The sequence below is a fragment of the Anolis carolinensis genome, unplaced genomic scaffold (genome assembly GCF_035594765.1).
Source record: "Anolis carolinensis isolate JA03-04 unplaced genomic scaffold, rAnoCar3.1.pri scaffold_13, whole genome shotgun sequence".
NCBI classification, from domain to species: domain Eukaryota; kingdom Metazoa; phylum Chordata; class Lepidosauria; order Squamata; family Dactyloidae; genus Anolis; species Anolis carolinensis.
The window spans coordinates 17340920-17413008 of NW_026943824.1; the positions used below are offsets into that span (position 1 = coordinate 17340920).

Genomic DNA, 72089 nt, shown 5'->3' on the forward strand with positions numbered 1-72089 from the left:
GCTGGGTGGCCATCTGTTGGGAGTGCTTGGATTGTGTCCTGCATGGCAGAATTGGGTTGGACTGGATAAGTGAGACTCTTACTGTATATTTATAATCTTATATTATCTGTTTAGAACTGGATTATCTGAGGCCCCTTCTACACAGCTGTAGTGAATTACCTGGCAGTGTGGAGTCAAGATAATCCAGTTCAAAGCAGATAATAAAAGATTATAAATGGGTTATATAGCTGTGTGCAAGGGCCTTGAGTCTACACTGCCATATAATCCAGTTCAAATATGATAATCTGTGGAAAAAGCCTAAGTGAAGTCTAACTGTGCCTGTCCCCTGGGCTGAGTAGGTTGCTAGGAGACCAAGTGGGCGGAGCTTAGCCCTCTAACTGGCAGCAATTGGATAAAAACAATTATTCCTTTCCCTCTAATTAGGACTTTATTTTTCTTTTGTTTTTGTTGTATCTTACTGGAGCCGTGGATGATGGGTTGTGTTGTCAAATTTCGAGGTTGGGGGGCCTGTAGTTTTGTTGTTTTGTCCGCTGCCCTGATTCCATCACTCTTTTATAGATATAGATTATTATTATTATTATTATGACATGCATTATTTTACTCTATTATTATTAAAAGGATACATAAGCACATTTACATTGAAGAAGATGAGAATAATGATTTGATCAGAGTTGGACAATCTTATCTTAAATTTGAGCTTGATGTAAATATTCAAAAACATTTAACCTACTGATGCCTCATTATTATTATTATTACATGTATTATTTTACTCTATTATTATTAAAAGGATTCATAAGCACATTTACATTGAAGAAGATGAGAATAATGATTTGATCAGAGTTGGACAATGTTATCTTAAATTTGAGCTTGATGTAAATATTCAAAAACATTTAACCTACTGATGCCTCATTATTATTATTATTACATGTATTATTTTACTCTATTATTATTAAAAGGATTCATAAGCACATTTACATTGAAGAAGATGAGAATAATGATTTGATCAGAGTTGGACAATCTTATCTTAAATTTGAGCTTGATGTAAATATTCAAAAACATTTAACCTACTGATGCCTCATTATTATTATTATTACATGTATTATTTTACTCTATTATTATTAAAAGGATTCATAAGCACATTTACATTGAAGAAGATGAGAATAATGATTTGATCAGAGTTGGACAATGTTATCTTAAATTTGAGCTTGATGTAAATATTCAAAAACATTTAACCTACTGATGCCTCATTATTATTATTATTACATGTATTATTTTACTCCATTATTATTAAAAGGATACATAAGCACATTTACATTGAAGAAGATGAGAATAATGATTTGATCAGAGTTGGACAATCTTATCTTAAATTTGAGCTTTATGTAAATATTCAAAAACATTTAACCGACTGATGCCTCAATTAATGTAATTTTATTGGTATCTTAGTTTTATTTCTGAATTTTACCTCCCTCGGCTTATACTTTAGTCAATGTTTTCCCAGTTTTTTGTTTTTTTTTTGTGGTAAAATTAGGTGCCTCGGCTTTTATTCGGGTCAGCTTATACTTGAGTATATATGGTAGCTTTCCATCATTATTCCTCTGAAAGTGGAAACCTCAGGCCACTTCATTTATCACGTTTTAGATGTTGTGAAAACCAAGAGGGGAGATTAGATGCGAGACTCTGGCGTCAGATATTAGGCACAGGAGGGAAACGCAATCCTTCTGGGCCGATAACTTCAAAGGAAAGGGACCGTCCGTCATCCAACATGTCATTAAACAAACCAGCCCGGTAGTGATACTCGCCTCTCACCTCCTAAAACAACAGAACTTGAAGCTCGTGCTGGGAAAATAAACACAAAGGTCCAGGGAGAGATGGGGACGCAAGCCAAACAGCCTGGTGCAGATCATCTGTACAAACAAGACAACATTGCTGCATGCAAGGGATTTGAAAGAAAATTGGTTAAAAATGTCCCACCGCCGGTATATTACACTGAGGAAACTAAGCCCAATGTATTAAAACACACAAAAAAAATTGTTGGAAATGTAAAGATCAAGAGGTCAGGTTTTTTTTTCATATGTGGTGGACTTATAAAGAAGCAAAAATATTCTGGGAGAAAATTCACCAAGCATGCCAATGTACTGTATATACTCGAGTATAAGCCTAGTTTTTCAGCCCTCTTTTTAAGACTGAAAAAGCCCCCCTCGGCTTATATTCGGGTGAGGGTCCTGGTTGGCTTATATTTGGGTGAGTTTATACTCAAGAATATATGGTACATTTATTATTTTTCTCTATTATTATTGGCATTATTACATTTATTATTTTTCTCTATTATTGTTGCTACTACAGTAGAGTCTCACTTATCCAATACTCGCTTATCCAATGTTCTGGATTATCCGACGCATTTTTGTGGTCAATGTTTTCAATACATTGTGATATTTTGGTGCTAAATTTGTAAATACAGTAATTACTACATAGCATTACTGCATATTGAACTACTTTTTCTGTCATATTTGCTGTGTAACATGATGTGTTGGTGCTTAATTTGTAAAATCATAACCTAATTTGATGTTTAATAGGCTTTTCCTTAATCCCTCCTTATTATCCAACATATTCGCTTATCCAATATTCTGCCGGCCCGTTGACGTTGGATAAGTGAGACTCTACTGTATTACATTTATTTTACTCTATTTTTATTATTATTAATAATACATGTATTATTTCACTCTGATCTTATTATTATTATTGCATTTATTATTTTACTCTATTTATTATTACATGTATTATTTTCCTGTATTTATCATTATTATTACATGTATTATTTTCCTGTATTTATCATTATTATTACATGTATTATTTTCCTGTATTTATCATTATTATTACATGTATTATTTTCCTGTATTTATCATTATTATTACATGTATTATTTTACTCTATTATTATTAAAAGGATACATAAGCATATTTACCTTGAAGAAGATAAGCCAAGGCACCTAATTTTACCACAAAAAAACTGGGAAAACATTGACTCCAGTATAAGCCGAGGGTGGTAAATTTCAGAAATAAAAATAGATACCAATAAAATTACATTAATTGAGGCATCAGCAGGTTAAATGTTTTTGAATATTTACATAAAGCTCAAATTTAAGATAAGACTGTCCAACTCTGATCAAATCATTATTCTCATCTTCTTCAATGTAAATGTGCTTATGGATCCTTTTTAATAATAATAGAGTGAAATAATACATGTAATAATAATAATAATAATAATAATAATAATAATAATAATAATAATAATAATAATAAATACAGGAAAATAATACATCTAATAATAAATAGAGTAAAATAATAAATGTAATAATAATAATAAGATCAAAGTGAAATAATAAATGTATTAATAATAATAATTTATTTATTATTTATTTACAGCATTTATATTCCGCCCTTCTCACCCCGAAGGGGACTCAAGGCGGATCACATTACACATATAGGCAAACATTCAATGCCTTTTAACATAGAACAAAGACAAGACAAACATAGGCTCCGAGCGGGCCTCGAACTCATGACCTCCTGGTCAGAGTGATTCATTGCAGCTGGTTGCAGCTGGCTTGCTCTCCAGCCTGTGCCACAGCCAGGTGGTAGAGCATTTATTTTACATTTATTTTACTCTAAAAAATAGAGTAAAATAAATGTAATAGTAGCAACAATAATAGAGAATTATTATTATTATTATTATTACAGGAAAATAATACATGTAATAATAGAGTAAAATAATAAATGCAATAATAATAATAATATCAGAGTGAAATAATAAATGTATTAATAATAAAAATAAAAATAGAGTAAAATAAATGTAATAGTAGCAACAATAACAGGGAAAAATAATAAATGTAATAATACCATTAATAATAGAGAAAAATAATAAATGTACCATATATACTCTCATATATAAACATCATGTTATACAACAAATTTGACAGAAAAAGTAGTTCAATACGCAGTAATGCTATGTAGCAATTACTGTATTTACGAATTTAGCACCAAAATATCATGATATGTTGAAAACATTGACTACAAAAATGCGTTGGATAATCCAGAACGTTGGATAAGCGAGTGTTGGATAAGTGAGACTCTACTGTAATGTCATATATTGTATGTACATATAATTTGTAAGCCGCCCTGAGTCCCCTTCGGGGTGAGAAGGATGGGATATAAATGACATCAATCAATCAATCAATCAATCAATACTTGAATATGGCCAGAGAGCCTGAAAAAAATCACAGCAATAGCCTTCCTTCCCTATTCCTTTGTTTTCAGGCGGAACTCAATGCTCGGTGCGCTTGTTTCCACACCGAGCATTTTAAGGGACGGACCCATTGCCTTGCGCTTTCAAGCCGACCGGACTTCCGCTGGAGGTAAAACGAGGCCTGAGGCTTTGCTTATCGAAAGCCATTCTTAACTTGAAACCTTCCTTTTGAGCATAAGGATAGAAATACAGAAGAAATCAATAAGTAAACGAATTAAGCAAGCTTTTTAAAAAACACTTTATATTTAATCCTTTTTTGATGTTCGTATATTTGCAAATGTTGATGCTGGGACTTTTATGTGAAGAAGCTGCTTTGAGTCCCCTTCAGGGGAAATAAATCAAGGTAAAAATAAACATGGTAATAATAATAATATATACAGTAGAGTCTCACTTATCCAACATAAACGGGCCGGCAGAACGTTGGATAAGCGAATATGTTGGATAATAAGGAGGCATTAAGGAAAAGCCTATTAAACATCAAATTAAGTTATTATTTTACAAATTAAGCACCAAAACATCATGTTATACAACACATTTGACAGAAAAAGTAGTTCAATATGCAGTAGTGCTATGTAGTAAATACTGTATTTATGAATTTAGCACCAAAATATTATGATATATTGAAAACATTGACTACAAAAATGCGTTGGATAATCCAGAACATTGGATAAGCGAGTGTTGGATAAGTGAGACTCTACTGTAATAATATAACGCTGCAGCATAGTCTGGTGGGTAGGATCCCTCTGGTTAGGAAACAGCCTGGCTTTGAAGCTGCAAGGCAGTTCAGTGCTATTCAAGGTGGCCAACGGAGGATCCTTCTGGTTAGGAAGCAGCCTGGCTTTGAAGCTGCAAGGCTGTTCAGTTCTATTCAAGGTGGCCAACGGAGGATCCTTCTGGTTAGGAAGCAGCCTGGCTTTGAAGCTGCAAGGCTGTTCAGTGCTATTCAAAGTGGCCAATGGAGGATCCCTCTGGTTAGGAAGCAGCCTGGCTTTGAAGCTGCAAGGCTCTTCAGTGCTATTCAAGGTGGCCAATGGAGGATCCTTCTAGTTAGGAAGCAGCCTGGCTTTGAAGCTGCAAGGCTGTTCAGTTCTATTCAAGGTGTCCAACGGAGGATTCCTCTGGTTAGAAAGCAGCCTGGCTTTGAAGCTGCAAGGCTGTTCAGTTCTATTCAAGGTGGCCAATGGAGAATCCTTCTAGTTAGGAAGCAGCCTGGCTTTGAAGCTGCAAGGCTGTTCAGTGCTATTCAAGGTGGCCAATGGAGGATCCCTCTGGTTAGGAAACAGCCTGGCTTTGAAGCTGCAAGGCTATTCCACCATGGCAACGTTTTTAAGAAGTGGGGTTAGGCTCCATGCACAGCTATGAGGTCCTCTGAGTAATGTAGTTGTTTCAGTTCCCCGGTGGGGCTCTGTGCATGCGTTGTAAGCAATTGGCATTTTTCCTGTTATTTGGACTTTATTTTTCTAGGTTATTTTGATTAAAAGACATAGATTAGATGACTGTGTCTTTTGCGGCCAAATTTGGTGTGATTTGGTTCAGTGGTTTTGTTGTTTACTCCATGGGAAAAATGCACATTACACTTTTATCTATCTATCTATATATATAGATAATAATAATAATAATACAATAATAATACAGCTGCAAAAGGCCACCCTACTGGGATCTACGTGCATCATTCGAAAATACATCACACAGTCCTAGACACTTGGGAAGTGTTCGACTTGTGATTTTGTGAAACGAAATCCAGCATATCTATCTTGTTTGCTGTGTCATACAATAAAATAATACATCCTAATAATAGATACATAGCAAGGGTTGCTGTGAGTTTTTCGGGTCGTATGGCCATGTTCCCGAAGCATTCTCTCCTGAGGCTTTGCCCACATCTATGGCAGGCAACCTGACAGGTTGTGAGGTCTGTTGGAAACTAGGCAAGTGGAGTTTTTATATATCTGTGGAATAATGTCCAGGGTGGGAGAAAGAACTACTGTCTGTTGGAGGAAAGTGTGAATGTTTCAATTGGCCACCTTGACTAGCATTGAAAAGCCTTGCATCTCTCCCTGATGATACCGACATAACTTGCACTTTCGGCCCAGTTTCTTTTGGAGCCAACCCAAGATTTTATCATTACATTTTTTGTATGTGATCTTTTATGACTTGTTTTTTATTGTTGATTGACTTGTATTATTGCTTTGTTTTTATATTGTTACATGGGGTTTGGCCCCATGTAAGCCGCCCCGAGTCCCTTTGGGGAGATGGGGCGGGGTATAAAAATAAAATAATAATAATAATAATAATAATAATTATTATTGCATCTTCAAAGCCTGGCTGCTTCCTGCCTGGCAGAAAACTTTGTTAGGAGGTATTAACTGGCCCTGATTTAACGTACTTACCGTAAGAAAGAGCCTAAAAACCTGGCTCTTCCAAAAGGCCTTCGACGATTAATTATTAGGTTGAACTATCTGCCCATCCAACTATAGGATTTTCTGCCACTACTATTTTGCACTTTATGGACTATTTTGACTGAGAAACTACCTCTCCCATTTTGATATATTCTGCACTTTGGCCCAGATCCTTGTTTTAGTCTCCTGATTTTAATACTTTATGCTGTATGTTGATTACAATGATGGTTTTATTGATATTGATGTTTTACTGTTGGAATAATTGTTTTATCGTTTTATTGTTGTATGTTTCGGGCTTGGTCCCCATGTAAGCCGCTCCGAGTCCCCACTGGGGAGATGGGGCGGGGTATAAAAATAAAGTTATTATTATTATTATTATTAAAAAGAGCTGTTCAGCAGTGGTACTGTCTACCTTGGAATTTGGTGGAAGCTCCTTCCTTGGGAATTGTTAAACAGAGGCTGGATGGCTATCTGTTGGGGGTGCTTTGATTGTGCTTTTCCTACATGGAAGAAAGGGCTTGGACTAGATGGCCCATGTGGTCAGTTACCAACTCTATTATTCTATCCTTATCATTTTGTCACACACACCCCACCACGATTTGCATATCTCTTTGGTTTTGCAGACATGAATCCTGAAGATGCAGGAGAAGCTGCAGCTGAGTTGCAAGGCAAAACCGTGGATGGCTGGGGCCTCCTTCAGATTGCTGCCGGCACCGGCCTGACTGCTTACGTCGTCTGGGCAGGGATTCTTATGCCAGGATTCCGCAAAGTGCCTTTAAAGCTGCAGGTGAGGGGTTTGAAAACTGAGGTGCGCATTAGCTTTGATGGGGCATTAGGCTCAAGTAAATATGGGTATATATACACCGTACATAACCTGCTAGTTGTAACACACATACAAAGACAAGTTTCTGTTTATTAATGCTATGTCATTTGCATTCACACAAATAAATACAATATGTAAGAAGGCAACAATATAAAACATTACATAAATCTATATATATAAAAGAGTGATGGCGTCATGGCAACCCACAAAACTACAGGCCCTCCAACCTCGAAATTTGACAACACAATCCATCATCCACGCCTCTAGGTTGATACAACAAAAAGAAAAGAAAAATAAAGTCCTAATTAGAGAGAGAGGAATAATTGCTTTTATTCAATTGCTGCCAGTTAGAAGGCTAAGCTCCTCTAACTTGGTCTCCTAGCAACCCAATAAAAAACAATAAAAAACACTAAAACATTAATACAATAAAATACTATAATAACAGAAAATAACTAAAAATAATTCAAGAAAATAATAAAATATAATAAATAAAAATATAACTTACAATAAAATTAATAAAAATGCAAATAAAGTCAAATAAAAATTACACAACAATTACACAAAAATTACCACCACCACTTTGCCACAGCAACGCGTGGCCGGGCACAGCTAGTACTACATAAAACATACATGTTAAGATACAACGTGCCATTAAGATGCAACATAACATTGAAACAAAAATTGTTTAGCTAAGAGTATCCCCGTAACAGTCAACTACAATGTCAGCAATAATTTTAGGCTTTCGAATAAGAATCAGTAGCATTAATTACTATGATGTACGCTGGAACTCAATTGACAGACCCAGTCTTTTAAACTTGAACACGCCTATTTGTATTTTATAATGCATTCTATGAATGTCTTATGTAAGTTAATCTTTTTAACTGATTTATAGTGTATTGTATAGTTTTTATATGTGTGTTTTATTGTAAGCCGTCCTGAGTCCCCTGTTGGGTGAGAAGGGCGGGATATAAATATTGTAATAATAAATAATAAATAAATATATTCATTGATGCGAAAAACGAAATCTTGCGAGTTAGTGTAGAATTGATATCACACAGGAGATATAATTATTTTGACACATTATAGTGAATTAGGTTAGCCAGGAAAGATCCTAAGAATTCAAACCTTGGTTCTGAGTATAATGTCTATGAGAGTAAATAATGTGGGAAATCCTCAGTTTCTGGTGCCCAACAAATAAACAAATGGAAGGCCAGAGGGGTATTAGCATATCCGTATCCCTTTTAAGGGACTACCACAAAGGAAATGGTTGTATCTCAACAAAGCACCTTAAACACAAAGCTTGTGTTAGATTTATTATTTATCGCAGTGATTTTTCCCCTTATTTCATAAGGATAGATACTTAGGTATTTAAGCCTACTCCCATCACTATAAATCATAGTTTGTTGTGGACTATGGCCCTTTCCAACAGACCTTGCCTTTTCCTCTCATCCAGGTGCCTTATGTTCCAGCAAGTATCAAGCAAGTGGAGAATGTCATGTCGCTGCTGAAAGGACGCTCAGGAAAGATGGTTGATTTGGGATCTGGAGACGGCAGAATTGTAAGCACAGTATGCTGCTTAAGTGAGATGTGCAAAGAGATGTTGTGGGAAGAAACAGACAATATAATATAGAGAATTGGCTCCAAAGAAGAGGCTTGGGTCTCAAGGTTACATTTATTTATTATTTATTTATTTACAGTATTTATATTCCGCCCTTCTCACCCCAAAGGGGACTCAGGGCGGATCACATTATACACACACAGGGCAAACATTCAATGCCCATATACATAGAACCGAGACAGAGACAGACAGACGCAGAGGCAATTTAACCTTCTCCTGAGGGGATGTTCAATTCTGGCCACAGGGGGGAGCAGCTGCTTCATAATCCACTCTGACCGCACTTCCTCATTCCAACGTCGTAAATTAGTTAAATTTGCCTCCCCACTTTTTATAAGTGGTACCTTATTTCCTACTTGATAGATGCAACTATCTTTCGGGTTGCTAGGTCAGCAACGAGCAGGGGCTATTTTTTATTTTTAATTGACAGGTGCTCACCCCGCCACGGGCTGGCCTTGAACTCATGACCTCCTGGTCAGAGTGATTTATTGCAGCAGGCTGCTTTACCAGCCTGCGCCACAGCCCGGCCCCTTATAGAATGAAATACTCATCTGCTTACACAAGTATTTCCATTACTGAGTCATCCCAACATTTTTTGAAATCTTCAAAATTGCATCCCACTAGATAGATAAATGAAAAAAGAACCTTTAGAATCACTTTATAAATAAACTAGCTGTGCCAGACCACACATTGCTGTGGCATAGTCTGGTGGTTAGGATCCCTTTGGTTAGAAAGCATTCTGGCTTTGAAGCTGTAAGGCTGTTCAGTGGTATTCAAGGTGGCCAACGGAGGAACTGTCTGGTTAGGAAGCAGCCTGGCTTTGAAGCTGCAAGGCTGTTCCACCATGGCAACGTTTTTTAATAGTGACGTTAGGCTCCGCACACAGCTATGAGGTCCTCTGGGTAATGTAGTTGTTTCAGTTCCGGGGTGGAGGGGGGTGGGGCTCTGCGAATGCATGGTAAGCAATTGGGCGTTTTCTGTTATTTGGACTTTATTTTTCTAGGGTTTTTTTATTGAAAGACATAGATTTGATAACTATGTCTTTTGTGGCCAAATTTGGTGTGATTTGGTTCAGTGGTTTTGTTGTTTACTCCATGGGAAAAATGCATATTACATTTATATATATATATATATATACTAGCTGTGCCCGGCCACGCGTTGCTGTGGCAAAGTATGGTGGTATGGGAAATGAAGTATTGAGGAATTGGTGGTAGTTTTTGTTGTATCAACCTAGAGGCATGGATGAGGGGTTGTGCTGTCAGTTTTCGAGGTTGTGAGGTGTTTAGTTTTGTTGTTTTGTCCTCTGCCGTGATTCCATCACTCTTTTATATAGATAGATAGATAAGTCCCTTGCAAGCTAGAGTGGTCAAGACAGAACAGATGCTTTGTCCAAACAATGGAGTTTTTTGTATGTCCAACAATAGATCTAGATAGAAGCTTATATCTGTATCTGTGACCATTCTTGTACCGGTTTGCACTTTTTACCTTTGTCAACTCGATATAGACACAGGGTCTATTCCCATCCCAATTTGCACTTCCCAGAATTTGCAGCACTTTATCAGTCACCTCGTGTTTACAATATTTATATGGTGCACCTTACCCAGTCTACTTTTATAATCTCTCAGTTTTAATCCATGTTTTTATTAGTTCTTGTTTTTTATTGGCTAATGTTTAATTTTTTATTTTATTTTATTTTATTTTTTTATTTTTTTATTGTGCAAGTTGTTGTCTATTGCTGTGTTTTATACTGCTACTGTTTTTATTCGGGCTTGGCCCCATGTAAGCCACCCTGAGTCCCCTCCGGGGAGATAGAGGCGGGGTATAAAAATAAAGTTATTATTATTATTATTATTATTATTATTATTATATGTTAGGATAGAAGCGTAGAAATACTAAGGATAGATTTAAGCTTCTCCTTGCTTATTTTATGGTTCCTTAGTTTTGTATTTGCTGTTCTTTGAATTTGCACCTGCTCAAAATTCTTTTGCTGTTTATCGTGCTCAGTATGAAGAATCTGCCAGCTAGAAAAGTAGTCTTTTTAGTTATAGCATATAGTAATATGCAAAGTAATTTCCTGAGACGTGATGGCTGTATTGCCTCCAGGTATTGGAAGCCTACAAGCAAGGCTTCAGGCCAGCCATCGGCTACGAACTCAATCCATGGCTCTTGCGACGGTCCGGCTATCATGCCTGGAAGGCCGGCTGCTACGGAAAGGTCTCTTTCCTTCGAGAAGATCTTTGGAAGGTGAGGCTGAAGCTCCTGCGGAGTGGAATTCTAGGTATTGTAACAAGACAGGCGAGACCCTTAAGGGTCCCACATAAACCTTTTTTTATAATTTTTTATTTACATAATTACAATATCTTAAAAAGTGGGGATAGGAGACCCACTGTAAGTGGACAAAAGCATAAAAAAACAAGACATGGTCACAATCCTGTCTTCTGGAGTTAACACATACTGATTTTCTTCCAAATAAAGATCTATAATTTTGAATTTCAGACACAACTATTTTTTATGTAGTTCCAAGATTATATGTATTCATGAAAAAAGCTGACAATCCAAAATGATGGGGTTACATATTGTTACTGTTGTCTTGAATATAAGGCAGGAAATGACCTTGGATTGAAGTGGATAAGGATTGAATTTGACCAGACAAACAAGTTATATTCTTTGCCTCTTATTATATTGTATGATTAGTATTATATCATATTACAATATAATATTATGAATATTATATGTACAGTAGAGTCTCACTTATCCAAGCTAAACGGGCCAGCAGAAGCTTGGATAAACGAATATATTGGATAAGTGAGACTTTTCCCTCATCCCATTTTTAAAGGTGGATCTCTCAGACTGCAAGAATGTAACAGTGTTTCTGGCTCCCAGTGTGGTAAGTACAATTTTTTTGTACAGACATATATGTGTGTGTGTGTGTGTGTGTGTGTGTGTATGTGTATGTATACATATATATATATATATACACAATATAATTTACAATAATATATAATAATTATAACATATTGTATATACAGTAGAGTCTCACTTATCCAAGCCTCGCTTATCCAAGCCTCTGGATAATCCAAGCCATTTTTGTAGTCAAATGTTTTCAATATATCATGATATTTTGGTGCTAAATTCGTAAATACAGTAATTACAACATAACATTACTACATATTGAACTTCTTTTTCTGTCAAATTTGTTGTATAACATGATGCTTTGGTGCTTAATTTGTAAAATCATAACCTAATTTGAGGTTTAATAGGCTTTTCCTTAATCCCTCCTTATTATCCAAGATATTCGCTTATCCAAGCTTCTGCCGGCCCGTTTAGCTTGGATAAGTGAGACTCTACTGTAATAATAATAATAATAATAATAATAATAATAATAATGTTTATTTATATCCTGCCTCCATCTCCCTCGAAGGGGACTCGGGGCGGCTGACAGCAAAATCAGATACAAAACAATGATAAAATAAAATATGAAACATCAAAGAATAACAAAAACCAATAATAATATATACACAGCAACTGAAAAAACACAGCGCGGTATTAAAACATCAAATTAAAAACAATGAGGTTGCAATAGTGGATAAGCAATTAATAATAATAATAAAATAATAACTGGTGGGGATCACAGTGCTCTGCCTTGATGCAGGGGGAACTACAACTTCCATTGTGTTAAGTCGGCCCCCCAAATGCCTCTAGTTTGTTCAGTTGTTGATCAATTCTGCTCTGTTTGTTGTTCACCATAGAAAAGGGTAGGAAAGGGTTATGGAAGTGGCAGTGGGCGGGATCATGCAAATTCCACACCAAGGGAGAGGTGCCAGAAAGACTGAGATGTTTGTGGTGGAGGAAACGCATAAAATAAAATCTAGGATGAAATTGTTTCCATATGAAAGCCTTCACTTGGGTGGTTTGCAGTCTTGTGTTTGTGTAGGACACTGGCAGGGGTTGTACATGTTCACGGTGCTCGCCGTAACATGCAATGTCATTGGAGCGAGTGCTTTTGGTGGCTCCTCATAGGTGAAAGTGGACACCCCAGCCACATACACACATTTTCACTTTTATTATGTGTATAGATGAATTTTCTAGCCGAATTAAAGATGTGAAACCTAGAGTTATCCATCTGTAACATGGAAATCATAACTACGAAGGCACTGATTTTGATATTCAATCATTTAGCTTCTGAGATGAGAGGTGCACACACTCTTAATTCCATAATTCCCTTTCCAGTTGCTGCTTCTGGAGAGGAAGCTGCTTCTGGAACTTCCCGAGGATGCTCGCGTCATTACCGGCCGCTTCCCTCTCCCCAACTGGATCCCAACCGCAACGGCTGGAGAAGGAGTAAACCAAGCCTGGGCTTATGATATCAAGTCGATACGGGGAATTCAGCAGGACAAATCGGAGGGAAGCCCAGTCTAAGAACTGGCCAGCTTAGAAAATTAGGATTGCAAGGGTCTGATGTATTTCACTTCTGTGGAACATTTGCAGATTCTGTTGTCTTTGCTTCCTAGAATCATTTGCGGAAGCCACCACACCAGAACTTATATTGACTGGGTTTTTTATTTGAAAATTTGCCTGCCATAAGATGAGTCCTGTGTGGATACCTAAAGGAGAAATAAGCTGCTTGCGTCTGTGTCATGATCTCCAATCTTTGACATCTCCGGTCAGCTGACAAAGAACAGATGCCAGCCATAAAACGGGCCAGCATAAAAAAATTACCCTCTGGTATGTGAGAGCCCCTATACAAATGGGCCAAAGAGAAGGTTCTGGTATTCTGTACAATACCACCTGTTGGAATCTACCAGCATGTGTCTTGGTGCCTTTTCTGGTGGAAGACTGACCCACAGCACAACTGGGAGAAGAGAACCTAACAATCTGGGATGCAAGTTCCTACATGGTGCCTGCATTGCGAAGCTGAAGCTTGAGTTCAAATTCACTTAACTTTTCATATTCTAGCCCAGGCATGGGCAAACTGTTTCCAGGTGTTTTGGACTCCAACTCCCACAATTCCTAATAGCCTCAGTCCCCTTCCTTTCCTCCTTCAGCCGCTTAAGCGTGAGTGTGGGAGGCGTTATAGACATGTGGTTGTACTGAGCATGATCAGACTCAGGACTCCGTTTTGTAGTCATTCTGCTTTACAACCCAGTGGAGGTGGATGTATGTTTGCATTACACCTCAGTAACCAGCTGAGAGGGGAAAGGAAATGGCCTGAGGCTGTTAGGAATGGTGGGAGTTGAAGTTCAAAACACCTGGAGGGCTGAAGTTTGCCCATGCCTGTTCCAGCCTATCTCACTGGTTTGTGAGAAATATCTTTTTGCACTTCTATAAGTGAACTCTGCTTCCTGGAAGGACAGAAATATACTAAATGTCCAGTTTGCTGTTTGGACCAAGATGCCCATCCTTTTGAGGATGCTACAATCCAATCATGGTTCGTTGTGTCGTAGAAATTATGTTTCCTTGCTGACATTCCTCTTGGGTTTTGAAGCCCTGGGGGCGTTGGAAGTCCTGGCGCTAGATGTCTGGAGGCCATCTGTTCCTAGGAGTTTCCTGAGTCGCAAGATCTCTTCCTTGTACCTGCAGAAGAAGCAAAACAAATGTACCATCCATCAGCCTAGTGCTGTGGCAGTAAACTTGAGATGCTTCTTCAGACGCGCAAGTGGCAAGCATTGGAAACATCTACTTCAGATGTTATTTGAGAGCCAGCAGAACATAATGGATTAAGTGTTGCTCTAGGAGACTTGGGCTGGTCAATCATGGTGGCTCACTGGGTGATGTTAAGCAACTCCAACAGACAAGCATCTCGAGCTATAATAATAATAATAATAATAATAATAATAATAATAATAATAATAATATCATATCCTCAACTGCTGTAAGAAAATCGCACAGACAGACTACAAACAGAGGCACAACTATGTGGCCCAAATGATTCATTGGAACTTATGCCTCAAGTACCACCTCCCAGCAGCAAAGAACTGATGGGATCACAAATCTGCAAAGGTATTGGAAAATGAGCACACAAAGATACTGTGGGACTTCCGAATCCAGACTGACAAAGTTCTGGAACACAACACACCAGACATCACAGTTGTGGACAAGAAAAAGGTTTGGATCATTGATGTCGCCATCCCAGGTGACAGTCGCATTGACGAAAAACAACAGGAAAAACTCAGCCGCTCTCAGGACCTCAAGATTGAACTGCAAAGACTCTGGCAGAAACCAGTGCAGGTGGTCCCGGTGGTGATGGGCACACTGGGTGCCGTGCCAAAAGATCTCAGCCGGCATTTGGAAACAATAGACATTGATAAAATCACGATCTGCCAACTGCAAAAGGCCACCCGACTGGGATCTGCACGCATCATCCGAAAATACATCACACAGTCCTAGACACTTGGGAAGTGTTCGACTTGTGATTTTGTGATATGAAATCCAGCATATCTATCTTGTTTGCTGTGTCATAATAAAATAATAATAATAATAATAATAATAATAATAATAATAATAATAATAATAATAAAGTGTCTGGCATGTGATCCAATACAACAGCCAGCAGAGTGACTGCTGTGGATTCATCTTGTTGTGTTTCTAATAATAATAATAATAATTATTATTATTATTATTATTATTATTTCTCACTTTAACAACACAACCGTTCAATGCTAAGGCTTCCCTGTCTGCGCAGGGTTCCATACTTCACACTTTAACAACACAACCGTTCAATGCTAAGGCTTCCCCGTCTGCACAGGGTTCCATACTTCGTACTTTAACAACACAACCGTTCAATGCTAAGGCTTCCCCGTCTGCACAGGGTTCCATACTTCACACTTTAACAACACAACTGTTCAATGCTAAGGCTTCTCCGTCTGTGCAGGGTTCCATACTTTGCATTTTAACAACACAACCGTTCGATGCTAAGGCTTCCCCGTCTGCGCAGGGTTCCATACTTTGCACTTTAACAACACAACCGTTCAATACTAAGGTTTCCCCGTCTGCGCAGGGTTCCATACTTCACACTTTAACAACACAACTGTTCAATGCTAAGGCTTCCTCGTCTGCACAGGGTTCCATACTTCGCACTTTAACAACACAACCGTTCAATGCTAAGGCTTCCCCGTCTGCACAGGGTTCCATACTTTGCACTTTAACAACACAACCGTTCAATACTAAGGTTTCCCCATCTGCGCAGGGTTCCATACTTCACACTTTAACAACACAACTGTTCAATGCTAAGGCTTCCCGCCAAATGGAACTTTAGAGGAGAGTCTACTGAACAAGCCACTCCCTGCCGCAGATCAGGATTATCATCTGTTGAATTACGGAGGTGGAGGTATTATTTTTCATTCAACCCGCGTATCATAATTTTTTGGTAAGAAATGCACACAAGGCTCTTTAAATAAGTGACAGCATTATCTCAATGTCTAAAAATATGAATAGGTCAGAGACCCGGCAGCCAAGTGAAACTTCGGCCTCACCTCCCCAGGTGCTTGTCCACGTAGTCCTGCAGTTCGGCCACCTGTTCTTCCGCCACCGTTGCCCGTGCCAACAACTGGCTCCGCTCCTTTTCTAAGTCCTCCTGTGGTTGTCAAAAGGCAAGAAGAACTTGATTGACCAACTGGTTGATACGGAAAGCCTGCGTTCTTCTTGTTGTGGACCTTCAAAGCATCCCGTCAGTGTTCAAAACCCCTTAGGTATGAACCCACTTGCAAGAAAGAATAGTCACAAAACACCCTGCACTGCCTTGTTCTCGGAGGGTTTTACCTGAGTGCGGTGAGTGAATTCCCGCAACTGCTTCTTGAGCTCATCCCAGCCTGCCTCATCCAGGGTACTGAGAAATAAAAAGGAGGAAAAAAAAGCCATCTATTACACAGACACAGGAGGCCAATAGCGCAAACTGGTAGTTTTGGAAGCAATTCTATTTATTTACTAGCTGTGCCCGGCCACGCATTGCTGTGGCAAAGTGTGGAGGTATGGGAAATAAAGTACAGTAGAGTCTCACTTATCCAACATAAACAGGCCGGCAGAACGTTGGATAAGCAAAAATGTTGGATAATAAGGATTAAGGCAAAGCCTATTAAATGTCAAATCACATTATGATTTTACAAATTAAGCACCAAAACATGTTTTACAAGAAATCAACAGAAAAGGCAGTTTAATACATGGTAACGTTATGTAGTAATTACAAATTTAGCACCAAAATACCACAATGTATTGAAAATATTTTTATTGTTGTTTTTATTGTTTTTATTGTTATTTTTAAAGCCAAGTGTATTGTTTTAATCTATTTTTGTAAACCGCTCCGAGCCAAACTGGGAGTAGCGGTATATAAGTTTAATAATAATAATAATAATAATAAAAATACTGACTACGAAAACACTGACTACTAAAAGGCAGACTGCATTGGATAATACAGAAGGTTGGATAAGCGAGACTCTACTGTATTGAGGAATTAGTGGTAGTTAGTATATGTTATTTCCTAAAGCTTGTGAATATACAATATTTCTGGTTGTTGCTTTTTTTTGTCTGTTGGAGGCAAGTATGAATGCTGCAATTAGCCAGAATGATTAGCATGTAATGGCCTTTCAGGTTCAAAGCCTGGCTGCTTCCTCCCTGGGGGAATCTTTTCTTGGGAGGTGTTAGCTGGCTCTGGTTGTTTCATGTCTGTAATTCCCCTGTTTTCAGAGTGCTGTTCTTTATTGACTGTCCTGATTTCAGAGATTATGTTGTTCTGTTTTATTATACCACAGTATTTTTTATATATTACATTTATAATCGTATATTATTTGCTTTGAACTGGATTATATGATGCTCCTTCTACACAACTGTATAAAATCCACACTGAACTGGATTATATGGCAGTATGGACTCAAGATAATCCAGTTCAAAGCAGATACTGTGGATTATTTGTTTTGGCATTCTGGGTTATATAGCTGTGTGGAAGGGCCTTGAGTCCACACTGCCATATAATCCAGTTCAAATCAGGTAATCTGATAGATTACTGCAGAGGTGAGAGGATCCCTCTTGTCCTTTGCTGAATGGAGCAGTTGTTGGATTTTCTTAATGGGTCTGTAGATAGTTTATAGGGGAATTCCAGACAGTAAACAATCAGGGCCAGCTAACACCTCCCAACAAAGGATCCCCCAAGTATGAAGCAGCCAGGCTTTGAAGCTTCAAAGCCATTCAATGCTAATCAAGGTGGTCAGTGGCAACATTTGGACAAGGGTTCTCTCTCCCACCTTGGACATTATTTCACACCCAGGCAGGAAGCAGACAGGCTTTGAAGCTGCAAGGCCATTCAATGCTAATCAAGGTGGTCAATGGCAACATTCGGACAAGGGTTCTCTCTCCCACCTTGGACATTATTTCACACCCAGGCAGGAAGCCGCCAGGCTTTAAAGCTGCAAGACCATTCAGTGCTAATCAAGGTGGTCAGTGGCAACATTCGGACAAGGGTTCTCTCTCCCACCTTGGACATTATTCCACACTAGGCAGGAAGCAGCCAGGCTTTGAAGCTGCAAAGCCATTCAATGCTAATCAAGGTGGTCAGTGGCAACATTCGGACAAGGGTTCTCTCTCCCACCTTGGACATTATTTCACACCCAGGCAGGAAGCCGCCAGGCTTTAAAGCTGCAAGACCATTCAGTGCTAATCAAGGTGGTCAGTGGCAACATTCGGACAAGGGTTCTCTCTCCCACCTTGGACATTATTCCACACTAGGCAGGAAGCAGCCAGGCTTTGAAGCTGCAAAGCCATTCAATGCTAATCAAGGTGGTCAGTGGCAACATTCGGACAAGGGTTCTCTCTCCCACCTTGGACATTATTCCACACCCACGCAGGAAGCAGCCAGGCTTTGAAGCTGCAAGACCATTCAGTGCTAATCAAGGTGGCCAATTGCAACATTCACACTTGCTTTAAACAGACAGGAGTTCTTTCTCCAACCCTGGACATTATTCTGAAATAGCAGGCCTGATCGGTGAGAAATGTTGGAGCATGAGACCCTGGACTCTCGATTTTTTGCATCTAAGGGAGTGGGAAATGCGTGTATTGTACTTATGGGCAAATCCACTTATTTCACTGCGGTGGCTTAAGCCGTGAGGAGAGGTGATCTGATTGTGAGGAAATATGCAGGCCAGCCGTGGGAAAGTTCCTCCGCCTGTCCGGGGACTGCATGAGCAAAATATAGGTCACATTTGATGTCTGGGGAATTCTTCCGACTGTATAGAAAGGATGGTATGAACTGAGGAATGCATTGTGCTCCCTTTGGCATGCCGGGGAGACTCCGGGGAGGGCGGCTTGCCCTCTAGCGGGCATCCGAGACGCAGAAGGGAGAAAGATATATATTACCATATTCCAGTAATCCCAGCTCACTGTAGGATGAATCATTCTCAAGGGAGATGGGGGACATTTCAGCTCGAGGCGTGCATATTGATGGTGGGAATGGTGTCATTAATATGATGGACATAGGGATGTGGGGAAGCATTGAACGGTTGTGTTGTTAAAGCGCGAAGTATGGAACCCTGCGCAGACGGGGAAGCCTTAGCATTGAACGGTTGTGTTGTTAAAGCGCGAAGTATGGAACCCTGTGCAGACGGGGAAGCCTTAGCATTGAACGGTTGTGTTGTTGAAGGGCGAAGTATGGAACCCTGAGCAGACGGGGAAGCCTTAGCGTTGAACGGTTGTGTTGTTAAAGTGCGAAGTATGGAACCCTGCGCAGACGGGGAAGCCTTAGCATTGAACGGTTGTGTTGTTAAAGTGCGAAGTATGGAACCCTGTGCAGACGGGGAAGCCTTAGCATTGAACGGTTGCAGACGGGGAAGCCTTAGCATTGAACGGTTGTGTTGTTAAAGTGCGAAGTATGGAACCCTGCGCAGACGGGGAAGCCTTAGCGTTGAACGGTTGTGTTGTTAAAGTGCGAAGTATGGAACCCTGTGCAGACGGGGAAGCCTTAGCATTGAACGGTTGTGTTGTTAAAGTGCGAAGTATGGAACCCTGCGCAGACGGGGAAGCCTTAGCATTGAACGGTTGTGTTGTTAAAGTGCGAAGTATGGAACCCTGCACAGACGGGGAAGCCTTAGCATTGAACGGTTGTGTTGTTAAAGTGCGAAGTATGGAACCCTGCACAGACGGGGAAGCCTTAGCATTGAACGGTTGTGTTGTTAAAGTGCGAAGTATGGAACCCTGCGCAGACGGGGAAGCCTTAGCATTGAACGGTTGTGTTGTTAAAGTGCGAAGTATGGAACCCTGCACAGACGGGGAAGCCTTAGCATTGAACGGTTGTGTTGTTAAAGTGCGAAGTATGGAACCCTGCACAGACGGGGAAGCCTTAGCATTGAACGGTTGTGTTGTTAACGTGTGAAGTATGGAACCCTGCGCAGACGGGGAAGCCTTAGCATTGAACGGTTGTGTTGTTAAAGTGCGAAGTATGGAACCCTGCACAGACGGGGAAGCCTTAGCATTGAACGGTTGTGTTGTTAAAGTGTGAAGTATGGAACCCTGTGCAGATGGGGAAGCCTTAGCATTGAACGGTTGTGTTGTTAAAGTGGGAAAGTATGGAACCCTGCGCAGACGGGGAAGCCTTAGCATTGAACGGTTGTGTTGTTAAAGTGTGAAGTATGGAACCCTGTGCAGATGGGGAAGCCTTAGCATTGAACGGTTGTGTTGTTAACGTGTGAAGTATGGAACCCTGCGCAGACGGGGAAGCCTTAGCATTGAACGGTTGTGTTGTTAAAGTGCGAAGTATGGAACCCTGCGCAGACGGGGAAGCCTTAGCATTGAACGGTTGTGTTGTTAAAGTGTGAAGTATGGAACCCTGCGCAGACGGGGAAACCTTAGCATTGAACGGTTGTGTTGTTAAAGTGTGAAGTATGGAACCCTGCGCAGATGGGGAAGCCTTAGTGTTGAACGGTTGTGTTGTTAACGTGTGAAGTATGGAATGGACCGTGTCTATGCTGATTGTGTAAATACAGTTTCAAGCTGCATTAGATGGCAGTGTAAATAAAGCCACAGAAAACATTTCCGATCCCTGTGTCTGATGCCATAAAAAAAGAAAAACCAGTACTCACTATGGAGGTGATATCCTGGGACCAGCGTTTTCACTTAGCTTTACCTGCAAAGCAAGTTAAAAAGTAAGAATGGGTGTTTTGATCAAATATTAACCGTTGTACCTTTTGCACATTTAAGACGACAGAATTTGTAAACCATAATGGAAAAAAAAAACACTTTGAAACCATTTTCAACTTGTAATATGTCCTATGGGAAATACATCATCGGGTGCAATAACATATACTGTATATACTTGAGTATAAGCCTAGTTTTTCTGCCCTTTTTTTAAGACTGAAAAAGTCCCCCTCGGCTTATACTCGGGTGAGGGTCCTGGTTGGCTTATATTTGGGTCAGCTTATACTCGAGAATATATGGTACATTTATTATTTTTCTCCATTATTATTGGTATTATTATATTTATTATTTTTCTCTATTATTGTTGCAACTATTACATTTATTTTACTCTATTATTATTATTATTATTATTATTACATTTATTATTTCACTCTGATCTTATTATTATTACATTTACTATTTTACTCTATTTATTATTACGTGTATTATTTTCCTGTATTTTTATTATTATTATTATTATTATTATTATTATTATTATTATTATTATTATTATTACATGTATTATTTTACTCTGTTATTATTAAAAGGATACATAAGCACATTTAAATTGAAGAAGATGAGAATAATGATTGGATCAGAGTTGGACAGTCTTATCTTAAATTTGAGCTTTATGTAAATATTCAAAAACATTTAACCTACTGATGCCTCAATTAATGTAATTGTATTGGTATCTATTTTTATTTCTGAAATTTACCACCCTTGGCTTATACTTGAGTCAGTGTTTCCCCAGTTTTTTTGTGGTAAAGTTAGGTGCCTCGACTTATATTCGGATCGGCTTATATTCGAGTATATACGGTATATATATATATATAAGACAACATTTAGAGCAGGCATGGGCAAACTTAGGCTCTCCCTCCAGGTGTTTTGGACTTCAACTCCCAGCATTCCTAACAGCCTCAGGCCCTTTGAATCCGCGAGACGGGGTGAGCTCCCATCTGTCAGCTCTAGCTTGCGGGGACATATGATATGACATATGATAGTAACACATACAGGCATCTCCTGGGCAACTTCTCTGTAGACGGCCAATTCTCTCACACCGGAAGTTCTGAAGTTGCTTCTGATACGATTTTTAAAATTATTTATTTATTTATGATATTTATATTCCTTCTTTCTCACCCCGAAGCGGACTCAGGGGGGAATCACAATGTACATATACAGTAGAGTCTCACTCAGGGGTCCCCAAACTTTTTAAACACGGGGCCAGTTCACGATCCTTTGGACTGTTGGAGGGCCAGACTATAGTTGGCCACTGAGCAATAATTATAATTATAATTATTAACAATAATAATAAAAAAGAGTGTTGGAAGAGACCCCTTGGGCCATTGAGTCCAACTCCCTTCTGCCTTTGTGCACCAAAAGCACAAGCAAAGCATCCCTGACAGATGGCCACCCAGCCTCAATGTTAATAATAATAATAATAATAATAATAATAATAATAATAATAATAAAGAGGATTACAAGAGACCCCTTGGGCCATTTAGTCCAATCCCCTTCTGCGTGTGTGCACCGAAAACACAAGCAAAGCATCCCTGACAGATGGCCACCCAGCCTCAATGTTAATTATTAATAATAATAATAATAATAATAATAATAATAATAAAGAGGGTTGGAAGAGACCCCTTGGGCCATTTAGTTCAACCCCCTTCTGCCTTTGTGCACCAAAAGCACAAGCAAAGCACCCCTGACGGATAGCCACCCAGCCTCAATGTTAGTAATAATAATAATAATAATAATAATAATAATGATAATAATAATAATGTGATTTTGTGATACGAAATCCAGCATATCTATCTTATTTGCTGTATCATACAATGTAATAATAATAATAATAATAATAATAATAATAATAATAATAATAATTAATAAGAGAAGAAGAGACCCCTTGGGTCATTTAGCCCAACCCCCTTCTGCCCTTATGCTGTGGGGGCCAGATAAATGGCTTCGATGGGCCGCATCCGGCCTCCGGGCCTTAGTTTGGGGACCCCTGGTCTCACTTATCCAACGTAAACAGGCCGGCTGAACGTTGGATAAGTGAATATGTTGGATAATAAGGAGAGATTAAGGAAAAGCCTATTAAACATCGAATTAGGTTATGATTTCACAAATTAAGCACCAAAGCATCATGTTATACAACAAATTTGACAGAAAAAGTAGTTCAATAGGCAGTAATGTTATGTTGTAATTACTGTATTTACAAATTTAGCACCAAAATATCACGATATATTGAAAACATTGACTACAAAAATGCATTGGATAATCCAGAGGCTTGGATAAGCGAGACTCTACTGTATGTATATATATATATTGTGAAATTATGGTTTTTTTCTCTAAGTTACATACCACCCAGGTCATGCTAAGTTTTTTGGTGAATTTTGACACACCAAGTGCAAAAGGTTGCCCATGATTGATCTACTGCCATCCAAGTAACAGAAACTAGCATCCAAGCAGGGTCACCTTCATCTGCAGTTCGTGGAGCTGGCCTTCCAGGTTCGCCTTGTCTTCCCGGAGTCGGTTCAGCTCTTGAGAAGTGTTGGTCAGCAACTCGGCATCGGTGATGCTGAAATGGTGTTCTGGTGGGCCAGGATCCAAAATATTGCTGCCCAGGCACCGGATTTGTTCCCGCTGCATCCTGCCACCAACAAGAAGCAGTTATTGGTAGGCTGGGAAAAATGGCCTAACTACAAAGAAGTTGTAAAGAAAAGTAATGGTACCTATGCTTTGGAAACTTTAGAAGAAATAAAGCAAATCCATGAAAACTTCTCGTGGTTCCACTATATACAGTTAAAAGAATATTATAAGAAATACAAAGACATTGGTTTTATGGATAAAGAAAAATTTTGGGAACAGAAAAAAAATGAGTTAGCAAAATATATAAGAAACTCGCTGTGCCCGGCCACGCATTGCTATGGCATAGTCTGGTGGTTAGGATCTCTCTGGTTAGGAAGCAGCCTGGCTTTGAAGCTGCAAGGCTGTTCAGTGCTATTCAAGGTGGACAACGGAGGATCCCTCTGGTTAGGAAGCAGCCTGGCTTTGAAGCTGCAAGGCTGTTCAGTGCTATTCGAGGTGGGCAGTGGAGGATTCTTCTGGTTAGGAAGCAGCCTGGCTTTGAAGCTGCAAGGCTGTTCAGTGCTATTCAAGGTGGACAACGGAGGATCCCTCTGGTTAGGAAGCAGCCTGGCTTTGAAGCTGCAAGGCTGTTCAGTGCTATTCAAGGTGGACAACGGAGGATTCTTCTAGTTAGGAAGCAGCCTGGCTTTGAAGCTGCAAGGCTGTTCAGTGCTATTCAAGGTGGCCAACGGAGGATCCTTCTGGTTAGGAAGCAGCCTGTCTTTGAAGCTGCAAGGCTGTTCAGTGCTATTCAAGGTGGCCAACGGAGGATCCTTCTGGTTAGGAAGCAGCCTGGCTTTGAAGCTGCAAGGCTGTTCAGTGCTATTCAAGGTGGGCAGTGAAGGATTCTTCTGGTTAGGAAGCAGCCTGGCTTTGAAGCTGCAAGGCTGTTCAGTGCTATTCAAGTTGGTAAGCAATTGTGGGTTTTATGTTATTTGGACTTTATTTTTCAAGGTTTTTTGATTGAAAAACATAGATTGGATGACTATGTCTTTTGTGGCCAAATTTGGTGTGATTTGGTCCAGTGGTTTTGTTGTTTATTCCATGGGGAAAATGCACATTACATTTATATAACTATACTAGCTTTGCCCGGCCACGCGTTGCTGTGGCTTATGGGAATACTTTGTTGGCCAGATGGAATAGCAGTAAATAGCCTTGCAGCCTCAAAGCCTGGCCGTTTTCTGGAGTAGCTGGAGCTTTTTGTTGTATGAACGTAGAGGCATGGATGAGGGGTTGTGCTGCCAAGTTTAGTGTTTCTGGGATGTGTAGTTTTGTTGTTTTGTCCTAGGATGAAATTTCATTACCCTTTTATATATATAGATATTATTGGAATGGAATATGGAAACTGAACAAGTAAAATAATGTGTATATTAGATGTCCAATAAAGATGGAGGAATGGGAACGAATGTGGGATTATAAATTGAAAATTATTTGTTCAATTGACATGAAGGAAAACTGGTACAAAATGATGTTCCAATGGTATAGAACACCACAACTCATAAAAATAGTCAAAACAAATGCTGTACGCGCGAAATACAGGAAGGCACTTTCTACCAAAGAGTTTTGGAAGGAGATCCATGAAAGAATTCCAAAGATTTTAAAGATGAAAATAGAATTAAAACCGGAATACTTCCTGCTGGGAATAATAGACATAAATATGGATGAAACATCTGGATCGTGTTCCAACGCTCAATTCACAATGCCGTGTTGGCCTCATTTTCTGCTCCTACCTGTAGGCAACCAGCAGCCCTTCGTGCCTTTTGACCACGTTCTGCAGGCGTTTCTTATAGCCTCGGGCGGCTCCAGCCAGCTGCTCTTCCCGGGACTTGTAGGATGCCCGGATGTCCTTCAGCATGTTGTCCACAAAGCGCTTCATGTGAGCAGGCTCTGACGGGGCTTTGCCAGCCTTTGTTGCTGATTTGTTATCCATGTATTCCTTGAAAAACACAGGGTTTGAGGAAGGCTGGGTTATTCATAGTGGAACTTCAGGACTCTTGCTATGAGGGCAGGACCTGAACCTGCCACTCGTTGTCCTCCAGCCAGGAGGAAATGCTCACCGCCAGGTCCGTGATGTATTGAACGAGCCGCGAGCGATACTCTTCGACCAACTCCTTCAGTCTCAGCTGCAGCCGGGAGTTCTCTGCCTCAACTTCTTGGAGTTGGCTTTGAGAAGAGAGCAACACCTGGGGTCCAAGCAAAGGAAAACAAGAAATCTTGATTATTGGGCAGCCCCTGTTTTAGAAGATTCTTCAAAACGTACATGTTCTGCAAAGCCTTCTCTCCTCATTGTTATTAATCTAGACCAGTGATGGCCAACCTATGACACGCGTGTCAGCACTGACACGCCTAGCCATTTTTGCTGACACGCTGCCGCTTGCAGATTGATTGGGTGACTTATGTCTTTTGTGGCCAAATTTGGTGTGATTTGGTCCAGTGGTTTTGTTGTTTACTCCATGGGAATTATGCACATTACATTTTTATTATATATACAGTAGAATCTCACTTATCCAACACTCGCTTATCCAACGTTCTGGATTATCCAATGCTTTTTTGTAGTCAATGTTTTCAATATATCGTTATATTTTGGTCCTAAATTCATAAATACAGTAATTACTACATAGCATTACTGCGTATTGAACTACTTTTTCTGCCAAATTTGTTGTCTAACATGATGTTTTGGTGCTTCATTTGTAAAATCATAACCTAATTTGATGTTTAATAGGCTTTTCCTTAATGCCTCCTTATTATCCAACATATTCACTTATCCAACATTCTGCCAGCCCGTTTATGTTGGATAAGTGAGACTCTACTGTATATATATAATTTTATTATTATTCTATTATTATTGTATTTATTTATTAGCTACATTTATATGCCGCCCTTCTCACCCCGAAGGGGACTCAGAGCGGCTTACAAATTAAATTTACATACAATATTATATTAGCATAGTACAATACTGGTAATAAATTATTAAATTGTTCTGTATCAATATATTGTAATATTATTAGTAATATTACATGTAATATTATATTGTATTATTAGTATTTTATCGTATTACAATATAATATGAATATTATATGTGTATACAATATGTTATAATTATTATATATTATTGTAAATTATATTGTATATACTGTATATGTATATAAACACACACACACACACACATATATATATATATATACAGTAGAGTCACACTTATCCAAGCTAAATGGGCCAGCAGAAGCTTGGATAAGCGAATATCTTGGATAATAAGGAGGGATTAAGGAAAAGCCTATTAAACATCAAATTAGGTTATGATTTTAGAAATTAAGCGCCAAAACATCATGTTATACAACAAATTTGACAGTGAAAGTAGTTCAATACGCATTAATGTTATGTTGTAATTACTGTATTTACGAATTTAGCACCAAAATATCATGATATATTGAAAACATTGACTACAAAAATGGCTTGGATAATCCAGAAGCTTGGATAAGCGAGACTCTACTGTATATATATGTAGTATATTATTATATTAATACTATTATATTATTATATTATTCATTATTCATGACTACATTGAAACTAGAATAGAGAGAAATCAGCGTGGAAACTGCAAGAGGTACCATAGATTGTTGTACATGGAAATAATGGTAGTAAATAGTTTTTGATTTATTAAATACAGTTATATATTACAATTATATATTTTTGTTATTTAAACTATATATATTGTGAAATTATGGTTCTTTTCTCGAAGTGACACACCACTCAAGTCATGCTAGATTTTTTGGTGAATTTTGACACACCAAACGCAAAAGGTTGCCCATCATTGATCTAGACCAGTGATGGCCAACCTACTGTTCAATGCTAAGGCTTCCCTGTCTGTGCAGGGTTCCATACTTCGCACTTTAACAACACAACCGTTCAATGCTAAGGCTTCCTGCCAAATGAAACTGTAGAGGAGAGTCTACTGGACAAGCCAGGACCTGCAGCAGACCAGGACTGCCATCTGTTGAGGAGTTACGAAGGTGGAGGCCTTACTTTTCATTCAACCCTCGTATTTGGAGCCCTCCTTACCTCCGACTGCTCTGCCAGCTTGTGCTGCGTGCTCCGGATCTCCTTCTTTGCTTCTTGGAGCTCCTTCCCCATTGAAACCCTAGACACACAAAGGACGCAAGCAACACAACACAAGATGAGTGGAAGTGGATTTTGTTAACAGACAATGCAAAAAATGTGATTTGCAAGACAAATATAGGTGTGAGTGTGAAACACTGTGTGAGCTCAAGTCATACTCTGGGTTAATGGCAGACTAAGTTGGCCTTACTCACATTCTCTCCTCTAATTTCTGCTGCTGGGAGTGATACATTTCTTTCATCTGTTCAATCTCTCTGGTGAAGTGATCTTGGTTTCCAAAGACCTGGGAGAAGGAGACAACGATGCATCAGAAAGTGTTTTGTCCCATATTGAAGACACAGTAAACCGTAGGCTGGATCAAATGATCAATCTGACTTCATTGAGTAAATATAAACTTAGCCATGGAGTTGATGTGCGGCATCAAAAATCAGTCTAATTCCGACAGAAATGTATCAATAGCAATACAACCGTTCAATGCTAAGGCTTCCCACCAAATGGAACCGTAGAGGAGAGTCTACTGAACAAGCCAGTCCCTGCCACAGACCAGGACTGGCATCTGTTGAGGAGTTACGAAGGTGGAGGCATTACTTTTCATTCAACCCTCGTCTAATGCAGTTGAAATGCATAATATGATTAAACACAAGCACTATAATGCAGTTTCCAACAGTGTAGATGACAGTGTAGATGGGGTTCAGTTGTCGTACTCCTATGGAATGCTGGGTTTTGTAGTTGCATGAAGAACCAAGAGCTGAAAGATCCAGCTTCTGGTCAAACTACAGTGTTGTCAAAGCGATCTCGCTTGAGTAAACATCACAACAATCATATTACTCACGCTTTTCTCCAATTTCTGTCGTTCATATTCGGAAGCCACTACGTCTTCAGGCTCCAGGGGAAAGACACAGAAAAGGAGCAAGCATTAGATTTCTGTCGATAAGGGAGAGGCAGAGTTTTGGCAAAGGTGACCATTAGACATGTCCAAAAAATCGTTTTGAATCGTATATCGGAATTATTTCGGATTGTTCTCGCTTTTTGATACGTATTCCGAGACAATTGTCTCACAGCGCAACCAGCAATGTAATTCGAACCATTGTTGGCTCATTCTCTAATTGTCTCTTAATGTTTTGTTAATTCCCCCCCCCCCCCCAATTTTTTAAAATATATTTAAAAAAAATTTTTTTTTTTGTTTCTGAAACCTACCTTGAATGGGAGCTTAGCGCAGCCTAACATGGCTGCCACTCCCCGGCCAATCAAAAGCTTCCATGATGGACGCAAAGGTGGGGGCTAGGGTTGATGAGGATAGCTCAAGAAATGAGGGCGGGAGAGCCCTGTAAAAGTCCCCCCCCCCCCGGTTCCTTCTCTTTTTTTTTGGTGATTGCACATGTGCAGTTTTAGAAACATTTAGAATCATTACGAATTTTTGGAAATATCCGAAATTTTGGGGTGAAAAAAATCGGAAATACTTTCTATATCGAAGTGCCAGCGCCCCCTACTTTAGAAACGAGAATTGAAACTTTTTTTTCATCGATCGGACATGCCTAGTAGTCAATAGTTTTTGATTTATTATAAACAGTTATATATTACAATTATATATTTTTTTGTTATTTAAACTATATATACCTGTGTACGGCTGTTCTGCCTTATCATAGCTGTGATAACAATAAACATTGCTTTTTGCATCTCTCACGAGACTGGGTTTTTGGCTTGATTTCCCTCCTGGGCCAGGACCCATTGAAGGTCTTACAATGTGGCAGCCAAGGAGGCTGAGAGATTATGGAAAGTGCTGTCCCAAAATGACATGGTTCCCAACTTTTGTGGAAGTGCCGTTTGTAGGAATGGGTATGGCTCCAGCAAAGAGACATACCTTCACTCGGTGGGCAGAAAGACGCCGGACCAAAGCACGCACCCGTTTCAGCTCCTCGGATGGCTCATCCATTTCGGTGTTGGGTTTGGGGAGGTCGCCCCGCATATGGTTGAGGGAATTAGCTAGGCTGAGTAGCTCTTTGCTCAACTCTTCATTCTTAGCAATCTATAAAAGTGAGCAGCCACTTCACCACATTGCCTAAATTCCACCGAGTGCTACACTTAAAATTCGGGAAGCCCCTGTGTAACGAAGTACGAATTTTTGGTATACAAATGTTATGTTTAATTGTGGGTTTATGTTTTAAAAAGGTAAGAATTACAGTTACTGCATCTCAGCACTCAGAGACTGGTTGCCATGGAGAAGTAGGTGGAACCAACTGCCGGTTAGCTGAAGAACTGCAGAGTTTAAAAAGGAGAGTCAGTCTGTGCTCTGATGAGGCACAGGGAAGATTGATCCTAGGTTGAGGGGATCAGGGAGACTCAATTGTACATTTTGAGTCAGTTTAAAATAAGTTTGGTGACTTATTTAATATAATCTGTGTCCTGGAAAGGAACAGAGAATCTGTGATAGCATATCACAGGGGTGACTGTGGTATAAAAGTGGCAGATGAATAGGGTTTAACTACCTTAGGTAAAATAAGTAATACTTTAGAGAGTTGATTCATCTTATTCTGGAATTGTAACTGTTAATAAGAATACCTCTACGTGAGAAACAATACTGTAACCACTAAGCTCTGTGCCTGAATAAACTTGTTCTTGTTTTTCCAACATTGAAGCCTCTGTCACATATATTATAAACCAAGTTAAGCTACCATCTAAAGTGAATAAAAAGAAGAAAGAAGTAAAAGTAAAAAGGTATGAAAAGGGACTCAAGTGTGGTTTTAAGGTGTCTCTACTCTCTGCAGCCTAGGGGTGCAACACATAGCATAAATGGCAGAGTATGGCAAAGAATACAGAACATGGGGAGACATTGGTTATTGTCATGATAGAGTCGAGCAGGCTCAGCACCCAGGTGGGTCTTTAGTTCTTCTTTTATGCCAGTACTAGAAGCCTATGCTATGGTTAGTAGCCCTTACCTCCTGTCCATGCTCTTTGCCCAGCGCAAGGTAATTGCTCTTCAGCTCAAGGTACTCATCCGCCAACTCTTTGCGGCTGTCTTCAAGGGCCTGCAGGCGTTCTCGCAAAGCATTGCGCTCCCCGGCCATTTTCTCAGCATGAAGCTCGACTTCCAGGATACGATTTTCCAGGGTCAAAATCTAGGAAAGGTATGTGTTTATATCAGAGGTGTGCAAACACAGAGGATCCAATAACTTGAGGACCATATTAAGACCCTTTAGGACATTCAGGAACTCGAGCTCTTCTTGGACACTGCACAACATGCTGTTCTAGAAACGCAACCCACATCACACTAACACCAACATGATAAGGAACCTTATAGGAGGTTAAAACCATTTGTCTCTACAGCTAGCTAGAGACAGCAGCCAATCGGAATTCTGGCTCCTGGCTGGCTCAGCCAATCAGCTGTTGCCACATGTCTTTCCAGTCAACTCATTCCATCATGGTGTCTTTTTACAAAGCCTCACCATTTGGAGGAGAATAAGATGGCAATTGGGGACAGAAAGATTTTCATTCTGATGTACGCGGATGATCTAGTGCTCATCTCTCTCTCTTGGTTGGGTCTTAAAAATCTTCTGAAGGCTTTCAATACCTACTGCTATGCGGAAGATCTGTCAATACATTCCTCCAAGACCAAGATTGTGGTTTTTGGCAGACGCTGCCAAAAACCAGGTTTAAATGGTGTTTAGACCAACATGCCAGAGAAAAAACCCATCTATTAAAAATAAATAATAATATAATGGCGAGGATGAAATGGGTAGGACAAAGGACCACATAAGGTTAGAAGGAAGCCACAAGGTGTCCAGAAGCAGACGTACCAGATTCTTCAGCTCAAAGTTTTCTGCTTCATGTTGCTCCCTCATTTTATTGGTCTGAATCTGAAAATCCACAAAGTCCTTGGAAATCTGGGGAGAAAAAATGAAGGAAAAAAGTGGATCTTCTACTGCATCAACCAACCCTCTCTGCACCCACACCCAGCAGAGACTAACCCTGATCCATGAAATGAGTGTGCATGGGGCAGCTCCAGGTGTATAGCTATGGGGCCAGGTGGGAGCCAAATGCAGGGTTTCTCCCTCCCAAATAAGAATCCCACCTTGCTGTGCTTACCTACCACAGCACTAGCTTTCTACGGAGGGGGGGATTACGAGCTCCAAAGATTGCTTCAAGCACATTTGTGGTATTGAAGTTCCCCGACTGAGATGTTTTGGGTGGGAATGAAGAATGATGATCTCCCTTACATTCCTCTATGCGTTACCTTGAGTTTCTCCTCTTCGCTGTGGATCAGTCTGGAGGAGAGGTCGGTCTTAGAGCCAGCCAGGCCCCCCATTTTTTCCTGCAGCTCCCCAATTTTGCTGTAGAGCCGTTCATTCCTGTCTTGCAACTGGACCTGCTCCACACGAGAACAACATTGGCTTACTGATTTGACTCGTCGGAGGATGCTACCAAATGAACCTCCGATTCCACTACTACTGTAACACTCCTAAGCGGCGCGAACACTGGGAACCAACACAGAGGCCAATAACAATATAATATCTTTATTAAAGCAATTAAAGTCCCAAATGAAAATAAGCAGTAAGGTAGAAGTAGCAATTGACCTTCCAGGAAATTTTAGTCCGGTCATATAAAGTCTTATGTCCGGTATTAGAGTTCAAAAATCCAAAATCCGAAACACACTCAAACTCCGTCTGAGTTTTGAGTGGGGAAAAGAGCAAGGAGCAAGAAGAGTCTTTTAGAGAAATATTCCAACAGGGATTCAAGGCAAGGCAAACTGGAAGTTCAGGAGCTGAAACGCAGTCCCAACATGGCAAGAAGGTAAACCAACACCCAGTCTACTCCAGAGTAAGCGCACCATCAGGCCGCTTGGAAATCAGGAACAAGAGGCGACGATGCTTCTTAATCCAAAGTTAAGTTGACATCACACAGAAGATTCTCAGTGCACAACTTTTAATGAAGTTCATAGCTCCCCCAAAACAGGTGTTAAACTCCCCAAAACTTCCCAAGAGAACTGAGCCTCCAAAACATCATGCTATTTAAGTGGGCCAAAGTTTGCCCATACCTGGGATAGATCATAGGTTGAGCATCTTCGACATCACACCTCTATTCAAACATTTGCAATTGGGTTGTTGTGTGATTTGTTTTATGTTGCCAATGTTTTGTCCTATGTTGTTTGGGCCTCTGCCCCATATAAGCTGCCCCGAGTCCCCACGGGGAGATGGTGGCGGGGTATAAATAAAGTTTTATTATTATTATTATTATTATTATATTCACAAGCTTTAGGAAATAACATATACTAACTACCACTAATTCCTCAATATTTTATTTCCGATAATAACACATTCACCACAGCAATGCGTAGCCGGGCACAGCTAGTTAGTAGGCATGTCCGATCGATGAAAAAAATGTTTCAATTCTCGTTTCTAAAGTAGGGGGCGCTGACGCTTCGATATAGAAAGTATTTCCGATTTTTTCACCCAAAAATTTCGGATATTTCCAAAAATTTGTAATGATTCTAAATGTTTCTAAAATGGCGGACACGCATGCGCAATTGCCAAAAAAAAAAAAAGGAACCGGGGGGGGGGACTTTTACAGGGCTCTCCCGCCCTCATTTCTTGAGCTATCCTCATCAACCCTAGCCCCCACCTTTGTGTCCATCGTGGAAGCTTCTGATTGGCCGGGGAGCGGCAGCCATGTTAGGCTGTGCTAAGCTCCCATTCTAGGTAGGTTGCAGAAACAAAAAAATTTTAAAAAATATTTTTTAAAAGATATTAAAAAAAATTTTTGGTGGGGGGAAATTAACGAAACATGAAGAGACAATTAGAGAATGGGCCAACAATGGTTCGAATTACATTGCTGGTTGCGCTGTGAGACAATGTCTCGGAATGCGTATCAAAAAGCGAGAACAATCCGAAATAATTCCGATATACGATTCAAAACGATTTTTTGGACATGTCTACTAGTTAGATATGAAAAATATTATTTTAAAAAATAAATGAACCATAAATGAAGCATTTGACCCTCACATTTTCATTGGCGAGGCGTTGCACCTGCTCCTGGAAGTTTTGAGGTCCGCTTCCAAACTCCATGCGATCCAAAGAAAGGGAACGGAGATGGCTTTTGAGCTGCCAGAAGCAAATCTTAGAAGAAATGGATTAGAAGTGCATTTCTCCCAAGGGCTTTGGGTTGCTATCAACTCTGGTTGTTACCAGGTGTGGCTTTTCCCTGGTTCACAAAGCAAGGCAAGCAAAGATCCTGGCTGCTTCTCCGGGGAGTCCTTTGATAGAAACGCAAGCCATGGCTCTTTATAGGTACAGCAACCCCATTTATTTATGTGTTTAGTTTATGCAATATATTTCCTGACTTGCTCCAAAAATAGCCGGCAAGGTGGCTGGCGATGATAACACACAGCTTGAAAACAAAATCTGACAGCAAAAGCAGACTTCCAATGAAATGAAAGATCAGATTATATCAACCGGGCAAAGACCTGAGAGCAAAGAAGTGAGGTTTTTAGGCTTTAAATAAACAACTGTAAATAATATTCCTTGTTTCTGTATAGTCTCTTTGTACCAGTGAGAGCTGCTGGGCTAGTAATAACCACAACATGGCACTATTGAGCTGTTGACATAATAGAGATACAGTAGAGTCTCACTTATCCAACATAAACGGGCCGGCAGAACATTGGATAAGCGAATATGTTGGATAATAAGGAGGAATTAAGGAAAAGCCTATTACACATCAAATTAGGTTATGATTTTACAAATTAAGCACCAAAACATCATGTTTAACTATAAATTTGACAGAAAAAGTAGTTCAATACACAGTAATTCTATGTAGTCATTACTGTATTTACGAATTTAGCACCAAAATATCACGATGTATTGAAAACATTGACTACAAAAATGCGTTGGATAATCCAGAACGTTGGATAAGTGAGACTCTACTGTAATGATATGACTGACTCCAATACTGGTCCTCCTATCCATGCATTCTGCATCCATGCATTCAAAATACAGTAGAGTCTCACTTATCCAACACTCGCTTATCCAACGTTCTGGATTATCCAACGCATTTTTGTAGTCAATGTTTTCAATATATCTTGATATTTTGGTGCGAAATTCGTAAATACAGTAATTACTATATAGCATTACTGCGTATTGAACTACTTTTTCTGCCAGATTTGTTGTCTAACATGATGTTTTGGTGCTTCATTTGTAAAATCATAACCTAATTTGATGTTTAATAGGCTTCTCTTTAATCTCTCCTTATTTTCCAACATATTCGCTTATCCAACGTTCTGCCTGCCCGTTTACGTTGGATAAGCGAGACTCTACTGTAAGTCCAAAGAAAAAACAACTGTATATACTTGAGTATAAGCCTAGTTTTTCAGCCCTTTTTTTTAAGACTGAAAAAGCCCCCTTCGGCTTATACTCGGGTGAGGGTCCTTGTTGGCTTATATTTGAGTCAGCTTATACGCGAGAATATATGGTACATTTATTATTTTTCTCTATTATTATTGGTGTTATTACATTTATTATTTTTCTCTATTATTGTTGCTACTATTACATTTATTTTACTCTATTTTTTTTTATTATTATTATTATTATTAATATATTTATTATTTCACTCTGATCTTATTAATATTATTGCATTTATTATTTTACTCTATTTATTATTACATGTATTATTTTCCTGTATTTATTTTATTATGTCACAGCAAACAAGAAAGATATGCTGGATTTCATATTATTATTATTATTATTATTATTATTATTATTATTATTATTATTATTATTATTATTATTATTATTATGACACAGCAAACAAGATAGATATGCTGGATTTCGTTTCACAAAACCACAAGTCGAACACTTCTCAAGTGTCTAGGACTGTGTGATGTATTTTCGGATGATGCTGCAGATCCCAGTCGGGTGGCCTTTTGCAGTTGGCAGATTGTGATTTTGTCAATGTCTATTGTTTCAAAATGCCGGCTGAGATCTTTTGGCACAGCACCCAGTGTGCCCATCACCACCGGGACCACCCGCACTGGTTTCTGCCAGAGTCTTTGAAGTTCAATCTTGAGGTCCTGATAGCGGCTGAGTTTTTCCTGTTGTTTTTCACCTGGGATGGCAACATCAATGATCCAAACCTTGTTCTTTTCCACAACTGTGATGTCTGGTGTGTTGTGTTCCAGAACTTTGTCAGTCTGGATTCGGAAGTCCCACAGTATCTTTGCATGCTCATTTTCCAATACTTTTGCAGGTTTGTGATCCCACCAGTTCTTTGCTGCTGGGAGGTGGGACTTGAGGCATAAGTTCCAATGAATCATTTGGGCCACATAGTTGTGCCTCTGTTTGTAGTGTGTCTGTGTGATTTTCTTACAGCAGCTGAGGAGATGATCCATGGTTTCGTCGGTTTCCTTGCACAGTCTGCATTTTGGGTCATCAGCTGATTTTTCGATCTTGGCCTGAATTGCCTTTGTCCTGATGTCTTGCTCCTGGGCTGCAAGGATCAGGCCTTCTGTCTCCTTCTTCAGGGTCCCATTCGTGAGCCAGAGCCAGGTCTTCTCCTTATCAGCTTTTCCTTCAATTTTGTCAAGGAACTTTCCATGCAATGTTTTGTTGTGCCAGCTGTCAGCTCTAGTTTGTAGTGCTGTTTTCTTGTACTCATTCTTTGTCTGCTGTGTTTTGAGGAGTTTCTGATTTTTTACTTCAATCAAAGCAGGTTCTTCACTTTGCTTTATTATTATTATTATTATTATTATTATTATTATTATTATTATTACATGTATTATTTTACTCTATAATTATTAAAAGGACACATAAGCACATTTACATTGAAGAAGATGAGAAGAATGATTTGATCAGAGTTGGACAGTCTTATCTTAAATTTGAGCTTGATGTAGATATTCAAAAACATTTAACCTGATGCCTCAATTAATGTAATTTTATTGGTATCTGTTTTTATTTCTGAAATTTACCACCCTCGGCTTATACTGGAGTCAGTGTTTTCCCAGGTTTTTTGTGGTAAAATGAGGTGTCTCGGCTTATATTCGGGTCAGCTTATACTCGAGTATATACGGTACTGTCAACCTGACGTTTGCCATTATATAACCCCAAGAACAGGCCTTAAAACAAAGGCACCAAGGCGCCACATAGAAGGGCTCGCACAGCGGGAGGGAGGAGGAGGAGGAGAAGCAGCAGTCAGGAGGCTTGTTGTCATGCCTGCTTTCATGGGGACATTTATTTATTTATTTACAGTATTTATATTCTGCCCTTCTCACCCCGAAGGGGACTCAGGGCAGATCACATTACACATATAAGGCAAACATTCAATGCCTTAACATAGAACAAAGACAGAGACAAACGCAGGCTCCGAGCTGGCCTCGAACTCATGATCTCTTGGTCAGAGTGATTTGTTGCAGCTGGCTGCTCACCAGCCTGCGCCACAGCCCGGGCCCATGTTGAATTGGAAATGTTGAATTGTCTAATGCTGGTCAGAGAGGCCTAGCGAGGAAACAGAAACTAATGATAAGGGTGACCTTTCCCAGGAGTTCTAACATCAATAAGTTCAAGGTGTTTTGGGCAGTGACTCAGAGGAGTCTTTCTAAGATAGAGATACAAGGTGATTTGTTGCAGCTGGCTGCAGCTGGCTGCTCACCAGCCTGCGCCACAGCCCGGACATCCCCATTGCCTCGGCACAAGAAGAGGGTTTTGTGAGACCGGACGCTCTCCTTGCAATGATGTAGTAACTGTGAGGTCGTGGACCATATTTTAGTTTTTGCAGACCTTCTGAAGATCCCTGATACACAGGATGTCTATGCCCCACACCACTGGAGAAATTATACTGTTTAGCCAGCATTGCACCACCTGACATCCACCGGGAAGTAACAGCCAGCAATGAAAGGACCAAGGCATTGACATCTCCAGCCCATCCTCTGTTTGGCTATCAGAGATACTCGCAGGAACACCTCAGCAAGCGAGAGTCCAAAAGTGGCAGGCTAAAAGCCGGAATCTTAATCAGTGGCTGACGCTGGATTGGGCACACAGAAGACTGGGTGACTTGGAAGGCGCTGAACAGACTGTGCTTTGGCACCACGAGATGCAGAGCCAACCTTAGGAAATGGGTTTACAAAGTGGAGTCCATGACATGCGAGTGTGGAGGAGAACAAACTACAGACCACTGACTATAATGAAGGCTGAGCCCTGCCACATGCACAATGGAACACCAGAGCTACTCCAAGTGACCAGCTACTGGGCAAAGGACATTTAGTATGGGTTGTTGTATGTTTTCCGGGCTGTATGGCCATGTTCCAGAAGTATTCTCTCCTGACGTTTCGCCCACATCTATGGCAGGCATCCTCAGAGGTTGTGAGGCATGGAGAAACTAGTCAAGGAACGGTTGTTGTATTTCGGGCTGTCTGGTCATGTTCCAGAAGCATTCTCTCCTGACATTTCACCCACATCTATGGCAGGCATCCTCAGAGGTTGTGAGGTATATGGAGAAACTCAGCAAGGAAGGGTTGTTGTATGTCTTTCGGGCTGTGTGGCCATAGTATGCACACTGAAGTGGATTATATGGTAGTGTGGAGTCAAGATAATCCAGTTCAAAGCAGATAATATAAGATTCTAAATGGGTTATATAGATGTGGAAGGGCCTTGAGTCTACACTGCCATATAATCCAGTTAAAATCTGATAATCTGTGGAAGAGGCCTAAGTGAGGCCTAACTGTGCCTGTCCCCCTGGGCTGAGTAGGTTGCTAGGAGAACAAGTGGGCGGAGCTTAGCCTTCAAACTGGCAGCAATTGGATAAAAACTATTCCTCTCCCTGTAATTAGGACTTTATTTTCTTATTGTTGGATCAACCTAGAGCCATGAATGATGGGTTGTGTTGTCAAATTTCGAGGTTGGGGGGCCTGTAGTTTTGTTGTTTTGTCCGCTGCCCTGTTGCCATCACTCTTTTATATATATAGATGTTGTTGTGACCTTGGTTTTGGCTTTCAGCCTGCTAAGATGAAATAACTTGCCATCTGTCGGACTGTCCTAGTGAACTGTCGTAGAAGTGTTACTGATACTACCGTCCTAGTGGGCTGTCATAGGCCACCAAAATGGTCCATCCCCAGCCTGTTGGCTCCAGCGAGATGCTCTTGGCTAGCATGAAGCTCTTCCTGGCAGGTTTCGGAGGTCCAGTTGGCCAGGAGGTCACTAAAGTCCGGAGGGTTGCCATGAAGCATGCATAGCGGGCTGAGAGACGGCTCTTTCCAAAAAGACGCGGGCAGCTTTCGGCCGTGCATCGGAGCCACGCGGCCGTATTTCCTGTTGTCGGAGGAGACTTTCTGCTTGACGTACCCACACAGGCCGTACTCAAAGAGCTCGGCCAGGGGCCCCAGCTTCTCGGCCTCTTCTTGGCTGCAGAAGGACCTTCCTAGTTTTCCATCGCCTTGGACTCTCTCTTTTGGAGAGGCCGGAGAGCCTTCGTCCTCCTCCGACTCCCTGCTTTGAGAAAGCCTGACCAAGTCGGTGTAGTACAACACGCGCCCGGAGAGCTTCGGGGAGCAGCCGGCCTCGTAGATGTTGCAGGAGCCTTCCTCTGCGCCTTTGCTGCCGAAATAGCTTTGGATGTCGTTGCTGATGCGCTCCGCAAAGCGAAGAAGCTGCCGGGTCATTTCGGTTGCACTTGAGCTGGCAGCAAATGCCTCTCCCCTCCGACAACTTGCAGAACGACTGCCTTCTTCCACAGCTTCCCTTTCTTCTTCCTCCTCTTCTCCTTCCTCCTCTTCTTCTTCCTCGTCCTCCATGTCTTCCTCCTCAGACAAGTCTTGGAATATCAGCTCTTGGCAGGCGGTCGGAGATAAGAACGAGTGCTGGAAGGCTGTGGAGAGCCTGAATTTGCTTAGGCTTTGGATGACGCCGGCTGCCATTTTTGCCCTTTGTGCTCGATTCTGTGGGAGAAAAGAAACAATCAGCTCTATAAAGGAACTACAATAGAGTCTTGGTTATCCGACTTCCGTTTATCCGACACTCCGTATTATCCGAGCGGCTTATATGGGGGCCGAGCCCGAAACATACAGCAATAAAACGATAATAACAAATATTGTAGCAGTAAAACATCAACATCAATAAAACCATCATAAAAATCAACATCTATATATATAAAAGAGTGATGGCATCACGGCGACCCACAAAACAACAAAACTACAGGCCCCCCAACCTCGAAATTTGACAACACAACCCATCATCCACGCCTCTAGGTTGATACAACAAAAAGAAAAGAAAAATAAAGTCCTAATTAGAGAGAGAGGAATAATTGCTTTTATCCAATTGCTGCCAATTAGAAGGCTAAGCTCCTCCAACTTGGTCTCCTAGCAACCCAAATAATAATAGGTGCCAGGCCAGAGCAGGAGAGCGGCGGGCCGGCTGGATGCAGGGACAGGTCTTCCCATTTAAATACATGCAAACGACACAGAAGGATATATATAGCAGATATAATAGAGCGTTGATTATGGGAAATAATATTACTATCCATCTATATACTTGAGTATAAGCCTAGTTTTTTAGCCCTTTTTTTAAGACTGAAAAAGGCCCCCTCGGCTTATACTCGGGTGAGGGTCCTGGTTGGCTTATATTTGGGTCAGCTTATACTCAAGAATATATGGTACATTTATTATTTTTCTCTATTATTATTGGTATTATTACATTTATTATTTTTCTCTATTATTATTGGTATTATTACATTTATTATTTTACTCTATTATTATTGGTATTATTACATTTACAGTAGAGTCTCACTTATCCAACACTCGCTTATCCAATGTTCTGGATTATCCAACGCATTTTTGGAGTCAATGTTTTCAATATTTCGTGATATTTTGGTGCTAAATTCATAAATACAGTAATTACTACATAGCATTACTGAGTATTGAACTACTTTGTTGTATAACATGATGTTTTGGTGCTTAATTTGTAAAATCATAACCTAATTTGATGTTTAATAGGCTTTTCCTTAATGCCTCCTTATTATCCAACATATTCGCTTATCCAACATTCTGCCGGCCCGTTTATGTTGGATAAGTGAGACTCTACTGTATTATTTTTCTCTATTATTATTGGTATTACATTTATTATTTTTCTCTATTATTATTGGTCTCCTAGCAACCCAATCAAAAATAATAAAAAACACTAAAAAATTAATACAATAAAATACTATAATAACAGAAAATAACTAAAAAATAATACAAGAAAATAATAATAAATAAAAATATAACTTACAATAAAATTAATAAAAAATTGCAAATACAGTAGAGTCTCACTTATCCAACACTCACTTATCCAACGTTCTGGATTATCCAACGCATTTTTGTAGTCAATGTTTTCAATACATTATGATATTTTGGTGCTACAGTAGAGTCTCACTTATCCAACACTCGCTTATCCAATGTTCTGGATTATCCAACGCATTTTTGGAGTCAATGTTTTCAATATTTCGTGATATTTTGGTGCTAAATTCATAAATACAGTAATTACTACATAGCATTACTGAGTATTGAACTACTTTGTTGTATAACATGATGTTTTGGTGCTTAATTTGTAAAATCATAACCTAATTTGATGTTTAATAGGCTTTTCCTTAATGCCTCCTTATTATCCAACATATTCGCTTATCCAACATTCTGCCGGCCCGTTTATGTTGGATAAGTGAGACTCTACTGTATTATTGGTCTCCTAGCAACCCAATCAAAAATAATAAAAAAACACTAAAAAATTAATACAATAAAATACTATAATAACAGAAAATAACTAAAAATAATACAAGAAAATAATAAAATATAATAAACTAGCTGTGCCCGGCCACACGTTGCTGTGGCAAAGTGGTGGTGGTATTGGTTAAAAATTGTTGTGTAATTTTTATTTGACGTTATTTGTATTTTTTATTAATTTTATTGTAAGTTATATTTTTATTTATTATATTTTATTATTTTCTTGTATTATTTTTAGTTATTTTCTGTTATTATAGAATTTTATTGTATTAGTTTTTTAGTGTTTTTTTATTATTTTTTATTGGTTTGCTAGGAGACCAAGTTGGAGAAGCTTAGCCTTCTAACTGGCAGCAATTGGATAAAAGCAATTATTCTTCTCTCTCTCTCTAATTAGGACTTTATTTTTCTTTTCTTTTTGTTGTATCAACCTAGAGGCGTGGATGATGGGTTGTGTTGTCAAATTTCGAGGTTGGGGGGCCTGTAGGTTTGTTGTTTTGTGGGTCGCCGTGATGCCATCACTCTTTTATATATATAGAAGATAATAAGAATAGTATAATGGATGATGAAAATTATTATTATTATAATTACTATAATGGAATAGTCATAACGTAATGATGTAATATTATAATGGTATAATAAGAATAGTACAGTATAATGGATGATGATAATTATTATTATTATAATTACTATAACGAAATAGTAATAACATAATGGTATAATATTATAATGGTATAATAAGAATATTATAATGTAATAATAATAATACCACTATATATAGATGTGAGACAGAGAAGGAAGGAATAGGAAAGGGTCTCATGCATTTTGGATCATTTTTGTTATTGTCACCCCCACCGGCAACATTGCCAAGACCGGACCCCCGCTTACCTGTGCTCGGCTTGCTTGTTTGGCTTGTTTGGCCCCCCAGCGTCCCCTCTCCCGACTCTCCGGCTTCCCACCTGGGGCTGAAGTATTTATAGTGGATCGGTGGAACTGGGGACTAGCAAATATTTGGCGGCTGTATTGTAATCGTAGCCTCTGCAAACAAGGCTCTGGTTTGCTTTAGTGCCCAGCAACGGGAGAACACCGCCGACAAGGAGCCGGGCAGGAGAGGAGATAGGGGTCACCTTAATGGCCCACTTCCTGGGGGATTTTCGAGTGTTATTCCTGCTCATTGGCCCTATTAGGCCCGACGCCCCAGCTGCTCCGCCGGCCCGGACCCACGCAGGTTGACAGGGGACACTTATCTCCTGCGTTGGTTTGGAGACTAAATCAAGCCTTGTCAAATAGGCGTAAAATTAAATTTCATGCTATTTTGACTTCAGGAGTAGGCATCATCTCCAGAAGAAAGTTAATGCTTCTTCAACAACTCATGTGCAAATAATAGGTGCCAGGCCAGAGCGGGAGAGCGGCAGGCTGGCTGGATGCAGGGACAGATCTTCCCATTCAAATACATACAGTAGAGTCTCACTTATCCAACATAAACGGGCCGGCAGAATGTTGGATAAGCGAATATGTTGGATAATAAGGAGGCATTAAGGAAAAGCCTATGAAACATCAAATTAGGTTATGATTTTACAAATGAAGCACCAAAACATCACGTTAGACAACAAATTTGGCAGAAAAAGTAGTTCAATACGCAGTAATGTTATGATGTAATTACTGTATTTACGAATTTAGCACCAAAATAACACAATATATTGAAAACATTGACTCCAAAAATGCGTTGGATAATCCAGAACGTTGGATAAGCAAGTGTTGGATAAGTGAGACTCTACTGTATAAGCAACACAGAAGGATATGCAGTAGAGGCTCACTCACTTATCCAACGTTCTGGATTATCCAACGCATTTTTGTAGTCAATGTTTTCAATACATCGTGATATTTTGGTGCTAAATTCGTAAATACAGTAATTACGGCATAACATTACTGCGTATTCAACTACACTAGAGTCTCACTTATCCAACGTTCTGGATTATCCAACGCATTTTTGTAATCAATGTTTTCAAGACATCGTGATATTTTGGTGCTAAATTCGTAAATACAGTAATTACGGCATAACATTACTGCGTATTCAACTACACTAGAGTCTCACTTATCCAACGTTCTGGATTATCCAACGCATTTTTGTAGTCAATGTTTTCAAGACATCGTGATATTTTGGTGCTAAATTCCTAAATACAGTAATTACTACATAGCCTTACTGCGTATTTAACTACAGAAGAGTCTCACTTATCCAACGTTCTGGATTATCCAACGCATTTTTGTAGTCAATGTTTTCAAGACATCGTGATATTTTGGTGCTAAATTCGTAAATACAGTAATTATGGCATAACATTACTGCGTATTCAACTACACTAGAGTCTCACTTATCCAACGTTCTGGATTATCCAACACATTTTTGTAGTCAATGTTTTCAATACATCATGATATTTTGGTGCTAAATTCGTAAATACAGTAATTACGGCATAACATTACTGCGTATTCAACTACACTAGAGTCTCACTTATCCAACGTTCTCGATTATCCAACACATTTTTGTAGTCAATGTTTTCAATACATCGTGATATTTTGGTGCTAAATTCGTAAATACAGTAATTACATCATAACATTACTGCATATTGAACTACAGTAGAGTGTCATTTATCCAACATAAACGGGCCAGCAGAATGTTGGATAAGTGAATATGTTGGATAATAAGGAGGGATTAAGGAAAACATCAAATTAGTTTATGATTTTACAAATTAAGCACCAAAACATCATGTTATACAACAAATTTGACAGAAAAAGTAGTTCAATACACAGTAATGTTATGTTGTAATTACCGTATTTACAAATTTAGCACCAAAATATCATGATAACATTGACTACAAAAATGGCTTGAATAATGCAGAAGCTTGGATAAGCGAGGCTTGGATAAGTGAGACTCTACTGTATTAAAATATTCCCATCCAAACCCAAGTAATGAAGGTGGAGGCATTACTTTTCATTCAACCCTCGTATAAGTGTTGGGACTCATAGTCGGAGAGTCATGGAGTTGCAGAGTTGGAAGGAGTCTCATGTATCATTGATGTCTTCTCAGTGCCAGATTTCCAGCTAAAGCATCTCGAGAAGTTTGCTGTCTGGTCTATTACCATCATCACCATCATCTGTAAAATGGTCGAGGCCTGGGCCAACTTTGGCCCTCCTTCTAGGAGTTTTGGACTCTAAATCCCACAATTCCTGACAGCCTATGGCTCACTACGGAAAACAAAAAAAAACCTTAGTACAATACTCTATGTAGAGCAACGCAGGAATTGAATGAACGAGAATTCAACGAAAATATAGCGTCTCTGCAACCTAATTGTCCTTAAAAAAAAACGTGAAGAAGGGCTCGACCCGAAACAAAGAAAAAAACCCGGGACTCTTTGTCGTGCATCCTTTTAAGGACACAACAAACATTTCTCATATCAGAGACTTCCTTCATTTCTACTTACCAACCTCCTCACATGCAGAAAAGCAAAAGAAGACAACTATTTGCAGCATACTGCGCAACTATAATATTGTTATAGAAAGTCGCAAAAGAGTGAATTGAACTCTAACTATTTTGTTACTTATGAGTACTTATATGAGTAAAAGCTTAACCCGGTACTATATGTTTAGTTGTTGCTGGATTGATCTATCTGTCCATTCCATAATAGTCCCATTATTGTTATCTTGCCATTTTATACCGCACTTTATTGTCCATTCAACTGTGAAATTTCCTTTTCCCATTTCGTAACACTCTGCATTTCGCCTGGGATCTACGAATTAGTCTCCTGTTTTTAACACTGTATCCTGCTTGTTGATTTTAATGATTGTTTTTATTGATGTTGATGTTTTTTACTGGGATAATTGTTTTATTGCTTTGTTACTGTTATTTGTTTGGCCCCATGTAAGCCGCCCTGAGTCCCTTCGGGGAGATGGGGCGGGGTATAAAAATAAAGTTATTATTATTATTATTATTATTGACACAACGACGTTGTATGGCACAGCAAACAAGATAGACATGCTGGATTTCGTTTCACAAAATCACAAGTCGAACACTTCCCAAGTGTCTAGGACTGTGTGATGTATTTTCGGATGATGCGTGCAGATCCCAGCGGGGTGGCCTTTTGCAGTTGGCAGATCGTAATTTTGTCAATGTCTATTGTTTCCAAATGCCGGCTGAGATCTTTTGGCATGGCACCCAGTGTGCCCATCACCACCGGGACCACCTGCACTGGTTTCTGCCAGAGTCTTTGAAGTTCAATCTTGAGGTCCTGATAGCGGCTGAGTTTTTCCTGTTGTTTTTCATCAATGCGACTTTCACCTGGGATGGCAACATCAATGATCCAAACCTTTTTCTTTTCCACAACTGTGATGTCTGGTGTGTTGTGTTCCAGAACTTTGTCAGTCTGGATTTGGAAGTCCCACAGTATCTTTGCGTGTTCATTTTCCACAACCTTTGCAGGTTTGTGATCCCACCTGTTCTTTGCTGCTGGGAGGTGGTACTTGAGGCATAGGTTCTAATGAATCATTTGGGCCACATAGTTGTGCCTCTGTTTGTAGTCTGTCTGTGCAATTTTCTTACAGCAGCTGAGGATATGATCCATGGTTTCATCGGTTTCCTTGCACAGTCTGCACTTTGGGTCATCGGCTGATTTTTCGATCTTGGCCTGAATGGCCTTTGTTCCGATGTCTTGCTCCTGGGCTGCAAGGATCAGGCCTTCTGTCTCCTTCTTCAGGGTCCCATTCGTGAGCCAGAGCCAGGTCTTCTCCTTATCAGCTTTTCCTTCAATTTTGTCAAGGAACTTTCCATGCAGTGTTTTGTTGTGCCAGCTGTCAGCTCTAGTTTGTAGTGCGGTTTTCTTGTACTGGTTTTTTGTCTGCTGTGCTTTGAGGAGTTTCTGATTTTTGACTTCAATCAAAGCAGGTTCTTCACTTTGCTTGACATATTCTGCCAGGGCATGTTCTTCTTCTTATTTATTATTATTATTATTATTATTATTATTATTATTATTATTATTATTATTATTTAAGCAGTAGAGTGAATTAAACTCAAACTGTTTTGCTATATGTACACATACTTGTGAGTATTTAATCCTGTAATATCTATTTTAGAAATACTACCCCGCTGCGTATTAATATTTTGTTGGATATATATGCATAACATTACTGTGATTTAACAGACAGACACAACCTTTGTTTACCTCCTCCATAGCCTATGGGGAGGGCCAAAGTTGGCCCAGGCCTGGCTTGGAAGGAGGTCACCTTTTCCTTCTTGAAGATGGTGCCGTGATGCCCACCCAGGCTCTCTTCTCTCGTGCCTTTTGCCCAAAATGAGGACTTGGCCTTGGCCAAACATTCACATAATCACTGCCTTGATAGCAGCTATCTCACCCATTTGCCGGCTTGACAAACATATTTGGATACCCAGGCAGATCCCAGCAGCAACTGATAAACCAAGCTAGTCATCGCCCCTTCAATCTGCTCTCTTGACGTCACTCTGTGCCTCGTCGTCTCGTCTCCTTGCGGGACAAACACGTAATAAAGGTCGGATTTGAAAAACGAGGGGTACGGAAGAGCTCAAAGTTGGGGCATTTCATCATATGTAGAAAGATTGAACAAAAATATGTTTTAACCTAGAAGTAATTAACGTTAAATGAAACCAGAGTTTATTTGTTGAGAATGCTGGATGATCAAGTAGAAAGAAAACAAGGATACTTACTACAGTATATAACTACAATAAGAATTGACTTTGTGCAGAAATTGAAGGAAAGTCTCATTCCAATGCAAGAAGAATGGCAAATGAAGATGTGCAGATTAGCAAAAATGAACAAACTGACAACAAACTGACCACAGCCGGGCTGTGTGAGCAGCTGCAGTAAATCACTCTGACCATGAGGTCATGAGTTCGAGACCAGCCCGTGACGGGGTGAGCACCTGTCAATTAAAAATAAAAAATAGCCCCTGCTCGTTGCTGACCTAGCAACCCGAAAGATAGTCACATCTTTCAAGTAGGGGAGGCAAGGTTAACTAATTTACGACCTGGAATGAGGAAGTGCGGTCAGAGTGGATGATGAAGCAGCTGCTCCCCCCCTGTGGCCAGAATCGAACATCCCCTCAGGAGAAGGTTAAATTGCCTCTGCGTCTGTCTGTCTCGGTCTCTGTTTGATGTGTTTATGGGCATTGAATGTTTGCCCTATGTGTGTATAATGTGATCCGCCCTGAGTCCCCGTCGGGGTGAGAAAGAAGGGCGGAATATAAATACTGTAAATAAATAAATAAATAAATAAATACGGAAAGAAGGAAAAGTGGGGCGGGACACCTATGGAACCCACGCCATCGGGGGCTCCGATGTGACTCTCCTCTGTCTTCCCACTTTTCTAGCTGCTTTCAAAACGTCCTAGTTTCTCACCCGTCCTCCCACTCCCACCTTTGCATTCAGCGTACTTCAGTCACTGCTGCAAACTGGGCTCAAATTGAAAAAGGGGTTTGCAGTGCGTCTGGAGGCAGCGCTGAGCTGCTGAACTTGCGGACCAAAAGGCCCCAGCTCCTGCCAACCTAGCAGTTTGAAAAATATGCCAATGTGAGTAGATCAATAGGTACTGCTCCGGCGGGAAGGTAACAGTGCTCCATGCAGTCATGCCAATGGCCACATGACCTTGGAGGTGTCTACGGACAACGCCGGCTCTTTGGCTTAGAAATGGAGATGAGACACCTCCAAAGTCATGTGGCCAGAGGCATGACTGCATGGAGCGCCGTTACCTTCCAGCCGGAGCGGTACCTATTGATCTACTCACATTGGATGTTTTCGAACTGCTGGGTTGGCAGGAGCTGGAGCTAATAGCGGGTGCTCACTCCGCTCCCGGGATTTGAACCTGGGACCTTTCGGTCTGCAAGTTCAGCAGCTCAGCGCTTTAGCACACTGCGCCACCGGGGCTCCCATTATTTAATTTTATTTATTTATTTATTTATTTACAGTACAGTAGAGTCTCACTTATCCAACATAAACGGGCCGGCAGAACGTTGGATAAGCGAATATGTTGGATAATAAGGAGGGATTAAGGAGAAGCCTATTAAACATCAAATTAGGTTATGATTTTACAAATTAAGCACCAAAACATCATGTTATACAACAAAGTAGTTCAATACTCAGTAATGCTATATAGTAATTACTTTATTTACGAATTTAGCACCAAAATATCACGATGTATTGAAAACATTGACTACAAAAATGCGTTGGATAATCCAGGACGTTGGATAAGCAGCAGGCTTTCGGAGATAGTCATTAATTAATCAGCCCCAGAGGGTTTTTAATAATCTATCCTGTATTTATTATGGTCTTGCCTTTTATGTGTTTTTAATGTAATTTTTTTATCCTGTATTGTTGTTTTAATTGATATATTGCATTACTGTTTTATCTGTTTTATATTGTGATTGTATTATGTTGCTTATATTTTGTCCTTATGTTGTTTGGGCCTCTGCCCCATGTCAGCCGCCCCGAGTCCCCGTGGGGAGATGGTGGCGGGGTAGAAATAAAGTTTTATTACTATTATTATTTTTATTATTATTATAAGTGAGTGTTGGATAAATGAGACTCTACTGTAATAATAAAAATAGAGTAAAATAAATGTAATAGTAGCAACAATAATGGAGAAAAATAATAAATGTAATAATATCAATAATGATAGAGCGAAATAATAAATGTACCATATATTCTCGAGTATAAGCTGACCCAAATATAAGCCAACCAGGACCCTCACCCAAGTATAAGCCGAGGGGCGCTTTTTCAGTCTTAAAAAAGAGCTGAAAAACTAGGCTTATACTTGAGTATATCTATCTATATATATAAAAGAGTGATGGCATCAGGGCAGCGGACAAAACAACAAAACTACAGGCCCCCCAACCTCGAAATTTGACAACACAACCCATCATCCACGGCTCTAGGTTGATACAACAAAAAGAAAAGAAAAATAAAGTCCTAATTAGAGGGAGAGGAATAATTGTTTTTATCCAATTGCTGCCAGTCACAAGGCTAAGTTCCGCCCACTTGGTCTCCTAGCAACCTACTCAGCCCAGGGGACAGGCACAAGAGTTTGGAGAGACCCCTAAGGGCCATCCAGCCCAACCTTTTCTACTATGCAGCAGGACACAATCCAAGCATTCACAACATATGGACAATGTATAAATACTATACAATACTACACAGGGACATAGACCCCCTCTACCCTCACCACTTTCACAGTACACAAACAACCAAATGCATACTCAACATAAAGACAACTATACAACAGACATTCAATACCACCACTACCTCAACAATTTCTTACCAACACCACCAGACAATGCCACAGCAACGTGTGGCCAGACATAGCTAGTATATATATAAAAGGGTAATGGAATCACGGCACCGGACAAAACAACTAAACTAAACGCCCCACAACCTCGAAAATTGACAGCACAACCTCTCATCCACGCCTCTACGTTCATACAACAAAAAGAAAAGAAAAATTAAGTCCTAGCCACAGCAACGCGTGGCCGGGCACAACTAGTACAGTATATAGACAGACACAGAGGCAATTGAAGAGACCGAAACACGACATCCTTGGCTCCGCTTTCACGATCCCGGTGAATGGAGGCACGCAGAAGACTTGCCACCTCATGCTAATGCTCCTTTTAATGGATGTATGTGAGCAGAGTGCTTGTGGGGTTAATGGCCGGTATGATGTGATTGCAGCTCTTCTGGAGTGCGAACATATTGGAGCTATTGATTTTTCCCTGCGTGGAGACCGACAAGAGGGACCAGAATGAACCCAGTCGTGAGGATGGCGCAGAGGCCCCGACCGCCCGGCACACCTTGGCTGGGTTGATAAGACACAAGAGAGGCGGGAAGCGCATTGGTTTTATGAGAAAATCCCGGCTGAGCGGAGAGACTGCCCAGCAGAACCATATGCCCAGACAGATGCTCTGCCGCCCGGCGTCATCCAAGAATGGAGGATATGTATCTTTAAATATATGTCTATAGGAAATAAGGAGAACTATTATAATATATGTTGTCGAAGGCTTTCATGGCCGGGATCACAGGGTTGTTGTGTGTTTTCCAGGCTGTCTGGCCATGTTCCAGAAGCATTCTCTCCTGACATTTTGCCCACATCTATGGCAGGCATCCTCAGAGGTTGTGAGGTCTGTTGGAAAAACTCAGCAAAGAAGGTTTATATATACAGTATAATCTCACTTATCCAACGTTCTGGATTATCCAACGCATTTTTTAGCCAATGTTTTCAAAACATCATGATATTTTGGTGCTAAATTCGTAAATACAGTAATTACTACATAGCATTACTGCATATTGAACTACTTTTATTGTCAAATTTGTTGTATAACATGATGTTTTGGTGCTTCATTTGTAGAATCATAACCTAATTTGATGTTTAATAGGCTTTTCCTTAATCTCTCCTTATTATCCAACATATTCACTTATTCAACATTCTGCCGGCCTGTTTATGTTGGATGAGTGAGACTCTACTGTATCTGTGGAAAGTCCAGGGTAAGAGAAGAACTCTTGTCAGTTGGAGGCCAGTGGGAATGCTGTAATTCCTTACCTTCATTAGCATTAAATGGCCTTCCAAGCGTCACATCCTGGCCTGGGGGAATTCTTTGTTCAGAGTCGTTAGCTGCCCCTGATTGATTCCTGTCCAGAATTCTTCTGTTTTCAGAGTGCTGCTCCTTACTTACTGTTCTGATTTTGGAGTTTTTGAATACTGTTCATTTTCATGGTTTCCTCCTTTCTGTTGAAGTTGTTCACATGCTTGTGGATTTCAGTGGCTTCTCTGTGTAGTCAGACATGATAGTTGTGGAGTGGTCGAGCATGTCTGTGTTCTCAAATAATATTCTGTGTCCAGGTTGGTTCATCAAGTGCTCTGCTAGGGCTGATTTTTCTAACTGAGTTAGACTGCAGTGCCTTTCTGAAAACAGAAGAATTCCAGACAGGAATCAATCAGGGGCAGCTAATGACTCTGAACAAAGGATTCCCCCAGGCCAGGATGGGAGGCTGGGAAGGCTGTTTAATGCTAACCAAGGTGATTAATTACAACATTCACACTGGCCTCCAACAGACAGGAGTTCTTACTTTCACAGATATATTTAAACCTTCCTTGCTTAGTTTCTCCATATACCTCACAACCTCTGAGGATGCCTGCTATAGATGTGGGCAAAACATCAGGAGAGAATGCTTCTGGAACATGGGCAGACAGCCCAGAAAACATACAACAACCCTATTATAAAATAATTTGGAGGTGGTATTTAACCCCAGTTAGACTAAATCATAGAATCATAGAGTTGGAAGAGACCCCACGGGCCATCCAGTCCAACCCCCTGCCAAGAAGCTGGAAAAGCACATTCAAAGCATTCCCGACAGATGGCCATCCAGCCTCTGCTTAAAAGCCTGCCTCCGGGGCAGAGTGTTCCAGATAGACAATAAATATTATAATCAATGTTGGAGAGTGTTGTTGAAGGCTTTCATGGCCAGAATCACTGGGTTGCTGTCAGTTTTCCAGGCTGTCTGGCCAAGTTCCAGAAGCATTCTCTCCTGACATTTTGCCTGCATCTATGGCAGGCATCCTCAGAGGTTGTGAGGTCTGTAGGACCAAATTATACGACCACTCTCATAGTGATGCTTGTTTTTATTACCTCATTTTCATATAGTAATGATGGTAGTATACTGTATTCTGTGTTTTAATTGTAATTGAATTATTTAATTGTTTATTTTATTTGATGGTTGTGTTGACGCTGTTTTTAGTTATTGATACTTGTTTTAACTTGTTACGTTTTGTCTCTGTTTTGGACTTGGCACCATGTTAGCTGCCCCGAATCCCTTTGGGGAGATGGTGGCGGGATAGAAAAATAAAGTATTATTATTATTATTATTATTATTATTATTATTATTATTATTATTATTATGACACAGCAAACAAGATAGATATGCTGGATTTTGTATCACAAAATCACAAGTCGAACACTTCCCAAGTGTCTAGGACACTTATTATTATTATTATTATTATTATTATTATTATTATTATTATTATTATTATGATGACACAGCAAACAAGATAGATATGCTGGATTTTGTATCACAAAATCACAAGTCGAACACTTCCCAAGTGTCTAGGACACTTATTATTATTATTATTGTTATTATTATTATTATTATTATGACACAGCAAACAAGATAGATATGCTGGATTTTGTATCACAAAATCACAAGTCGAACACTTCCCAAGTTCTAGGACACTTATTATTATTATTATTATTATTATTATTATTATTATTATTATGACACAGCAAACAAGATAGATATGCTTGATTTTGTATCACAAAATCACAAGTCGAACACTTCCCAAGTTCTAGGACACTTATTATTATTATTGTTATTATTATTATTATTATTATGACACAGCAAACAAGATAGATATGCTGGATTTTGTATCACAAAATCACAAGTCGAACACTTCCCAAGTGTCTAGGACACATTATTATTATTATTATTATTATTATTATTATTATTATTATTATTATTATTTTATTATGACACAGCAAACAAGACAGATATGCTGGATTTTGTATCACAAAATCACAAGTCGAACACTTCCCAAGTGTCTAGGACACATTATTATTATTATTATTATTATTATTATTATTATTATTATTATTATTATTTTATTATGACACAGCAAACAAGACAGATATGCTGGATTTTGTATCACAAAATCACAAGTCGAACACTTCCCAAGTGTCTAGGACACTTATTATTATTATTATTGTTATTATTATTAAAGTATGATGCACCAGTAACTCTGGCGACGACAGCCTTCTACAAACTATAGTAGAATCTCACTTATCCAAGATAAACGGGCCAGCAGAACCTTGGATAAGCGAAAATCTTGGATAATAAGGTGGGATTAAGAAAAAAGCCTATTACATTATGATTTTACAAATTAAGCACCAAAACATCATGTTTTACAAGAAATTGACAGAAAAAGCAGTTCAATACACAATAAGGTTATGTAGTCATTACTGTATTTACGAATTTAGCACCAAAACATTGCAATGTTAACTACAAAAACACTGACTACTAAAAGGCAGGCTGTGTTGGATAATACAGAATCTTGGATAAGTGAGACTCTGCTGAATATAGATATATTTCAGTGCCCTCTACTGTGTGAAAGCAGAGCTGCATAAAGCCTTGGCTTTAGTAATACAGTAGAGGTTTGCTTATCCAATAATTTGCTTCTGACACAATAAAAAAATTCATAGATATATATATGTACCCCACTTCAAGTCGCTTCTGGTGTGAGATGCACTCTGCATAGGCTCAGAGACACTGCAGAGTCCCAGACACACTCTGCATATGCTCAGAGGCATTCTTGCTGTCATCTCACAGTTTTCCAAGCCCTGCTACTGGTTATTCCACAACTGTGTGCTTTATTAATGTATATTGCTATGAGGGAGGTGCACTCTGCATAGGCTCAGAGACACTGCAGAGTCCCAGACACACTCTGCATATGCTCAGAGGCATTCTTGCTGTCGTCTCACAGTTTTCCAAGCCCTGCTACTGGTTATTCCACAACTGTGTGCTTTATTAATGTATATTGCTATGAGGGAGGTGCACTCTGCATAGGCTCAGAGACACTGCAGAGTCCCAGACACACTCTGCATATGCTCAGAGGCATTCTTGCTGTCATCTCACAGTTTTCCAAGCCCTGCTACTGGTTATTCCACAACTGTGTGCTTTATTAATGTATATTGCTATGAGGGAGGTGCACTCTGCATAGGCTCAGAGACACTGCAGAGTCCCAGACACACTCTGCATATGCTCAGAGGCATTCTTGCTGTCGTCTCACAGTTTTCCAAGCCCTGCTACTGGTTATTCCACAACTGTGTGCTTTATTAATGTATATTGCTATGAGGGAGGTGCACTCTGCATAGGCTCAGAGACACTGCAGAGTCCCAGACACACTCTGCATATGCTCAGAGGCATTCTTGCTGTCATCTCACAGTTTTCCAAGCCCTGCTACTGGTTATTCCACAACTGTGTGCTTTATTAATGTATATTGCTATGAGGGAGGTGCACTCTGCATAGGCTCAGAGACACTGCAGAGTCCCAGACACACTCTGCATATGCTCAGAGGCATTCTTGCTGTCGTCTCACAGTTTTCCAAGCCCTGCTACTGGTTATTCCACAACTGTGTGCTTTATTAATGTATATTGCTATGAGGGAGGTGCACTCTGCATAGGCTCAGAGACACTGCAGAGTCCCAGACACACTCTGCATATGCTCAGAGGCATTCTTGCTGTCATCTCACAGTTTTTCAAGCCCTGCTACTGGTTATTCCACAACTGTGTGCCTTATTAATGTACATTGCTATGGGACGAAGTGCACTCTGTATATACTCAGAGGCACTCTTGCTGTCATCTCACAGTTCTCCAAGCCTTGCCTTTAGCTTTTCCCACAATTCTGATTTATTAAGGTATTGCCGAGTCCCTTTTGGGGGAGATGGAGGCGGGGTATAAAAATAAAGTTAGTAGAGTCTCACTTATCCAACACTCGCTTATCCAACATTCTGGATTATCCAACGCATTTTTGTAGTCAATGTTTTCAATATAACGTGATATTTTGGTGCTAATTTCGTAAATACAGTAATTATAACATAACATTACTGCGTATTGAACTACTTTTTCTGTCAAATTTGTTGTATAACATGATGTTTTGGTGCTTAATTTGTAAAATCATAACCTATTTTGATGTTTAATAGGCTTTTTCTTAATCTCTCCTTATTATCCAACATATTCGCTTATCCAACATTCTGCCGGCCCATTTATGTTGGATAAGTGAGACTCTACTGTATTATTATTGCTATTGCTGAGGCAGGTGCACTCTGCATAGGCTCAGAGGCACTAGACTTAAGAATCATAATAACCACATACAGTAGAGTCTCACTTATCCAACATAAACGGGTCGGCAGAATGTTGGATAAGCGAATATGTTGGATAATAAGGAGGGATTAAGAAAAAGCCTATTAAACATCAAATTAGGTTATGATTTTACAAATTAAGGACCAAAACATGTTATACAACAAATTTGGCCAAAAAAGTAGTTCAATATGCAGTAATGCTATGTAGTAATTACTGTATTTACGAATTCAGCACCAAAATATCACAATGTGTTGAAAACATTGACTACAAAAATGCGTTGGATAATCTAGAACGTTGGATAAGTGAGACTCTACTGTAGTTCAATGCGCAGTAATGCTATGTAGTAATTTCTGTATTTACGAATTTAGCAGCAAAATCACGATGTATTGAAAACATTGACTACAAAAATGCGTTGGATAATCTAGAACGTTGGATAAGTGAGACTCTACTGTAGTTCATTGCGCATTAATGCTATGTAGTAATTACTGTATTTAGGAATTTAGCACCAAAATATCACGATGTATTGAAAACATTGACGACAAAAATGCCTTGGATAATCCAGAACGTTGGATAAGTGAGACTCTACTGTAGTTCAATACGCAGTAATGCCATGTAGTAATTTCTGTATTTGTTATTTATTTATTTATTAGCTACATTTATATGCCGCCCTTCTCACCCCGAAGGGGACTCAGAGCGGCTTACAAATTAAATTTACATACAATATTATATTAGCATAGTACAATACTGGTAATAAATTACTATATTGTACTGTATCAATATATTGAAATATTTATGAATTTAGCAGCAAAATATCACGATGTATTGAAAACATTGACTACAAAAATGTGTTGGATAATCAAGAACGTTGGATAAGCGAATGTTGGATAAGTGAGACTCTACTGCACCTTGAAAAGAAAACAGAAAAGTTGTCTATGTATAAAAACAAGAGAATGACAATGTTCCAAAGGAATGCTATTGGAATGCGATGGCACGCTGGGAGTTGTAGTTCCGGCGACGCAGCCAGCCTTCTTCAATGGTGGAGGCGAAAGGCGGTGTCGAACTACATCCCCCAGAGTGCTTTGCGCGGGACAGAAAAAAGGCGAGCGAGCGGAGAGGACGTTGCTGTGTGCGCCCCGCCCGCTTGTGTTTGTTTCCCATCGTGCCCCGCGGTGGCTGAGGGAAGAGGAAGAGAGCGCGTTTGCGGCCTAGTCGTCTCTCTCTCGCTCTCTCTCGTTTCCAAGGAGACGCGGGATCCTTCTCCGCCGCCATTATGTCCGCCCAGGCCCAGATGCGGGCTCTGCTCGACCAGCTCATGGGCACGGCCCGCGACGGTGAGAGGCGCCGCAAGCAGGGAGGGAGGGAAGGAAGGAAGGCAGGCCCGGGAAGGGCGGGGACGGCTATTCCGCGGGCCCGAGGCCTACCCCGCCTCGCCTCCGCCTCACAGGCCTCCAGGCCTCGACGTGAGCCTCACTCGCGTATGGCTCTGAGGGAACTCTGTAGACACCCAGAGGCGCCCCTGCTCTCGCCTCACAGTCCTCGCCATTGGTGTGCTTTTTCTTTTAATGTATTGCTACTATGAGGCAGGTGCACTCTGCATAGGCCCAGAGGCACTCTGGCTCGAAGCCTTACCATTGGTTATTCTCACAACAGGAGCCTCCGGTGGCCTAGGGGATAAAAGCCTCGTGACTTCAAGGTTGGGTTGCTGACCTGAAAGCTGCGAGGTTCGAATCCCACCCGGGGAGAGCTCGGATGAGCTCCCTCTGTCAGCTCCAGCTCCATGCGGGGACATGAGAGAAGCCTCCCACAAGGATGTTGAAACATCAAAAAACATCCAGGCGTCCCCTGGGTAACGTCCTTGCAGACGGCCAATTCTCTCACTCCAGAAGCAATATAATAATAATGTAATAATAATTTTATTCTTATGTCCCGCCCCATCTCCCCGAAGGGACTCAGGGCGGCTTACATGGGGCCAGGCCCAGACACAACAATATAAAAACAAACCAATAAAACAAATCAAACAGACAAGAAAAGCAAGTAATAAAAACCACATACAAGATAAAATGATAAAATCATGGATTAGGTTCAAAGGATCAAGGCCAAAGTGCAAAATGCAAATATATAAATGCAAAATATACTAGTTTTGCTCCTGACACGAAAAAAAAAATCCCACAACTGTGTGCTTTATTGATGTATTGCTATGGGGGAAGTATGCTCTGCCTAGGCTCAGAGGCACTCTTGCTGCCGCCTCACAATTCTCCAAGCCCTGTCATCGGTTATTCCACACATAATAGGAATTGTGGGAGTTGAAGTCCAAAACACCTGGAGGGCCCAAGTTGGCCCATGCCTGGGCTATTCCCACAACTCTGCTTTATTAATATATATTGCTGTGAGGTAAGTGCACTCTGCATAGACTCAGAAGTGCTCTTGCCTCACAGTCCTCGAAGCCTTGCCATTGGTTCTTCCCACAACTCGGCTTTATTAATGTATTGCTATGAGGCAGGTGCACTCTTCATATGCTCCGGCACACTCTGCCTAGGCTCAGAAGCACCCCTGCTCTCGCCTCACAGTTCTCCAAGCCTTGCCAGTTGTTATTCCACAACTGTGTGCTTTATTAATGTATCTTGCTATGAGGGAGGCGCACTCTGCATAGGCTCAGATGCACTCTGAATAGGCTTAGATGCACTCTACATAGGCTCAAGTACACTCTGCATAGGCTCAGAGGCGCTTTTGCTGTCTTCTCACAGTTCTCCAAGCCTTGCCATTGGTTATTCCACAACTATGTGCTTTATTAATGTATTTTGCTATGAGGGAGGCGCACTCTGCATAGGCTCAGAGACACTGCAGAGTCCCAGACACACTCTGCATATGCTCAGAGGCATTCTTGCTGTCATCTCACAGTTCTCCAAGCCTTGTCTTTAGCTTTCCCCACAATTCTGCTTTATTAAGGTATTGCTATTGCTATGAGGCAGCTTTATTAATGTATTGCTATTGGGAAAGTGCACTCTGCATGTGATCAGAGGCACTCTTTCTGTCCTCTCACAGGCCCAAAGCCTTGCCGTTGGCTACTCCACAACTGTATGCTTTATTAATGTATTCCTATGAAGGAAGTGTATGCTGCAATGGCCTGTAGGTACTCTTGCTGCCGTCTCACAGTTCTCCAAGCCTTGCCATCGGTAATTCTACTTTATTAAGGTACTGCTATGAGGCAGGTGCACGCTGCATAGGTTCAGAGGCACTTTTTCTGTTGTCTCAGCCTAATAAAATCCAAATTATCTGCTTTGAAGTGGATGATCAGGCAGTGTAGACTCAAGATCAGGGATCCTCACACTTTTTAAGTAGAGGGCCGGTCCACAATCCTTCAGACTGTTGAGGGGCTGAATTATCATTTGATAAAAAATACAAACAAATTCCTATGCACACTGCACAGAAACAACAACAATGAAAGAACAATACAATATGTAAAAATAAAAACAATTTTAACCAACGTAAACCTATCAGGAAGTGTGGGCCTGCTTCTGGCCAATGAGATAGTTAAGTTAATTGGGATTGTTGTTGTTGTGCCTTCAAGCCATTTCGGACTTTGGGTGAGCCTAAGTCTAAAACTGAGGGCGGGTGCCAGGTAAATGACCTTGGAGAGCCGCATCCGGCCCACAGGCCTTAATTAGGGAACCCTTGCTCAAGATAATCCAGTTCAAAACAGATAATATGGATCATCTGCCTTGATATTCTGGATTATATGGCATTCTGGAATGGCCCAGTCTCCAAGCCTCACCAATGGTTATTCCCACAACTCTCTGCCTTTTAAATGTATCTTGCAATGAGGGAGATGCACTCTGGATAGGTTCAGAAGTGCCCTTGCTGTCGTTTCACAGGCTCGAAGCCTTGTCATTGGTTATTCCCACAACTGTGTGCTTTATTAATATATTGCTATGAGGGGCGTGCACTCTGCATAAGCTCAGAGGCACTCTTGGTTTTGTCACAGAGTTCTCCAAGCCTTGCCATGGGCTATTCCCACAAATGGGTGCTTTATTAAGCTATGAGGCAGGTGCACTCTGCCTAGGCTCAGAGGCACTCTTGCTGTCGTCTCACAATTCTCCAAGCCTTGCTATTGGTTATTCCACAACTGTGTGATTTCTTAATGCCCTTCTACACAGCTATATATAACCCAGAATATCAAGGCAGATAACCCACAATATCTGCTATGAACGGGATTATTTGAGCCCACCCTGCCATATAATCTAGTTCAATGTGGATTTTATGTAATGTGTGGAAGGGACCTCAATGTATATTAATATGAGGAAAGTGCTCTAGGCATATGCTCAGAAGCACTCTTTGATTTCACAGGCTTCTGGCTTGACACCCTGCCATTGGTTTTTCTTAGAGATTATTATACAGGATGCCACTGAATGACTGAGGCCCCTTCCACATAGCTGCATAAAATCCACATTGAACTGGAGGATTTGTCCCTGAATGATAAAAAACAAAAATAATTGTTACAAACACGTGTGTTTTTTGGAAATATAACCCATAGATATTTTTTTCAGGATTATGTGTGAAAAAATAACATCCCTCAAATGGCCACCATCAAATGAAACTCCTACATTGCCATATAATCCTGATTATCAAATCAGATAATCCACCTTATCTGCTTTGAACCAGATTATGTGAGCCTACACTGCCAGATAATCCAGTTCAAAGAAGGTAATGTGGATTTTATATGTCAGTGTCAGTGGGGCCTTAAAGAGCTACAACTTTTTCAAACCCTTCAGGCCCCTTCTATACTGCCATATAATCCAGTCTTTCAGTGGCCACCCTGTATTACATTGGTTCTGCCAGGGGGGTATTATTATTTATGGCTTATTAACCTGTAACCTACCTTTTCCCAAAATTGATCCAAGGTGGTTTATTATCAACAAAGCTTGGGGGAGAGAAATACAAATGGCAATATATGTTTGAATAACTATGGATAGAAAATGCACTCAGTGAATGCTGAAGAGTCACTCTTGATTTCCTTTTGCTGGATCTTGATTCAAACCCTTCCTGTTGGGTTCTGCCAAAGGGAAAGCCCTGCTTGCTTTTAAGCTCTTGAGCAGCATGGTTATGATTCCACCAATGTACAATTTATTAAGATTACATGAAGTGGCTTATTATAAAAAATTATTATTATTATTTGTTTTTTCTCTCCAGAAGGAGACTCAAAAGCAGCTTATATTAAAAGCATTTTGATAAAATTTAAAATAGACAAATATTAAAGCAGATTTAAACATCAATGTTATTTTTTAAAATCACAGTTAAAATCCATAAAAACATAATCAAAGCTACAGACCATAGTACCCCCTGACTTGATCTTAAAGCCTTTTTTTTAAGCTTTGGGAAAATAAATATAAATGCCAGTACATTTTAGTATAAGTGAAGCATTCAGTTCCTGCTGTTAGTGGTTATTCACTATGACATCTGCTACCTTTTCCCCAGATTATAAAAGTAGTTTAAGGAGAATGCATATAAATACCAGTCTCTTTTGGAATAAGCAAAGCATACGGTTCATGCTATTAGTGCTTATGATTGTTCCAGTGGAGCTTCCAAATGTAGAGGTAAAGTTCCTCAAAATATCACACACATAGGGGAAACAACATGCCATATTTCTTTGACCCAAGACACAGCTCCCCCCTTGTATAGACATCTCTAAAATTGGGGTGCATCTTAAAATCATGAGTGAGGATCATCATATACGTATATTGTGTTGCATCAATTCTAAGATGCACTCCCTCCATATTAACACCTATAAAAATGGGGTGCATCTTAGAATCACGGCTGAGATAGATTTTCATATGTATAATTATATACTGTATTTCTTCAATTTTAAAATGCACCTTTCCCCCATATAAACATCTCTAAAAATGGATTGCATCTTACAATTTGAGGTGCTTTACTTATATATAAACCATGCTTTTTTACCCCTGTTAGCATGGATTTAATGTGCGCCTTGCAATTGATGAAATACAGTACAGTATATAGCAGGCATGGACAGTTAGGAATTGTGGGAGTTGAAGTCCAAAACACCTGGAGGGAGGGCAGAAGTTTGCCCATGCCTGGTATATAGCTTTTTTTCCCTCCGTTGGTGGTACTGAAATTACTGTGCGCCTTACAGTTGATGATGTCAATTAAAAGTTGGAAAAATAAGGTATACGGGCTGTTGCCTTTGCAACCTTCTGTTGGGTTTTCCAAGAGGCTTTTAGTCTTGAGTTATTCTTTGGGGATAGATAAGATTTTTGGCGACAGGACAACAGGAAGTGGAGCTAGAAGCCAAACTGGTCAGGCTGGGTTGCTTCTGCTGTGAGCTCTGGGGCTGGCCAGTGTGGTGTTGGCTATCGTCATGCAGGCAATGAAATTCTTCATAGGTAAATCATGGTGACAGGTGCCTAAACAGGACAGCCAGGCCCTCGGCCCCTGCGTCATCGCGTCATCATCGCACCCTCTTGGTGTGCGAAGCCAAAGGCCTGCCAAAGCAGGTGGTGTGCTCCTTGACGTAACATCTGATCTCTGGAAACATCTGCTCAGTCACATAAAACACCGGTACAGATGGTGCAAGTGTCAAAGCTTTTAGAGTAAAAGAAATCTGGTGTGCTCTGTTTTAAGGGTTCAGTGGAAAGCATAAGCAGAGATACATTTCACATTATTTTTCTAAACTTGCATACTCAGAGATACCTAAAATGTAAGGCTTTAATTGCCAATTGTGTCAGCTTTATGTAGCTCATAATGTCTTGAGCCATAAGCTTGACTTTATATGGTGAGGCTTTTCTCTTGTAGACTCACCTGTAGAGGTAATGCTTCGTGTATAAAAACACGGAGGTAGGCCTGTTCTTCATAGAAACAGGATTTTAGCGTGTGCCCCAGGAAAACATTATTTCCCATGGAAAGCTGTGCATTCCTGAAAAGGTTTGTATTTGCTTCCTACCTTCCTTGAATTCGCAACTAAAAGTCTGACACATTTGCAGAACTCTGCACATAACTTTTTGCACTTGGTTTCGTAAATGAATAAGTGCTCGTTCTTTCTTTGTGTAATTTTGAGTTGCTTTTGAATTGCTTCCCATATTTTTATTTCATACAAACTGAACAATTGTGGCCCCTCTATTTTATTTATAAAGGTTCAGTGTATCTTTGCCTGCCTACATCAATCTGCAAGGGAGTTGCAGAAAAGCCTCATGTTCATCGAGCCGTGAGTCACAACCAATTTTTAAAGCTGTTATAACAAAAAGAAAGTGTTTGCTGCTTTTTTTTCAGAAGTAACTTTAAAAGTGTAGCTTAGAAAAGAAGGAAAAAAGAGTTTTAAAAACCATTTTCAGTAGGCACAACATTAATCCTGGATGCTTGCAAATCCTGATCTTTAGTCATACACAGACTAGCTTTTTAAAAACAATTGTCACATACCATTACCACTTTGCCTTTACTTTTTATGTATCATTCCCCTGACTTCCTTACTGCAGGTATTGGGCAAGAAAACTTTTCCTTTAAAACTTTTCAACAGCGGGCATAAAATTCTGCAGCTGAGGTCTTGAAGAATGCAGATGGGTATAGTATGTGTTGGAGCTCGCAGTGTGTATTAACTAACTTTTTTTTTAGTTTTGCTTGTTTTAAGTGGCTCCCAAATGTACAATGTTTACTTGGGGGTGGGAAAGGGGAGGGATAAGGCAGATCCTGCTTTCTAGAACAGCTCCAGATATCTTGGCAGCCTTTCCAAATGCACTGTACGATATACATTTATGAATACTCAGTCTTTAACTGAAAATATACTGAATTCATAAATGGCTGCCTGTTAAAATATACTCGCTATGGGTCTGTCTTGTGATCCACGGCCTTTGGGCAGTGTGTTCTGATTTCTATTGAACCCTCGTTCTCTATGTAGAGAAAAAAAATCTTTCTGTCGATTTGATCCAGATGCCCCTCTTTTGGCTCTGCTGTCTTTTTATGTAGATGTCTGGCAACCGACATAATTTTGGTCAGCACCAAATTAGTAAGTGGTGCATGTGACATTAAATGCAGTGTTTAGTTCAGTTCTTGGTTGTGAAAAGAAAACGAATATTCATAACTTATGCTTTTAGAGTTTCTCAGCTCTTCTGGGGTTCGTGAAGTATTTAATCTGCATAATGAAATAAATTTAAAAGTATCACAACTTGCCTTTCGTAGATAGTACTTTTAATGTTTTTCGTATTTATAACCAAACATGAATTTCAGGCGATGAAACCAGGCAAAGGGTGAAGTTCACAGATGAGCGAGTCTGCAAGAGCCACCTTCTGGATTGTTGCCCACATGATATTCTTGCCGGAACGGTACGTACTCTTTCTCATGACATTGAGATACAGTTGTCAAAAGACTTTGTTCAATATGTGGTTTGGTTTGCTAGCTAAATCATCTTTGTCATCTATGTATCCTATGTATGTGCTTGAACTCCAAAGTCCAGCAATAGCAAGCTGAAAGGCAACCACTTCTTTAGAATAAGGTCATTATTCTGGGATAAAATGGAGATGTGCTTTGAGATATTTAAATATAGAAAGAATAAGAATGCTGCATAAATACATACATATTAGGAAATGTCAGGCTTGTTGTTAATGAAAATAGTTCTTGTCTTAATCAGATAGATACACAGGGAATATAACCATAATGCAATAAAAACAACTCAACAATATTAAGAGTCAATAATGCTATAATTGAAACCTTAAACAGAATTAGAATGCATGCCAAGGAGACCTTTATATTGTTGTCACTGTCTTCATGTTGCATTTTTGCTCTTTACATGTGTAGTGTGCTGTATGTGCCCAGATAATTCTGGTTTGTGAGTGATTTAAAAGTAAAATAAATATATTCCCTCAGGGAGAAAGAGAGTAGTGCACTTATGTCTGTTTAGTGAAGTCTTTGCAGAGATGAGTTTCATACTGAAAGCATCCTGGTCCATACGGCGTTCTCTTAACAGGCATTCTATTACAGGCCTCGGTGAATCTCTGTGGAATGCAATATAAAATTAATAGCAAAAGGGTGTATCATATAGTAACCTGCAGAATCATTCAGATCATTTTCTTAGTTAATCACCAGCAACTATGCTTTATGCTTGTAATGATTTAAAGGAGACTGTAAGTTTAAAGAACTCTGATTTATTGGGATTTAAAATTATTTTTCTATTTTTTAACAGCGCATGGACCTGGGAGAGTGCACAAAAATTCACGATTTGGCACTAAGAGCGGATTATGAGATTGCAAGCAAAGAAAGGGACCTGTTCTTTGAGCTGGATGTAAGTTTTCCAAATTTCTGAAAATGATATGTGCGTAAATTAGGCAATAAGAGTACAAACATTGTTGCTAATCTTTTGATTCTTTGTTTACCTGAACTTTCTGCTGGAATTGTGAGCGTGGGTACTCTATGCCACTTGACAATTTTATGTCATTTATTTACTGTGCAGCATTCTAGAAATTCACCAGGGATCATATGTACTATGTTTTTTTTAATATAGATTTTTATTATTTTCTAAGTGATATTTACAGCGAAAGCGAGGAAAACAAAACCGTGGGGATCATTATATACTATGTTTTAATAAGTAAATCTCTTACTCTAAGAGGCTTCTGAGGCTATTCTTAAAACAAGAGTTTTCATATAACTGCTATTTATCGATCCCAGATGTTCAGTGTGCCTTATTCTTAGAATTATGGCAGGTTACTTAGTAGTTTCTCCACTGGAAATTGGATAGTTATTTTATTAGTATTGTGTGCTTGAATTAGTTGACATTATTCAAAGGATGACACTACACAAGATGGGTTAGAAGATAATTCTCTGAGTATTTAGTCTATACATCATTTTAAAGCAGGGTTGGTCAGCTTGGCCCAGGCCATTTTTAACAATCCCAGCACCTGCAGTTCAATACACAGAGCCAACAATAACCCACTTATTCAGCTGTTTTTATGAGGTTTTTTTTTTCTAAAACAGTCTAATTAGACTTTGTTTTTTTAAGTATACTGTACTTCAAAAGTCAAGAGTTCTTTAGCAATACTTCTGCAGTTTCTATTGTTTGTCTATTAGTGGGGTGTGTATTTTGCCTCCATCATTGGTAAGAATGGTCTTCAGGCAGGAAAATGGAATGTCAAGGAGAAAAACAGATTTAAAGTTTTATCTTTGACATGCTTATCTTTCTGAAAATTGAGGGAAGCAATTATACACCTCTGCTTTTTAATCGGGACGGAGCTAAATTGGTAAATGGGAGGGGGGAGTAAAATGATTATAGATGAGCATTCTCAAAAAGCAGGGAAGAACAAGGTGATACACACCAGTGTCTGTGTACGTATTGGGAGCGAGAGGGAATGGCACATAGAGTATAATTTCCCCTGTTTGTACCTGTACAGGCAATGGACCACTTGGAGTCTTTCATTGCTGAATGTGACAGAAGAACTGAACTGGCGAAGAAACGGCTTGCAGAAACACAGGAAGAGATCAGTGCTGAAGTGGCTGCCAAGGTATTCCCACTGTGTCAAATCATGTGTCATGGCCTCCTGTGCAAGCCAGAAGGGCTTTAGTACAGGTATTCCAGTTAAGAAACTAAGCATGTTCCTGGGCATTGCTTCTTCAATGGAAAATTTAATGCCATACTTTGCTGAAATATGTTGAACTGCTCTTCTTTTTTGTCATGTGTATGCCTATTTCTATTTTTTTATAATATTTCTTCCTCTGGTTCCAAATTTTAAGTCAGGGAAGGAATGCCCAGGAACGCATCTACTTTGTGATCACTGAGGCACACCTATAGTTGATACCCGCTTGCGCTGTTATCAGAGTCCCTCAGTAATGATCCACTTCTCCTTTCTTAGATAGTCGCAGACAAATCACTGATCTTCAGTACTCATTGCGTTGGGGTTGCAGGACAGATTTGGGATATGACAGTGAATGGTCTTTTCGGATACTTCAGCTGGGAAGACACCTTGGTCTAAACTGAAATGCTAGTCCAGCTTATAGTAGGCTCATTGAGTGAATGGGAGTTTGGTGAATCAGCATTTATACAAGAGTATAGATTTCTTGGGTTTACTCTCATTGGGATAATTTCAGATAGAGATGGTCTAGTGGCTGGTGCCAGTCCCTGCTAGATTTCCTGGGGGGAAAAATTGTAGACAATAGAATCATAGAATAATAGAGTTGGACGAGACCACATAGGCCATCTAGTCCAGTCCCCTGCCATGCAGGAAATACAAAGTACCCCTAACAATGGGTGCAGATTTACTGGGACCTGGTCCATTATAAATGCTGGTACATTCTGGAATAAGTAAAGTGGTTCTCACATGAGATAATTTGAGATGGACTGATTCAGGTCCCTTTAAACTCATTTTAAATATGCAAATTCAACCAGTGTTGTTTATTAGTTCAGTTGCTTCCAACTCTTTGTGACCTCATGGACCAGCCTACGCCGTTGCCACTCCCAGCTCTTTCAAGGTCAAGCCAGTCACTTCAAGCATACCATGGTATCCTTGAAGTGCAACCAAAAGAATATTTTTTAAAAAATGTTAGCCCCAGCCACAAATTTACTAGTCACATTTCAGTCGTGCACTTAAACCCTTGGTGAAAAATAATGAAAGTCTCATTTGGGTCAGAAAATGCCCGGAATTAAAGCATTCAGTGGATTTTTTTTAAAATTAACCTGACTGTATGATGATTAAAATAGCTTAAACCTATTACAATATAAAAAGAAAATCAATTGAGTCTACTTTATCAGTACTGAAACACCTCTCTGAATCTTTCACAAAATAATCATAAAGTACTTTCCATTGAATCGGTTTATTGAGACTAAAGCCCAAAATATAAAGATGTCTCATTCCTAAAATCCTCCCTTTCTAGGCAGAAAAGGTTCATGAACTAAATGAAGACATTGGCAAACTCCTGGCTAAAGCTGAGCAGCTGGGAGCGGAAGGGAATGTGGATGAGTCCCAGAAGATATTGATGGAAGTTGAGAAAGTGCGAGCAAAAAAGAAAGAAGCCGAGGTTTGTGTTGTTTCCATTATACTTGAGCAAAACAAAAACGAGGTGATACATATTACAATGATTCTGTTTCCTTGTGACTTTATGTATAAATAATTTGTTTGGATTTGGCAGTAAACTAAAATTAAACTTCTCCAAATGATGATAAACTGTATATTTTGGAGCTTATTTATTTATTTTATTTATTTATTACAATATTTATATCCCGCCCTTCTCACCCAACAGGGGACTCAGGGCGGCTTACAATAAGACGCATATATAAAAATTATACAGTGCAGTATAAATCAGTTAAAAATTATTATTAACTTACATCAGTATTCATAAAACACATTATAAAATACTGGTAGGCGTGTTATTCTATATTTCATTTGACATATGTTGCACAGTGACCACTTGGAATACTTCTGGTATGTTAATTTGAGTAAAAGTGGTAAATCCAGTAACATTTGCTCAGAGGAAGTAATATGGAGAAAAGAAAGGATCCGAGTCTGGATGCTAAGCTACCTCTGCTCTTTCACAGGAAGAGTACCGCAATTCCATGCCTGCGTCCAGCTTTCAGCAACAGAAGCTGCGTGTCTGTGAAGTCTGTTCTGCATACCTTGGTCTCCATGACAATGATCGTCGTCTTGCAGATCACTTTGGAGGCAAACTGCATTTGGGCTTCATTCAGATCCGCGAGAAGTTGGACCAGTTGCGGGTAAGAACAGGAACTCTCCAGGCAAAAAGCACCTGCTTTGCATGTAGAAAAGTCTCTGTTCAGTATTAGTTATTTATATATCTATCTACCCCACCTGTTTCCTAAAATAGACTCAAGGCTTGATAGAGAGTATTGAGTTGAAATATTATACCTGCTATAAGACAACTTCCTTTTTTCTTTACACTTCTGATTGAGTTCTATGTTTTGCCCGCAGCTTATGCCAGTCCTCTGAACTGCGCATAATTTTGCATAATCATTCCCCAGATTCTGCTTTGAGTCCCGTTTGCTTTGAGCACTCAAAACAGAAATGTTAAGCAAATAAACAACCTAGAATTAGAACAACTTGCTAAACCACTCAAATATGCGAAACAGCAACACTTCCAAAATGCAAACCTGGAAAGTGGCTTTCAAGAAAAATTAGGAAAAAAAGACAAATGCAACATGTCGCAAAATTTGTGTGGAGGATAAATGTTATTTGACAGACCCAAGAAATATTAAAAGCAGTTTAATTAATTCTACAAGAAATTTTACTCAAAAGATCAAATCAAGAAAGAGGAGATAGTGCACTTCATCAGAAGACAAAAATACAAAAGATTACAAACCACCAGAGAGAGATTCTAAACAAGACAATTAGGGAAGAAGAAATACTTCAAGCAATAAAGCTATTAGACTCCAATAAAACTCTGGGACCGGATCGCCTAATGACAGTCAATTACAAAGCCTTTGAAGAAGAATTAACACCATACCTTAAAAAACTGATGAATCCTAAACCAAGAGAAAATGCCAGGAACATGGAAAATGACCAACAATATCATGATCTATAAAGAAAACTCAAATCTCTCAAATGTAAAAAAAAAACTATAGACCAATTTCACTACTAAATATTGATAACAAATTATTTACTAATATCCTAGCAGACCGACTAAAAACATTTTTAAATGTTGGATTAAAGAATACCAAACAGGTTTCCTCCCAAACAGACACCTCAAGGACAATGTGAGAAATATAATTGATATAATAAGAGTACTGTATTATGCAACAAACAATCACAAAGAAATTGCCCTTTTAGCACTTGACATCGAAAAGCCATTCAGTAATATAAATTGAGACTTCTTTAAAATTTTAATGAAATAATTAGATATTGTTTTTCAATTTTTAAATGCAATAAACGCAATATATGACAAGCATACAGCAAAAATTACAATTAATGGATTGGAGTCCAGTGATTTCTCAATCAAAGGCACTAGGCAAGGCTGTCCTTTGTCCCCCCTCATTTTTATACTTTCAATGGAAAATACTGTTAAACGGTATCAGGGAAGACAAATCATTAGTCAGGACCAAGATAAGAAATCAGCAATACAAAGTGAGAGCCTTTGCTGACAATTTAATTTCTATCATTGAAGATCCTATAGAGAATATCAGAAAATGGTTACATAAAATGGAAGATTTTGGAAACCTGGCTGGTTTCAAGATACCAAAACTATCTTGAACAATACCAAAAAAAAACTATGTTATTAACGAAGAATATTTCAAAAGAAAAAGCAAAAAATACTAAAAGAAGTCTCCAGACTCAACAAAATTAAATATCTCGGCATTGCAATCACAGCTAAGAACTCCCAACCCCTGAAAAACAATTATTAATTGAAATGGAAGGATATTAAAAAATGATCTGGATAATTGGAAAAACTTAGGGTCAAAATGAATATACTCCCCAAAATGATCTTCTAAGGTTTTTAAAGAGAGGGAAAAATCATCCATTACTGCATCTTCCTGACACACAGTCAGAGACCTCAAAGCACACATCCCATACTCTTCATACTAAGAAAACCAAAGTCAGATTTTAAAAAGCCTTGGAATCCATTAAAAAGTATCCACAACCAATCAGAATGAGAGCAGAAACCAAGAGGAAAGAAGAAATAGATACTTTACCAACTCTCATACAGAAGATATTGACAGCAGGCATTGTCCCCTGTTAATTGAGTTTCTGGGAAAGCTTTATTTGCCAGTGTGAGTTTCTGCCAGAGCCTGATCCCAGAAGGGCAGTTGGTTCTCGCAGAAGCAGAGGAAGCAGGAGGACATTTTTGCTCCCTGGCTTCAGGTAGGATTTGGCTAAGATTTGGCTAAGATTTTAAACTGAGTTTGGGCTTGGCTCCTGTGGTCAAAGTCTAACTGTTGTGTGACTGTTGTGTTGAAAGAGAGCCAGGTACTTAAGTTGATTGACAGCAGGCATTGTCCCCTGTTAATTGAGTTTCTGGGAAAGCTTTATTTGCCAGTGTGAGTTTCTGCCAGAGCCTGATCCCAGAAGGGCAGTTGGTTCTCGCAGAAGCAGAGGAAGCAGGAGGACATTTTTGCTCCCTGGCTTCAGGTAGGATTTGGCTAAGATTTGGCTAAGATTTTAAACTGAGTTTGGGCTTGGCTCCTGTGGTCAAAGTCTAACTGTTGTGTGACTGTTGTGTTGAAAGAGAGCCAGGTACTTAAGTTGATTGACAGCAGGCATTGTCCCCTGTTAATTGAGTTTCTGGGAAAGCTTTATTTGCCAGTGTGAGTTTCTGCCAGAGCCTGATCCCAGAAGGGCAGTTGGTTCTCGCAGAAGCAGAGGAAGCAGGAGGACATTTTTGCTCCCTGGCTTCAGGTAGGATTTGGCTAAGATTTGGCTAAGATTTTAAACTGAGTTTGGGCTTGGCTCCTGTGGTCAAAGTCTAACTGTTGTGTGACTGTTGTGTTGAAAGAGAGCCAGGTACTTAAGTTGATTGACAGCAGGCATTGTCCCCTGTTAATTGAGTTTCTGGGAAAGCTTTATTTGCCAGTGTGAGTTTCTGCCAGAGCCTGATCCCAGAAGGGCAGTTGGTTCTCGCAGAAGCAGAGGAAGCAGGAGGACATTTTTGCTCCCTGGCTTCAGGTAGGATTTGGCTAAGATTTGGCTAAGATTTTAAACTGAGTTTGGGCTTGGCTCCTGTGGTCAAAGTCTAACTGTTGTGTGACTGTTGTGTTGAAAGAGAGCCAGGTACTTAAGTTGATTGACAGCAGGCATTGTCCCCTGTTAATTGAGTTTCTGGGAAAGCTTTATTTGCCAGTGTGAGTTTCTGCCAGAGCCTTTACCAGACTATCTGCCAGACACCTTTACTAACTATCCTTTGCAGTACATACAGGAAACAAAGCAACATAAACAAATACACAAAGACGTGGTTTGTTGCAGTCTGCACATAAAGTGCGTGCATATTACTTAACTGTAAAAAGATCCCACTTGGCCACCACGCTCACCAAGAGATGCAACAAAAGCAAAACATTCCCATCACATGCACCAGCTGTCGCATGTTCCGCTTTTTCACACAAAAACTAGACAACTACATCTGCTCCAAATGCAAACAGATGACTCTGATGGAGCAGAGGATCCAACAGCTCGAGCACCGTATTAAGACCCTCAAGGACATTCAGGCACTCGAGCTCTTCTTGGACACTGCACAACACGCTGCTGTAGATCAGCAGCCTGCATCACACCAACACCACCAAGACCATGATCAGGAACCTTATGGGGAGATCAACTCAAAGGTAGACAACCCTCAGGCTTGGAAGGAGGTCACCCATAGAAGGAGACGCAGGACCAGGCAGCCTCCGCAGAACTCCTCTGCTCAGCTGCATTTACACAACAGATTTGAAATTCT

The 72089-nt window shown here is 39.9% G+C and overlaps 4 protein-coding genes across 11 annotated transcripts in view; 2 read left to right on the top strand and 2 right to left on the bottom strand.

Moving 5' to 3' along the window:
• Positions 1–4316: 4316 nt before the first annotated feature.
• Positions 4317–52684, top strand: antkmt (adenine nucleotide translocase lysine methyltransferase). 4 transcript variants are annotated; one of them, XM_008121032.3, is made up of 6 exons: positions 4317–4408; positions 7319–7482; positions 8972–9076; positions 11237–11377; positions 11970–12020; positions 50494–52684. In XM_008121032.3, the coding sequence occupies exons 1-6, from the start codon at positions 4321–4323 to the stop codon at positions 50779–50781; spliced, it is 837 nt and encodes a 278-aa protein (XP_008119239.2). In that variant the 5' UTR covers positions 4317–4320; the 3' UTR covers positions 50782–52684. The 4 variants fall into 4 exon arrangements, with proteins under 4 accessions (XP_008119239.2, XP_062820349.1, XP_062820348.1 ...); XM_062964279.1 differs by lacking the exon at positions 50494–52684 and adding an exon at positions 23640–30660; XM_062964278.1 differs by lacking the exon at positions 50494–52684 and adding an exon at positions 13364–13768.
• ccdc78 (coiled-coil domain containing 78) lies at positions 12505–35007 on the bottom strand. Of its 2 annotated transcripts, XM_003227721.4 has the most exons (15): positions 34027–35007; positions 32262–32393; positions 31825–31911; positions 30967–31146; positions 29892–30056; positions 28863–28913; positions 28225–28313; positions 27974–28052; positions 25972–26097; positions 25645–25850; positions 23762–23936; positions 21193–21236; positions 16892–16958; positions 16606–16706; positions 12505–14707 (listed from the first exon to the last, which is right to left on the bottom strand). In XM_003227721.4, the coding sequence occupies exons 1-15, from the start codon at positions 34087–34089 to the stop codon at positions 14581–14583; spliced, it is 1692 nt and encodes a 563-aa protein (XP_003227769.2). In that variant the 5' UTR covers positions 34090–35007; the 3' UTR covers positions 12505–14580. The 2 variants fall into 2 exon arrangements, with proteins under 2 accessions (XP_003227769.2, XP_008119243.1); XM_008121036.3 differs by lacking the exon at positions 29892–30056.
• percc1 (proline and glutamate rich with coiled coil 1) lies at positions 38851–43024 on the bottom strand. Its single transcript, XM_062964280.1, has 2 exons — positions 42642–43024; positions 38851–39941 (listed from the first exon to the last, which is right to left on the bottom strand). The coding sequence occupies exon 2, from the start codon at positions 39918–39920 to the stop codon at positions 39093–39095; it is 828 nt and encodes a 275-aa protein (XP_062820350.1). The 5' UTR covers positions 39921–39941; positions 42642–43024; the 3' UTR covers positions 38851–39092.
• Positions 52685–56874: 4190 nt separating the features above from the next.
• Positions 56875–72089, top strand: part of luc7l (LUC7 like) — a 28923-nt gene continuing 13708 nt past the window's right edge. Inside the window, exons 1-6 of one of the 4 annotated variants that reach the window (XM_008121037.3) lie at positions 56875–57058; positions 63960–64054; positions 64912–65010; positions 66113–66223; positions 67590–67733; positions 68251–68427. In XM_008121037.3, the coding sequence (XP_008119244.1) occupies positions 56998–57058; positions 63960–64054; positions 64912–65010; positions 66113–66223; positions 67590–67733; positions 68251–68427 (687 nt within the window). In that variant the 5' untranslated portion in view covers positions 56875–56997. Of the gene's footprint in view, positions 57059–62872; positions 64055–64911; positions 65011–66112; positions 66224–67589; positions 67734–68250; positions 68428–72089 lie in introns of those variants that run through there. The other 3 variants (XM_003227713.4, XM_062964276.1, XM_062964277.1) reach the window with 3 other exon arrangements.

Excerpts from the sequence above, each read along its gene's own strand:
- percc1 (XM_062964280.1), bottom strand. The coding sequence starts at position 39,920 with ATGGCAGCCGGCGTCATCCAAAGCCTAAGCAAATTCAGGCTCTCCACA.
- antkmt (XM_008121032.3), top strand. The coding sequence starts at position 4,321 with ATGCTCGGTGCGCTTGTTTCCACACCGAGCATTTTAAGGGACGGACCC. Across the intron at positions 7,483-8,971 it reads AAGTGCCTTTAAAGCTGCAG|GTGCCTTATGTTCCAGCAAG; the intron begins GTGAGGGGTTTG and ends CCTCTCATCCAG. Across the intron at positions 11,378-11,969 it reads TTCGAGAAGATCTTTGGAAG|GTGGATCTCTCAGACTGCAA; the intron begins GTGAGGCTGAAG and ends CCATTTTTAAAG.
- ccdc78 (XM_003227721.4), bottom strand. The coding sequence starts at position 34,089 with ATGGAGTTTGGAAGCGGACCTCAAAACTTCCAGGAGCAGGTGCAACGC. Across the intron at positions 31,147-31,824 it reads ACTTTGAGCTGAAGAATCTG|ATTTTGACCCTGGAAAATCG; the intron begins GTACGTCTGCTT and ends TACCTTTCCTAG. Across the intron at positions 28,914-29,891 it reads TTTCTGCCCACCGAGTGAAG|CCTGAAGACGTAGTGGCTTC; the intron begins GTATGTCTCTTT and ends TTTCCCCTGGAG.